At 43.7% G+C, this 72,089-nt stretch overlaps 1 protein-coding gene and 2 long non-coding RNA genes across 3 annotated transcripts; all 3 read left to right on the top strand.

The window, feature by feature from the left end:
• The first annotated feature begins 24,838 nt into the window (after nt 1-24,838).
• On the top strand, nt 24,839-25,697 carry LOC139838974 (uncharacterized). Its single transcript, XM_071828992.1, has one exon. The coding sequence runs from the start codon at nt 24,942-24,944 to the stop codon at nt 25,434-25,436; it is 495 nt and encodes a 164-aa protein (XP_071685093.1). The 5' UTR covers nt 24,839-24,941; the 3' UTR covers nt 25,437-25,697.
• Nucleotides 25,698-32,226: 6,529 nt separating this feature from the next.
• On the top strand, nt 32,227-60,770 carry LOC127332408 (uncharacterized). The gene is made up of 3 exons (XR_007870452.2): nt 32,227-32,691; nt 33,503-33,690; nt 60,579-60,770. It is a non-coding gene; the product is annotated as an uncharacterized lncRNA (long non-coding RNA).
• LOC127332410 (uncharacterized) lies at nt 33,697-37,520 on the top strand. Its single transcript, XR_007870453.1, has 2 exons — nt 33,697-34,845; nt 34,946-37,520. It is a non-coding gene; the product is annotated as an uncharacterized lncRNA (long non-coding RNA).
• Nucleotides 60,771-72,089: the final 11,319 nt, after the last annotated feature.

Raw genomic sequence — 72,089 nt, 5'->3', positions numbered from 1 at the left:
CCAAACCTATGCCATCAGTGTCCACCATAACTACCTACTATTTGGTATTTCCTGCCATTCCAAGTAAATACTTCATGTGCTACCTTTAAACAATTCAAAATTTATCATCCCTTATTTGTGTCAATGTTTGATAGCTCATGAGGAAGTATGTGGTGTTTTATCTTTCAATCTTGTTGGGCAACTTTCACCAATGGACTAGTGGCTTCATCCGCTTATCCAATAATTCTGCAAAAAGAGCTGGCATTGGGGTTCCCAGCCCCAATTAATTAACCTTCATTAATAATTCTCTAGACACTCCTCCATGGTATGAGATTGTTGGAAGGCACCCGAGGATTCGGTTAGCCATGGTTTGAGAAAGCAAAGGTTGGGAGGAGTGTCATCTCTAAATAAAACTAAAATAAATAGACACTCCTTCATGGTATGTGAATGATTGGAAGGCACTCGAGGATTCGGTTAGCCGTGGCTTGTGATAGCAAAGGTTGGAAGGAGTGTCAACCAAAAATAAAATTTCATGGGAGCCGCTCTTCGAGAGTCTGTCTGGCAAGGGGGTTAGAGTACCCACTACCATTCGTTGACAACAACAAACACCTCTCAAAACTTTACTTTTATGCTCTCTATATGATTTTAAAACTGAAAAAGCTCTAGCACATGATTTAATCCCTGCTTCCCTCTGCGAAGGGCCTGTCTTTTACTTTATGTTGAGTCAGTAAACCTATTTCCCTTCATCTTAAGCAAGCAATTGAGTTGTTGTGATCAAACCATTTATACTGTGATCTGCTTAATCATGCCTTTTACTCTTCCTTGTTTAAAGTACAAGTTTTATCTGAATAAATATAGCTTTGAAAGTTATCAATTATTATGAGGAGATTATTATGATTGAGTATGCAAGTTTACTACAAGCTTTAACATAAGAGCGCTGCTCGATAGATAAGTACAATCTGTTAATTGTTCTCTGACCAAGAACGAAGTTTGCCATCACCAATTATGATTTCTTATGCACCTTTATTTGTGATTACCTTCTACTTGTTTCAAGTTGAATTATATGAGGAAGTTGTTCACTAGAATGTCTTGTGTGAATTAATATAATGCTTCTTGTCCGTATTTTATTTATCGACTCTTCACTCCATAAACATGTGGTCCTGTTTAACGAGTTCAGTTTCGTTTGGGGACAAGCGAAGTCTAAGCTTGGGGGAGTTGATACGTCCATTTTGCATCACTATTTTATATCATAATTTACTGTTATTCATTGATATATTTCATATTTAGAGGTGATACTTATGTTATTTCATCTATTTTGCATGTTTCATGATTATTGGGGAATCGCGCACCGAAGTCAGGATTCTGCTGGAAAAAGCACCGTCAGAATGCAATATTTCGGAAGATCAACAATTGACGGAAATTACACTGAAAATCCTATTTTTCCAGAAGACGAAGCTAGCCAAAAGGAGGAGCTGAGGAGGGCCGCCATGGCCCCCCCATAGGCCGGCGCGGGCCCAGGCCTGGCCGCGCCGCCTTGTGGGGAGGGGGCCCACAGCCCCCTCTGGCCTCATCTCCTTCGCGTACTTCTTCGTCCCGAAAACCTAAGCTTCAGGGGATAGTCGCGAAGAGTCACAGCCGCCTCTGCGGGGCGGAAAACACCAGAGAGAAAAGGGCTCTCCGGCAGGCTGAAATCTGCCGGGGAAATTCCCTCCCGGAGGGGGAAATCGACGCCATCGTCATCGTCATCGAGCTGGACATCGTTGGTATCATCATCACCATCGTCTCCATCATCATCACCGCCATCTCCACCGCTGCACCTCGTCACCGCTGTAACAATTAGGGTTGGATCTTGATTGTTTGATAGGGGAAACTCTCCCGGTATTGATTTCTACTTGTTATTGATGCTATTGAGTGAAACCATTGAACCAAGGTTTATGTTCAGATTGTTATTCATCATCATTTCACCTCTGATCATGTTCCATATGATGTCGATCTCGTGAGTAGTTCGTTTAGTTCTTGAGGACATGGGTGAAGTCTAAATGTTAGTAGTGAATTATGTTGGGTAATATTCAATGTTATGATATTTAAGTTGTGGTGTTATTCTTCTAGTGGTGTCATGTGAACGTCGATTACATGACACTTCACCTTTATGGGCCTTAGGGAATACATCTTGTATTCGTTTGCCAATTGCGGGGTTGCCGGAGTGACATAAACCTAAACCCTCGTTGGTATATCGATGCAGGAGGGATAGCAGGATCTCAGAGTTTAAGGCTGTGGTTAGATTTATCTTAATTACTTTCTTGTAGTTGCGGATGCTTGCAAGGGGTATAATCACAAGTATGTATTAGTCCTAGGAAGGGCGGTGCATTAGCATAGGTTCACCCACACAACACTTATCAAAACAATGAAGATTAATCAGCCATATGAAGCGAAAGCACTAGACTAAATTCCCGTGTGTTCTCAAGAACGTTTGATCATTATAAGTAAACAAACCGGCTTGTCCTTTGTGCTAAAAAGGATTGAGCCACTCGCTGCAATTATTTCTCTCGCATTTTACTCACTCATACTTTATTTATCTGCTATATCAAAACCCCCTGAATACTTGTTTGTGAGCATTTACAGTGAATCCTTCATCGAAACTGCTTGTCAACACCTTCTGCTCCTCGTTGGGTTCGACACTCTTATTTATCGAAAGTACTACGATACACCCCCTATACTTGTGGGTCATCAATGTGCAGAATGCTTTCCTTCATGGCTTATTGGAGGAAGAGGTTTATGTGGGGCAGCCTCCTAGTTTTGTTAATGATGATCGTCCATATTATATATGTTGTCTTACCAAAGCACTCTATGGTCTGAAGCAAGCTCCCCGTGCCTGGCATGCTCGACTTGCAGCCGCTCTTCGTGCTTATGGTTTTGCACCCTCTACTACTGATTCTTCATTGTTTCTTCTACAGAGGCCCAAGGTTACTATGTACCTATTGGTCTATGTCGATGATATTATTCGTATCAGCTCCTCTCCGTCTACTGCGGATGCGCTTGTTCATGCTCTTGGTGCTGATATTGCTGTCAAAGATCTTGGCAAACTTCACTTCTTGTTGAGAATCGAGGTTGCTCCTTCTGTTGATGATTTGATCATGACACAGAAGAAGTATTCTTTAGATCTGTTGCAGCGGGCTGGGATGCTTAAGTGCAAGGCGACTACCACTCCTATGTCTCCCACAGATGGTGAGCTTTTGTCCTTTGAGGATGCTACAGACTACAGGAGCATTGTTAGGGGTCTACAGTATCTGACGGTCAGGCAGCCTGATATTTCTTTTGTTGTCAATAGAGTTTGTCAGTATCTTCATATGCCTCACCACACTCACTGTTATGCTGTCAAATGTATCTTGCATTATGTACGACTCACAGTGTCCTACGGGTAATCTCTTCGGTCGAGTCATTCTGGAGTTCTTTCGGCCTACTCTGATACGGACTGGGCTGGTAGTCCTGATGGCAGGCGATCTACAGGGGCTATGCAGTATTCTTTGGCTCTAATTTGATCGCCTGGAGTGCTCGAAAACAGGCCACATTGTCTCGCAACAGTACTGAAGTAGAATACAAAGCTGTTGCGAATATCACATAGCTTATTTGGGTATAGTCGTTGCTGCGTGAGTTGGGTATTCCTCAACCACGGGCTCCAATTCATTGGTGTGATAACATCGGTGCTACATACCTTTCAGCTAATCCGGTATTTCATGCCGAACGAAACACATCGAATTTGACTACACTTTGTACAGGAACGTGTTGCACAGAAGCTACTACAAATCAAGTCCATCTCTTCAAAAGATCAACTTGCATACATCTTCACTAAGCCGCTACCTCTACCACAGTTTGAGCCTTGTAGGCGCAATCTTACTCTTCTAGATTCTTTACCAAGTGGATAAGATTCTGGAAGGGTGTTAAACTTTGTATTGTAGCATAACTGTGTATTGTACCCTGTATATCAATATATATGTGATAGGCCACCCCATAGAGGATTGAGCCAGTTCCCACACATTACGTACGTCTTACAGGACTTAATAAGGACCTTTTCACAGTCCAATCATAATTAAGGTTTAATGATAAGTGAGTCATTTGTGCAGATCTCTTTTACAGAGAATGAAAAAAAAAGTACATCCGAGCCTCTAAAGAAAATAAAAGTATAAGAAGCAGCAAGAACTTTGTCATGATTCTTTTTTAATAAGTATGTCATCAGTCCTACGGAAATTAAAACACAAGTAATATTAGTTTGGTTTTCGACGGGAAATAAAACTGTGTGGGTTTTCTCCATTAATACTCACTTTTGTTATTTTACAATCCAGTGTTTTCGTTTCCCGCCAGAGTCAATTTTTTCTTCCAATGGATCATCTTTGAGATTCGGACATTGTTTTGCTTTTTTTTTTCTTTGCTCGCGTTTTCTTCTCCAGGATTGCAGACCGGTGCTGGTTTTATCGATATGTAGATTACATTTTTGATGTATATATAGCGTTCCCACATTTAGATGTAAATTACGATTTTGCTAACGGGTATAAACAATGGTCATACATGTAAATTACTATTTTACCGTTTAATACGTATTTACATGTAAATTACAATTTGTTCTATTAACATGTACGTGCAATTGGTCCTACATGTAAATAACTAGGTTTTGGTAAATACATCACGCACATGTAAGTTGCTAGCTTCGCCGTCAATATGTATGCATGTACTATAGTCCTAAGTGCAAATTGCTACTAGGTTTTTGTTGTGAAAGTTTATAGCATTGTCAGTACCGTACATGTTACTGCTCCCACATGTAAATTACTAGCTTTTTTAGATGTGCACGGAGAGAAAATATCTAGGGATACCGAACCTCACATGATAACATGATACAGCCGCACAAAATTCAATTTTCTAAGTGCCATAAATTTTTAAAATAAGTTTGCGGGTGTTAACAAGATGTGGGTTTACTTTCCCTAGAACTTGTAGTACAAATTTTAATTAATTTTTTTTGTGAAAAGGACACTGGCATTAAAACAAACATATGTCGGTATAAAGCAACACAATAAAAATAAAAATTATAATAATTTTTTTGAGATACCTTTCATCTTCAACCCCTAGACAGTGTCGACAGCGCTCCGCCGCCACTCATCCCTGAGCTGGCTTGACGCTATTGGTTGCGGACCAGAAATCGCCGGGTCTAGAATACCACATTCGTCCCGGAGACGAGGAGGAAGAAGTAACCGTCGATGAAGCTTCTTGACAACCCGGAGATCCACACATGACACAACCAGAAGAAGTTCGCTTGATAGACACATCAATTGTCAAGATCGAAAGATAATCAACAGATCCGGTAGCGCAAACTCTCACGGAGTCACGTGCCCTTTATTAACTCCAAGTTGAACACCCACGAGGTAGAAGAGGCCAAAGAGATCTTATTTCAATACACTATCATATACAAATTGGGAAAATCTCAAGCCACTTCAACTTTAACAAGTTTTTCAAGGATACGTCATGGCGAGATGTATGTGTTTTATAGAAGAAAGGCCAGACAGCCAACATACAACACACTCCTGCCACGTCTGCCAAAGGAGCGCAATCCCACGCTACCTGCGAAAAGGCAACACTCGCACTCTACGGGACTACTCGCGGCACCTCCACTTATCCGCAGCTGTGAGACCGTCTCTGAACAACTCAACAACTCGCCACAACTCGACCTCCTCGGAGATCCATGAATTACAGCGACATCGGATAGAGTCGCACCCTCGAAGACCACATCATTTCGATGGCGCCAAAGGCACCAACAAACAAGTGTGATAGCCGTCTAGAAGTCTCGATCTTTCCCCGGTCCTCCCCGCTTCTCTTGCAGCCAGCAAACAAAACATGTGTCACCTTGCGGCATCCAGTGGTGCTTGCCCCACCATCGCAGACACATAGGCCAAACCTGTCGTGCTAAAACGCAGCCCATCAGCAGGTGGTCCAACGACTCCTCCTGGTCACAGAAAAGGCAAGCCGCCGGGTGCAGGAGGCCTCGCCTGCTTAGCCTGTCAGTAGTACAACATTTGTTTCTAGCTGCTAGCCAAAGGAAGACCCTGCAGTTTGGCGGAGCCCGTGAACGCTAGATCTGCATAGCGCCGGCTATCTCCACCCTGGCGCCGAACATCGCACGATAGCACGGTTGTGCAGAGTATGAGTATTCTTTTTCCCAACCCCACCGGAAAACATCTTCCACACCCTCAGCGAGGGTAACATATATCAGACGGTCTGCCACTTACACAAACTCTCTAATCACCAGTGCTCCTAGATCCAGAGGAGTGTCATCGAACCATCCATCTGTCTCACCGTCATGGACCAAACACTGTTTGAGAGCACGCCTCGGCACCGCCACAAACAAATTTGGCGCAATGTCACATATCCGTCCATCTGAGAGCCACTTATCGGTCCAGAAGAACGTGGACGCTCCGTCCTCCAGCACAGAATAGGTCGCCCTTTCAAAAAACTGCCGCGCCATCTTGGGCACTTGGATGTTAAGTTTTTTCCACGGCTTGAAGTCGCCAACTCGTTGAAGCCACAACCACCTAGTTCTCAGCGCCATGTTTATCATCCTATGGTTGCGGATCCCAAACCCACCCCACTCCTTGGAGCGCACACTTTGTTCACGCCACAAAACAGTGGCCACCCTTGATATCCTTTCTCCCCTTCCAAAGGAACCCTCTTATGATTTTCTCGATCTCTAACAAGGTCTTGACCGGAAGATGGAGGGACATCATAGCGAAAATAGGCATCACGGAGAGCGTCGCTCCGACCAGCTTTAACAAGTTGAGCTACATATCTCAGCTTGGCTCCATATACACTCAAGTTTGCTCGGTAACAAAATAGGCAACGTAATCGACTTATTCTGTAGAAAAGAAAACGTGACAAATTTTAAATACTAACAACATCACGATCTGTTCAATGATGCATATAACAGCAGCAGAAATTTGCAAGTCAAAAGCGCCATGCATATATAGGCCACTGGTAGAGCAGCATCAGCAGTAATGCGGTCCTGCTGAGTCATTTGTAGCCACCGAAATACGAATCGAAAACATGTGAGTAGTAGTAGTGCAACGAGAAATAGAGTAGGGATAATTCTGTAGCTTCGCTCCTAGTACTTGAGGGATAGCATGCATACCCATGATCATGACTACACCTAGGAGAAGTTTTTCAAGCGGAGATGATGCGGCCTGCACAACCGCCGCTTGTGCACCAACCGTATCACTGGACGGCCAATATGTTCCCGCAGGAGCTTTTTTGGTGATTCGGTCCGGATACGGTGTTGGTGGTGACAATAAGACGGGCATGGGCACTAGGGATTCGGAATATCATGGGCAGGACGGCAACTGAGGGTCTGAGGCACACCGGAGACGACACATTTTCGTTCTTGTCCTCTTAGCGATTATGTGGCTATACGGAGAGACACTGACATGGTCCTATGCATCGTTCCCTCGAATCTGTATCTGTCGCCTATATTGTGGCATGATTGGTGTGAAGCATGTGAAGAAAATTATACTGGCTTCTGTATGAGTTATAGCGCTTTTCTGGCCATGGGGAACTAAAGTGTTACTACTATATTTAGCTTGAAAAATCATTTTTATATCTGGAGAAATGTTCGTATTGGCGACGATCAAGTGTTCCCACACATGTTAATTGTTATGGACACTAGAATGAACACGCCTAACAAAAATCAGAGCATCTGGCGGCGCTTTCAATAGCCCTCCCAATTAGGCTATTGGGGTGTCATATAGAAAAATATTATCCATACGAGCAACATTTTGTTTGGCACAACCCCAATAATCATGCCCTGACCCCAGTCCATACGGGGAGACCTGGTAGTGCTGGACATAGCCTCAAACACTCACACACATGTAAATTGTTATGGAAGAAGCCTAAGGCCCCCTCCAACAGGCCACACCATTCCAGATATCTATTATGTCCGCTTTGGTCCGTATGTAGTGGTCGGCAGACAGCAAGGAGGGCCAAATCCGTTTGTACCTAGCAGCTGCTTCAACAGAGGACTGTATTTTGTCAGTTGCCTTGTTTTCTTGGGGCCATTTTTTTAGTATGATTTCAGAACATAGGCCATGGTTTTTGAATAAGTATAAAAAATATTGAAAAATCACGTAAAATAGCAGCACAAATAGCACTGCTCGTGCCACACGAATGGGCAGATCCTTCGTTCTCAGTGCATGCAATCTATGCTTTCAAGCATAACAAGAAATCCTCGAGCGGCATCGATTGCCAAGAGCCGATCAGTGACATCAGCATTTGGTTGCCTCAAGTTCTACAAACACTTGAACCACTACTCTGCATATACACTCAGTCAAGGCAAGTGGACTCGCTCATGCGAATGTACTTATCCACTAGATCAATTGATACCCTAAGCATCCTAATAGTTGCGGTGCATTTTTGATAAGAAGTGAAGCCAAGTTTACCTATGGCATCCCTTTTCAAGTTGAAGTAGTCATCGTAGAACCTCAATCCGTGCATAATCTCCGGGGAGAGCTTCCTTGACATCCGAAAACACCGCAAAAATATAGTTCTTTGAACAATGGAACGGTCTGATGAAAATAGTCCCGCCAAAGTTGCTCATAGCCAGCCTCCCGATCATGCGGCCTCGCCGCAATGCATCCCTCCCTACACTGTTCTACATGGTTCCCCATGTACTGAATGAGAAGGGCCACGACCGTTAGGATCTCGGTGTCATTGTCGAACTCATTCGGCGATGTGTCGATGGTGGTGTCGTAGAAAAAATCGTCTGGACTATCAGCCATGATCTACAACGAGCAACGGTACACACACAGCTGTGCAACAAAAAAAATGGACTAAGAGGTCTAAAAATTACCTTGTCGAACCGACAGGGACTAGAGTCAAATACGTTGCGGGTGTCACGGACCACGAAGGGGTGGTGACCGGGGCACAAGCCTCTAGTGCGGCGCTTGGCCTCTATGCAACTGCAGCGAGAGGCTCGGGCAAGTGTTGCACGATGTGCAGCTGAAACTAGTGCCCGAATCGGTCGTTGCCGGCGATCACTGCGAGACCGCGAAAGAGGGGCAACAGGGGGTGGGAGCTCAGGAAGGAGGGTGCGACCGGTACGTGGTGTGGCTGGCTCGCGGGCCCGTGGCAGACAAATACTCGCGCCTCGCAGACGCTTGGCCTGTGTGCGTGACCGCATACCCATCCTAAATTTGGGCTGGTTTGCTCCAAAATAGACGCGCTCGTGAAGTGCGGTCCATTTGCGGTTTGCCGCTTAGCCTCGTTTTTAGGCTTGCGAACACCGACGGATAATAAATGTTTATTTGCGGTGGCTGTTAGAAATGGCCTAACGAAAATCAAAGTAGGTCCATCAGGATATTTCAACAGGGCTATTCGGGCGCTAGATACAAAAAATACTACTAAACCGGGCCTCCCTAGCACGCGAGCGACCGCGACATTCCATTTTTGGACGGGTACCATTCCGCAACTTTCCATTTTTGGACCGCTGATGATTCTCCGGGTCGCGGACAGGAGCGCGCTGCTAACCAACAAAGCTGTCAACGATTCTTATATATCACACAGCCACATACCCTTTCTAGACTAAAAAAGCCAGCGAAACCACAAATCGTGACTTCTCTAAATCCGGTTTTTAAACGAGAATTCCGAAAAAACGAAGATTAAAATTTATCGACCTAACAAGCTAATTTTATGTCGAATATTTTAGCAACTTTTTAGCTCACAATTTATCAACCCATATACCCGTTATTTATCAACGGTAAATAATAGTTATCAACACGAAAATCTAAAATTTATTTAGAATATTTTGGTGACTTATTTAGCTCAAATTTATCAACCCTCTACCCGTTATTTATCAATGGTAAATTAAAAATTCATCAACCGAAAAGCTAATTTAAATTAGAAAATTTTAATGATTTTTTAGCTCACAATTTATCAACCTCTATGCCCGTTATTTATTAACGTTAAATGTGAAAAATTATCGACCCAAAAACCTAAATTTAATTTAGAATATTTTATCAATGTTTTAACTCAAAAATTATCAACCCTCTACCCCGTTGTTTATCAACGGTAAACTAAAAAACTTATCGACCCGAAAAGCTACTTTCATTTAGAATATTTGCTTGATTTTTCTAGCTCATAATTTATCAACCCCTATGCATGTTATTTATGAACGGTAAATGCGAAAAGTTATCTACCCGAAAACCTAAATTTTATTTAGAATATCTTAGTGACTTCGTTAGCTCAAAATTTATGAACCCCTTTGTTCGTTATTTAGCAATGGTAAATGAGAAGAGTTATCAACCCGAAAAGTTTGATTTCATTTAGAATATTTTGGCTCTATTTTTACCTCACATAGTTATCAACCCCTTTGTCCGTTATTTATCAATGGTAAAATATGAAAAGTTACCGACCAGAAAATCTAATTAAGTTGAAAGTGATATTTATTTGAGTTGCAAGTGTATTTATTTGAGTTGCAAGTGGTAGTTCATTTGAGTTGCAAGTAGTTTCCCCACCCGTTATTATCCCCTCTTAAAAACCACTAGCCCGAAAAAAGGAATTAAAAAATAGTCCAAATAACATGATTTTTTATACAAAATTAACAAGAATATAGGAAACTGAGTTTTAAAAGGGAATTGTACAAAGGGAATTCTAAAAAAGTTGCATACCTAGGTCAAATTTTGAATAAAATTACGCAATAAAAAAACTGATACAAAAAGATAAAAAAATAGCATAAAAGGGAATTCACGAAAAATATTTTTACGTTTATCACATGGTCATTCTATAGTACAAATTATATATGTCTCCGTTTCCAACACTAAAGACTTGGGGCTCATACGGTTAGCATGTCATTGTTCAGGTGTGCTTTTTCGGAGGTGACAGGTTCGAAACTCTGCTAGGGCGATTTATTTTTTCCAGGTGCGGGGGCGGACGCGAGGAACCAGGGCGGGGCGGGATGAATAAGACAAAAACGGGCGGGTAGTGCGGACGCTTAGAAAGATGACCGCTCGAGCGGTCGACCGTGAGGGAGGGATTTCGTACTAAACCATGGCCCCAATAGCTGTACGTCGTGGCCTCTAAACCGTACACCACTCTCACGCTAGCTCTAACCCATAGGGAGCGGCGTGGGAGTGCCAGGAAAAATCGCATACGGTGTCTCGTCGGATTATGATCCGATTATGATAGATGGGCCAATTCTGTCATTGACACAACAAAAACCTTGTTGTACTTTCTTCTTTTCCTACCACTTCCCCTCTCTCATTTTATTATCCTGCCCCATTGCTCCTGTTTCTTCCTAGCGCTCGTTGTCGCCATTGCAGTTCATTCGCCGCCGATGCCGCAACTCTCACGCCCTCGTGGATACAAGCCTTGTTAGAAGCCAAATTGGATGTCGCGGGAGGCACGGGAGGCGGAGACTGCCCGAAGGACGGCGGGGCTCTTACAGGTGGCGCGGTCAAAGTTAGGAAGGCAGCTGCAGTGGCGGCTTCATTGGTAGCACCACCGCGGGCCGATCAAGGAGCACCTCTCTTTCTTCCACGTCCTTTTACCAAGAGAGAAAAAGGGCCTTTAGTCCCGGTTCATAACGGGCTTTAGCCCGTTATGAACCGCGACTAAAGGGTTGAGACTAAAGGCCCCCCTTTAGTCGCGGTTGCTTACGAACCGCGACTAAATGCCCATCCACGTGGGCGGCAAGCGGCCGTCGGGGCGGAGGACCTTTAGCCGCGGTTGGCCAGACCAACCGGGACTAAAGGTATCCGCAGGTTTAGGGTTTTAACTAACCTAAATCTGGTTTCTTTTTTGTTGTGTTTCATTTCTTTTTTTTTGTTGTGTTTTATTTTAATTTCAAAGAAGTTTCAGTACACATATTCTACGCTACTATATACATGTTACACGTTGATGCATATGAATGTACAATTTCAAACAACTTTGAAATTTCAAACAAGAAGAATGCAAGAGGAATATATATATATAATATTCAATCTCGGGTGACCATATACAATTTGAAACAACCGGGACATATACAATTTACGGCAGCAGAAGTTCTTAGTCCTTGTAATAGTGTTCTCCTTTACGATGGAGGACTTCCCTCATAAAAAAATCCTGCTAATTTCTCTTGAATTGGCCGGAAGCGAGCTTCTGGATTAAGCTTCTTCCGCAAGTCAATCCTCCGCAAGTTGATATCCTGAGCCCTCCGCTCAGAGGTGTGTCCCCGGATGTACTCACAAACATAGTATCCACATAGATTGGTCCCCGGTGGTTGAGTATCCACATTAGATAACATTCTAAATGTTAGCTCATCTTTGAATTCACCGGTTATGTCATCTTTGAACCGTTTCCAAACCCTATAGGGGCAAATAAATTAAATGAACACGGGAGTTATTAGTTACTTGATATCAGGAAATGAAAGAAAGATGCCGATATAGTGCACAAATGATTGAAAATAATTACTTTTGCGGCATTAATCTTATGCCGATCCAATGCTTTGGATCCATATTCAGAGAGTCCATGACGCAAACTCTGGACTTATCAAATTCAATTATTAGCAGAATCTAGTGGAACCTGCGGACACGTTACATGCACAGTCATGCATAACTCATCGATTAGACATAACAAAAGAGAATGTGCACAAGACAGAAACACTCACCCAAAATGGTAAGTAAATAGAATTTCACTTTTGAGTTCCTGTTTTGTAAGAAACTTGTACAAGTCTTTCTCCACGTCTTTGGGGTATTTTTTTAACACATATCCTTTAATGATATGTGGATCAATGAACCAAACATCATGGATGTTCCTTCTTTTGCATTCCCCAAGCTTCATTATGCATAATAGCGTACACAAGAATATAGTTAGGACAATATAGTGCAGACAATGAACGAGATAATGTAGAGATTTAATTATAGAAATAAATCACTTACATAACGTAGCAACTTAGAATAGATTTGTCGAGCTCGCGCAGATTGAAAAACGGGAACAATTCACTCATATGAACTTGTACACAGTACTGTTTGAAGTGGTGCTCCTCTCTAGCTTCCGCATAAATATATTCTTCGTCGGCATTATTTTTTATGAAATCCTTGTACCAGCATAGCAGATTTTGCATTTGTGTTGGTAGACTCGCTTCCTGCGCAGGCTCGATGAGAGGCCCATTCAGCACATATGTAAATGATACCTCACTTATTGGCGCATCCTCAATGGCTAACAATGCACGAGGAGTCACACCGAACTCGACCGCTTTTTCTTTGGCCGCCGTTACAGTAATTCCCTATGCTCTAGCAGCTGATAGGATAGTGGGGTTCAATAGTTCCATGTCCTTATCCATATCGGCTTTGAAGGACGGCGTAGCGGAAGGAACGGCTTCCACTTTGAGCAGGGGGATCGATTGTTTTTTCTGTTCCCCGAGCTAGGAAACTTGTTTCCCACATTTTTTACTTGCTTCTCTCTTCTCCTCCAAGGGTTTATTCTCCTTCTCCTCCAAGGCTTTCTTTGATGGGTTCGTTGCATAGAAAACAAAAAATTTCTACAGTGAACAAGAACAAAACCAAGATCCAATCTAGGAAAAGCCAAGATCTAATCTATGAAAATCGAAGCAACAAGATGTGTGTGAGACTAACCCTCGAAGATTTCCAAAGCCTACGCGATTAGATCTCGTTTTTAATGTAGTCGATCATCCAGTGCTGCAATCCGGCAGCATTTCCGTACTCGGTCGTGCGTACGGTGTCGATGAAGCCCGTCCTCTCCCCGTTCCAGCGGGCAGCGGAGGTGTGATAGATCTCCTCCAAATCCCAGCAACACGACGGCGTGGTGGTGGTGGTGGAGGAGGAAAAACTGCAGGGCTTCGCCTAAGCCGGAGCATCGTATGGTGGAGGAGAGAGGGGGGCGGCCAGGGTTTTGTCTTGAGGATGGGGTGCGCCCCCTGCCCCCTCCCCTCTTTAAATAGGGGGGAGGTCGGTTGGGGTGGCCCCCACGCCCCAATCTCACCTATTAATGCGGGAAAACTGAAGTTTGCTCCCGATAGAGAGAAAGACATGCTGACGCTTGTCCTCGGTAATCCTGAAAAGGGAGGAAGAACAAGAGGCTTCGGCCCTAGTGTTCCGTGGTCGCTTGGGTTTCCGGACGACGCGGAGACTTATAGAAGTCAAGCGAGAGCAAAACAACGCGAGCTGGAGGTGCAGAATGACCGGATGGCTGAGTTCCAACGCCAACTAGACCAGCAGCAGCGGGAGATTCAGCAGCAGCAGCGGGAGATTAATGAACTTAAAGGACAGCGCGAGCCAGATAATACCACCGGCATATGTCAGCGGCGAGGCAGCAGTGTGGCCGACTCGGAGGCCCCGCCTACACGGATGATAGATGGCGGTCCTGGCGACCCCGTGGATGGAATCCGGGAGAAAATACCTTGTCATCTCCGTGATGTGTTCAGGAACATATCTATTAAGGTGGCGGTTGGCTATGTCTTACCTGCATTAGGAGCTGAAGGTGAGCCGGCAACATGGCATGGCAATGAGATTTCAGCTGGTTATGCTCGTGTCGGGGTGGATTCAATTGTACCGTCGTGGGAGTCATTGCATCTCGTAATCCCTGGAGGTGATGGTCGGGATACACTCGGAGAAGTACTGGGAGAAATCATTCTTTGGGAAAAGAAAAACATCAAACTTCCAGGCTGGGAAGCCCCTACTAGTCGTCCCAGGTCACCATCGCCTCCTCCAAGCGATCGCAGGCCACCATCACCTCCTTCGACTGGTCACATGTCACCACCATCACCCCATGGGTACTGATGTCTACGGGTGCTTCTATTCTTGTAGACAGTGTTGGGCCTCCAAGAGCAGAGGTTTGTAGAACAGTAGCAAGTTTCCCTTAAGTGGATCACCCAAGGTTTATCGATCTCAGGGAGGAAGAGGTCAAAGATATCCCTCTCATGCAACCCTGCAACCACAAAGCAAGAAGTCTCTTGTGTCCCCAAAACACCTAATAGGTGCACTAGTTCGGCGAAGAGATAGTGAAATACAGGTGGTATGAATAAGTATGAGCAGTAGTAACAGCACCAGAAAAGTGCTTTGCTGCCCAGAACTGGCGTGTGGTTGATGGTGGTAATATTGCGGACAGTACAGATGCAGTAAAACAGTAAACAAGCAGCGATAGCAGTATTTAGGAACAAGGCCTAGGGATCATACTTTCACTAGTGGACACTCTCAACATTGTAATCATAAAGGAATATAGATAAGCACCTCACTATGCTATTCTGAATTACTCTCTGGCAAGATAACGAACTCTAATTCATCATGTAGGCAAACCTTAAAGATGTATTCCCAAGTACTAATGAACACCCCACGCTGTCACTTTGAGCATTCACAGGAGGTACTAACACACCACAATTTCATAGAGACATCCAACTCAAATCATAACTCAGTGAATAAGTATTCTGTGAAATATAGCCTAAGAGACCCACACGGTGCACACACTGTCACCTTACACACGTGGGACAAGGAGTCTCCGGAGATCACATAAGTAAAATCCACTTGACTAGCATAATGACATCTAGATTACAAGCATCATCATATGAATCTCAATCATGTAAGGCAGCTCATGAGATTATTGTATTGAAGTACATAGGGAGAGAGATTAACCACATAGCTACCGGTACAGCCCTTAGCCTCGATGGAGAACTACTCCCTCCTCATGGGAGACAACAGCGGTGATGAAGATGGCGGTGGAGATGGCAGCGGTGTCGATGGAGAAGCCTTCCGGGGGCACTTCCCCGTCCCGGCGGCGTGCCGGAATAGAGACTCCTGTCCCCCAGATCTTGGCTTCGCGATGGCGGCGGCTCTGGAAGGTTTCTCGTACCATGGCTTTTCCGTATCGAAGATTTAGGTCAGGGACCTTTATATAGGCGAAGAGGCGGAGTCGGAGGGCTGACGAGGCGACGACACAATAGGGGGGCGCGGCCCACCCCCTGGCCGCGCCAGCCTGGTGTGTGGGGCCCCCAGGGCTCCCCTCTGGTGGCTCTCGGGTGTTCTGGAAGCTTCGTGGATTTTTAAGATCCTGGGCGTTGATTTCGTCCAATTCCGAGAATATTTCCTTACTAGGATTTCTGAAACCAAAAATAGCAGAAAACAGGAACTGTCACTTCGGCATCTCGTCAATAGGTTAGTTCCGAAAAACGCATAAAAATGATATAAAGTGTGAACAAAACATGTAGGTATTGTCATAAAATAAGCATGGAACATCAGAAATTATAGATACGTTGGAGACGTATCAGCATCCCCAAGCTTAATTCCTACTCATCCCGAGTAGGTAAATGATAACAAAGATAATTTCTGAAGTGACATGCTACCAACATAATCTTGATCATACTATTGTAAAGCATATGAGATGAATGCAGCGATTCAAAGCAATGATTAAACAACTGAATCATATAGCAAAAACTTTTCATGAATAATACTTTCAAGACAAGCATCAATAAGTCTTGCATAAGAGTTAACTCATAAAGCAATAAATTCATAGTAAAGGCATTGAAGCAACACAAAGGAAGATTAAGTTTCAGCGGTTGCTTTCAACTTATAACAAGTATATCTCATGGATATTGTCAACATAAAGTAATATAATAAGTGCAATATGCAAGTATGTAGGAATCAATGCACAGTTCACACAAGTGTTTGCTTCTTGAGATGGAGAGAAATAGGTGAACTGACTCAACATAAACGTAAAAGAAAGACCCTTCGTAGAGGGAAGCATCGATTGCTATATTTGTGCTAGAGCTTTGATTTTGAAAACAAGAAACAATTTTGTCAACGGTAGTAATAAAGCATATGTATCATGTAAATTATATCCTACAAGTTGCAAGCCTCATGCATAGTATACCAATAGTGCCCGCACCTTGTCCTAATTAGCTCGGATTACCTGGATTATCACCGCAATACATATATTTTAACCAAGTGTCACAAAGGGGTACCTCTATGCCGCCTGTACAAAGGTCTAAGGAGAAAGCTCGCATTGGATTTCTCGCTTTTGATCATTCTCAACTTAGACATCCATACCGGGACAACATAGACAACAGATAATGGACTCCTCTTTAATGCATAAGCATTCGACAACAATTAATTTTCTCATATGAGATTGAGGATATTTTTCCAAAACTGAAACTTCCACCTTGGATCATGGCTTTAGTTAGCGGCCCAATGTTCTTCTCTAACAGTATGCATGCTCAAACCATTCAACTCATGGTAAATCTCCCTTACTTCAGACAAGACGGACATGCATAGCAACTCACATGATATTTAACAAAGAGTAGTTGATGGCATCCCCAGGAACATGGCTATCGCACAACAAGCAACTTATAAGAAATAAAATGCATAAGTACATATTCAATACCACAATAGTTTTTAGGCTATTTGTCCCATGAGCTATATATTGCAAAGATAAAGGATGGAAATTTTAAAGGTAGCACTCAAGCAATTTACTTTGGAATGGCGGAGAAATACCATGTAGTAGGTAGGTATGGTGGACACAAATGGCATAGTGTTTGGCTCAAGGATTTGGATGCACGAGAAGTATTCCCTCTCAGTACAAGGCTTAGGCTAGCAAGGCTATTTGAAACAAACACAAGTATGAACTAGTACAACAAAACTTACATAAGAACATATTGCAAGCATTATAAGACTATACATTGTCTTCCTTGTTGTTCAAACACCTCACCAGAAAATATCTAGACTCTAGAGAGACCAATCATGCAAACCAAATTTTAGCAAGCTCTATGTATTTCTTCACTAATAGGTGCAAAGTATATGATGCAAGAGCTTAAACATGAGCACAACAATTGCCAAGTATCACATTATTCAAGACAGTATACCAATTACTACATGTAGCATTTCCCGTTTCCAACCATATAACAATTAACGAAGCAGTTTCAACCTTTGCCATGAAAATTAAAAGCTAAGAACACATGTATTCATATGAACCAGCGGAGCGTGTCTCTCTCCCACACAAGCATTTATTCAAACAAAAACAAAAACAAAAACATACAGACACTCCAAGTAAAGTACATAAGATGTGATGGAATAAAAATATAGTTTCAAGAGAATGAACCTGATAATTTGTCGATGAAGAAGGGGATGCCTTGGGCATCCCCAAGCTTAGACGCTTGAGTCTTCTTGAAATATGCAGGGGTGAACCACCGGGGCATCCCCAAGCTTAGAGCTTTCACTCTTCTTGATCATATTGTATCATCCTCCTCTCTTGACCCTTGAAAACTTCCTCCACACCAAACTCGAAACAAACTCATTAGAGGGTTAGTGCATAATCAAAAATTCACATGTTCAGAGGTGATATAATCATTCTTAACACTTCTGGACATTGCACAAAGCTACTGAAAGTTAATGCAATAGAAAAATCCATCCCACATAGCAAAAGAGGCAATGCGAAATAAAAGGCAGAATCCGTCAAAACAGAACAGTCCGTAAAGACGAATTTTATTGAGGCACCAGACTTGCTCAAATGAAAATGCTCATATTGAATGAAAGTTGCGTACATATCTGAGGATCACTCACGTAAATTGGCATAATTTTCTGAGTTACCTACAGAGAATTAGGCCCAGATTCATGACAGCAAGAAATCTGTTTCTGTGCAGTAATCCAAATCTAGTATGAACCTTACTATCAACGACTTTACTTGGCACAACAATGCAATAAAATAAGATAAGGAGAGGTTGCTACAGTAGTAACAACTTCCAAGACTCAAATATAAACAAAAGTACTGTAGTAAAAAAAACACATGGGTTATCTCCCAAGAAGTTCTTTCTTTATAGCCATTAAGATGGACTCAGCAGTTTTATTGATGCACTCGCAAGAAATAGTATTTGAAGCAAAAGAGAGCATCAAGAGGCAAATTCAAAACAAATTTAAGCCTAACATGCTTCCTATGAAAAGGAATCTTGTAAATAAACAAGTTATGTAGGCATAATGCAATAAGCATAGGAAAACTAGACAAGCTCAACTTCAAAATTTTAAGCATATAGAGAGGTGTTTTAGTAACATGAAAACTTTTACAACCATATTTTCCTCTCTCATAGTAATGTCCAGTAGCATTATGAGCAAACTCAACAATATAACTATCACATAAAGCATTCTTATCATGAGTCTCATGCATAAAATTACTACTACTCCCAACATAAGCATAGTCATTCTTATTAGTTGTAGTGGGAGCAAATTCAACCAAGTAGCTATCATTATTATTATCATCAAGTGTAGGAGGCATAGTATAATCATCATAAAATGTACTCTCCATAGTAGGCGGCACCAAAAGACCACTATCATCATAATCATCGTAAATAGGAGGCAAAGTATCAACAAAGTAAATTTCCTCCTCAATGCTTGGTGGACTAAAAAGATCATGCTCATCAAAACCAGCCTCCCCAAGCTTAGAATTTTCCATAGCATTAGCAACAATAGTGTTCAAAGCATTCATATTAATAACATTCCCATTAGCATGCATATAAAGTTCCATGGGTTTTTTAATTCTCTCTTCAAACACATCATGTCCTAATTCAAGATAAAGTTCATAAAGATCTCTCATATTTTTGTTGTTTTCCATTATGCCTAACTAGTGTATACAAGAAACAAAAAGATGCAATTGCAGGATCTAAAGGAAATAGCTTTGAGTACTTACAACGGCGCCGGAAAATAGCTTGGTAGCCGAGATCCGGAGTGTGAGTACCTTTTACCTTTCCTCCCCGGCAACGGCGCCAGAAAAGTGCTTGATGTCTACGGGTGCTTCTATTCTTGTAGACAGTGTTGGGCCTCCAAGAGCAGAGGTTTGTAGAATAGCAGCAAGTTTCCCTTAAGTGGATCACCCAAAGTTTATCGATCTCAGGGAGGAAGAGGTCAAAGATATCCCTCTCATGCAACCCTGCAACCACAAAGCAAGAAGTCTCTTGTGTCCCCAACACACCTAATAGGTGCACTAGTTTGGCGAAGAGATAGTGAAATACAGGTGGTATGAATAAGTATGAGCAGTAGTAACAGCACCAGAAAAGTGCTTTGCTGCCCAGGACTGGCGTGTGGTTGATGGTGGTAATATTGCGGACAGTACAGATGCAGTAAAACAGTAAACAAGCAGCGATAGCAGTATTTAGGAACAAGGCCTAGGGATCATACTTTCACTAGTGGACACTCTCAACATTGTAATCATAAAGGAATATAGATAAGCACCTCACTATGCTATTCTGAATTACTCTCTGGCAAGATAACGAACTCTAATTCATCATGTAGGCAAACCTTAAAGATGTATTCCCAAGTACTAATGAACACCCCACGCTGTCACTTTGAGCATTCACAGGAGGTACTAACACACCACAATTTCATAGAGACATCCAACTCAAATCATAACTCAGTGAATAAGTATTCTGTGAAATATAGCCTAAGAGACCCACACGGTGCACACACTGTCACCTTTACACACGTGGGACAAGGAGTCTCCGGAGATCACATAAGTAAAATCCACTTGACTAGCATAATGACATCTAGATTACAAGCATCATCATATGAATCTCAATCATGTAAGGCAGCTCATGAGATTATTGTATTGAAGTACATAGGGAGAGAGATTAACCACATAGCTACCGGTACAGCCCTTAGCCTCGATGGAGAACTACTCCCTCCTCATGGGAGACAGCAGCGGTGATGAAGATGGCGGTGGAGATGGCAGCGGTGTCGATGGAGAAGCCTTCCGGGGGCACTTCCCAGTCCCGGCGGCGTGCCGGAACAGAGACTCCTGTCCCCCGGATCTTGGCTTCGCGATGGCGGCGGCTCTGGAAGGTTTCTCGTACCGTGGCTTTTCCGTATCGAAGATTTAGGTCAGGGACCTTTATATAGGCGAAGAGGTGGAGTCGGAGGGCTGACGAGGCGGCGACACAATAGGGGGGCGCGGCCCACCCCCTGGCCGCGCCAGCCTGGTGTGTGGGGCCCCCAGGGCTCCCCTCTGGTGGCTCTCGGGTGTTCTGGAAGCTTCATGGATTTTTAAGATCCTGGGCGTTGATTTCGTCCAATTCCGAGAATATTTCCTTACTAGGATTTCTGAAACCAAAAACAGCAGAAAACAGGAACTGGCACTTCGGCATCTCGTCAATAGGCTAGTTCCGAAAAACGCATAAAAATGATATAAAGTGTGAACAAAACATGTAGGTATTGTCATAAAACAAGCATGAAACATCAGAAATTATAGATACGTTGGAGACGTATCAGGTACGACCACGACAACCCTAGTCCATCTCCTTCTCCAGTGCCGCCGCCTGCGCCCACTAAGACTCGGAATGCACCCTCGCGGAAGCGTTTCAGGAATCCTGTCCGCAAGCGATCGCCTCTCCCAACAGTACCAAAGGTTCCCCCCGTCCTTATGATCGTACTGAAGAGGAAAATGAGGCCATTGTAAAGAAACACACGCATGAACAGCTTCACAAGGACAAACCCCCAGTGCCAGTGCCATACACCGAGAAGCAAAAAGCATATGCGATTGATTTTCTGAACACACCATCGCAATATGACTTACACGAGAAGAAGGATGACTATACACACACACTTGCGAGGGTAATTGATGACAAGGATCCTAAGAAGAAGGATAGTGCTAGCACGGGCAAATCATCGTCAACTAGAAGTGTAGCCGGGAAGAAATCAAGTTCAACAAGTGCACCCCTCAAGGCCAAGCAAGCGACAGCAAGCAGAAAAAGAAAGGAAGTTCGCCAGCTAGGAGAACAGGCCAAACAATCGATCCCACCACTCAAAGTGTTGCATGTTCCCTCGGTGTACCAGGAACATGGTGGTTTCGATATGGACGAAGCTGCGACGCTAGCGGCTCAAATTGGCTGTACCGTGGAGGACATGCTGTTGGCCGATGCAGTACCCAGCAGGGCTGATATAGCTCGTAAATTTGTCTACATGGCCGACTTGGTCAGCAAAGAGACGCTGCATAAACTGCCAATGCATATGCGGAATTTGCATCAGTGGTACCTTGATGCGTGCAAGGAGAACACAAGTTAGATCGTGGTGGATATCCCAGAAGATTATTACTTTCGAAAGGAGGAGATCCATATTGAGATGAATTAACTCTGGCAGTTATTCAATTTAAACGTCCTCGACAAATCTCTCATGAGTTGCTACTGCTTGTAAGTTGTTAACTACATATAAGTTCATGTTCATTTAGTTGTTCCTGTTCATTGCATATATATACTCATTATATCTTATGTGTTCTCTTATGCAGACTGAAGATCATTAAATGCAGAAGTAATAAGATGTTCAATGTTGGGTTTGTTGACCCAGATAAAGTACATCATGACACGGTAAAGAATAAAATCGAAGAAACGGGGGGAAACCTACTAAGGTTTATAGGGGAGCAAAGCTTCTGTGATTCAATACTGTTTCCTTACAACTACAGGTGAGAGTCTTACTGATCTGTTATGCACATTTAATTTTTCTTACTCGATGTTAAGTGTAATTCATGACGTCTATATGTATATAAACATGTGCAGTTTCCACTGAATTCTGCTAAACATTCAAATTGATAAGGAAATAGTTGAAGTAAGAGACCCATTGAGTAGAGGCCTGGACGGATTCCGCGACTTGCAGAAGATTCTCCATACGTAATTTCAATCATTACCGTGCTATATCTTTCGTGAGATATCAATTAATTATCCACTCATTCAATCATTCTTTTGCCTGGCAGGATTTTGAGAGCTTTCAAGAATAATATTGGGGGTAACTTCGCAGACAAGCTAACATTTACTCTTGTATCGTGCGTCCAGCAGCCACAGAGGACGAATCTATGTGGATACTACGTTTGCGAGTCCATTCGCATGTTAACCACTGAGAAGCACAGCGATAATAGATTCAACGTAAGCAATAATATTCACAACTTTAATTTATTATCATCAATATTTCGTTATCAAGATTGATATAGTCATATTCATCTCATTTTCCTATATAGGTCGACTTCATGCGGGAGAAGCTCCAACCAAATGAACACATACTAGGAATTACGGAGGAACTGGCGGGACTTCTGATGAGAGAAGTAATAGAAGACAACGACTTGTTTAGTCCAAATAGGCGCAACAAATGATCCCTATGTAATAGTTCGAATAGTCGACGGGCTTTAGTCCCGGTAGTAGTAAGCTCCATGTATAGGTGTAAGGGGAATCTACGAATAGACTTTTGCTTCCAATATTTGTTTGCTCGATCTATATATATAATGAATGAGCGTTCTGTGCGCGCACGTAGAGGTCCTTTTGTCGCGGGTGATAATACCGCCCGCGACAAAAGGGTGTGTCCCCTGAACGCCCCGCGCCTGCCACGTGGTGGACCATATGCCGCGGGTGGTAAGCGACCCGCGTCCCACCTCCGTTGTCGCGGCTGGCCGCCCGCGACAAAAGGGGCTTACGGCCCGTGACATTAGGCATGTTCTGTACTTGTGGTATTACATAGAACAAAATTAATTAACGTCTTGGTAGCATGTACTTTCCCGACACCTAATTTATGTTGTCGTTTAATCTATCAAGACACAAACCCTATGTAGCTCGATGATTGGCTTTTACACTATTATAGTGGTGGGGAAATGAGAAAGGATAAGTGTGAGTTGTTAGATGTTTTGTAAAAGAATGGAGCATATCCAATGGTGGGATTGGTTGTACCACAACATTGATATTGTCAATAGACCTCGTTCGCTCGTCCTCCCCTAGGCGGTGGCGCCCATCTCCCTCCCATCTCCACCAGCCAAGGTGTCGGTTCTCTCTCCTTCCTTGCCGCTCCGGCGGCAGGAGGGAGGGGGGACCTTGTTCCTCCGCTCTGTAGTTAGGGTTAGGGTTTGTTTGCTGTGCTGCGTTGCTGGGTGGTGGGAGCAACGCCCGGGTGAATAAACCTACCTCAACTCTACTCCCACACCGGCGGTGATCTTCACGGCAGCGTCTCGGAGTTGATGGCAACGTGTGCTTATCGTTTGTTCGGATCGACAGCCTGGTCTTCTCGCCGCTTCAGATCTGGTGAGATCTGTTTCTGGACGTGTCGCTGGCGTTCGTCGTTTTCCACGACGATGTTGGGGATCGGGGCAAGGTGGATGCTCTAGAACGAGGATATTGGTCCGGAGGTGGTGGATCTGTCATTGTTCCCTGACTTCGTCGATGTGATGCGGTGGATCTTGGTTCAAGGAAGCACGGGGACATCCCCCGGTCGATGTGCCACAACGACATGTGACTCGCTGGTTGCAGCGGGCATGTTCATCGACTCACAAAGCCTCGTTGGTGATGGTGCTTCTTTGGATCTGGCAATGGTGAAGACTCGATGTCTCCTCAAACGTGTGCTTAGGCGGCGTTGGAGGTTGGCGTTGGCCGCTAGTTTCGGCGAGTGCAGGAAACCCTAGGGATGGTTATATATTTTTCATCTTTTAAGGTTCTATCTGCAAAGTTTTCAGGAAATCTATTTTCTCAGTTTCCACGTTTTGTTGGTTCATGTAACTTTATTTTTTATTAATGAAATACGTGGTTGGTCTAAAAAAACATTGATATTGTCAGATTTGTATTAAAAACACTTTCTAATAATACCAACTTACATCAAAATATACTTATATGTGGATTAATTTTTGGTTTGATGAAGATTATATGTAGGAAGGATGTAGCATGTATGGGTCCGCTTTTTTGTATGTGCGTGGGCGAGAGTTTGTCCCAAAAGAGAAATCACTGCCCATAGGTCGCGGACTCAGCCCATGGAGGCCTGGTCGGACTCGGACTTATGGGATCCTTACCGAAGACGGAGAGCTAGCTTATAAAAATGAAGGCGACGTCGCTTTAGGAGATCAGATTTGCGTCGAGAGTTAGCCTAGGGTTCGAAATCCCCATTGTAAAATCGAGAGACCATAGCATTCGATCTCCAGCTTGAAGTTAATCTCTCGGCGGAATCCCGTCGATGGATTGCCACTGCGCCACGAAAAGAAAGGCGGAGGAGGTGACTGATTGTCTTTGGAGCTGTGCCACCAAGAGGAAACTGGAGGTGCCGAAGACTGATGTTGGTGGAGACGGAGACGACGGCGTTGAGGCTCCGGTAAGAGAGCAGGTGATTAGGCTACCGCACGAGGAGATCGACCGGATCCTTACCAGGCCCATGGGCCCGGGCACCGTGGAAGACCCCGAAGACTGCGAGGACGAGGATACAAAGGAACTCCTACGCGAAAACCTTGAGGCGATGGAGGCGCACTGGGAGGAGTACTCAAAGTACCAGGACTGGGTCCGCCGCGAGTACGCTGCCAAAGGCTTCGTCGAGGTCGAAGCCGACTACTTCACGCGCAGGGAAAAGACCCGACTAGCTCTCTCCGAAGATTTTGACAGAATGATTGCTGAGTATCGCCTCTTGGTCGCCGACTTCAACGAGGAGAATGACCCCACGATCGATGATATGATATGATAGATTCCACCTATCTTTTTTTTTGGATAAAGGGTGCTTTGTTGAATTCAACTTCGCATAAGGCGATACAATAGCTTACACCCGGCCTCTTCTTATCTGTCTATGTAGAGCCCAGTCTCTATGGTCATGGATGCAGAAAAAGTACAGAATTCTTGGCTACTTGTACTTAACCCAAATGTTCTATGGTCAGATTCTAATTTTAGCCAAGAAACCCAAACTTTTCTGCAACCATAGCCATAGAGCTGCCGTTGTTCTCTGAAACCTCCCCGTCTTTCTATCAAGATGATACACATCTATGTTCTCAAATTTATTTTTGTCCTGTAATGTTGTTTATTTGGAGAGCATTTATGTTATTTATCCATTCATACATCTATATGACACTATTCTTTATCGAAAAAAAATCTATATGACACTATTGTTCATATCTTAGCTTGCTTAAGCTTTGATGGAAACCATATGTAGGAGTAATTATTTTCAACTCCCTGTTTGCTATTACATCGGTGTTGCTGATTACTTATGATTTGGTTGAGGTTCTCATGGCTGCGGTGATGCTCCATGTAGCATGGTGTTATTTTAGAATATCTAAACCAGACTCTACTTGGTTATTAGTTGTAGCAATCCCTCAATCTAGATTATACATCTGCATACATTTCCATTTTCCCTCTGGATCACTTCTCATAATTCCAGTAGCGATGTAGTGCTCGATATGCTAGCATTGCATGTGTAATTATCAGAGGAGTAACATCCTAGTAAATTTGACTTCAGGTTTGTGTGAAGTCTAAACCAATGTCAACACCTGTCAACTGATGGTGTTCTTTAACTTGTAATTTCTAGTTTTTCATAAACCGTTGGATATATAAATCATCTCCACACCCTAAGAGAAGTATACTGTCCTTCATTTTGAGTGATTTAAGCTGAGACAGACAAAGACAACAGCACAGACATTTACTTCTGAAGATGAATTGTAGTAGATTCTTAAAAACTATACGAGATGATGTGTGTTTTAAACTTACCTAACTGTTGTGCTCACTTATATTTCCAGTACTCACGTAGCTTCTGGGTATGCTACTTACCTTGCAATTTTCGCTTTCAGAATGAGGCAGCTATAGGGTTTGTCTTGAAGCAGAACCGACATTCACACCAATCATTGACATGCACTAGTAGAAAAAAGGCCTTCCATCCCAACCCATTAGTCCCCAAACACTTTGATCCGGGACTAATGGGGTCTTTAGTCCCGGTTCTGCTGGTGAACCGAGACTAATGCTCGGGCAACCGGGACTAAAGGGCTACGGTGGGCTGCGTCCAGGTCAGGAACCTTTAATCCCGGTTGGTGTCCCCAACCGGGATTAAAGGTTTTTTTTTCTGGTTTTTGGCTCCCCACGCACCTCCACCCCCCCCCCCCCCCCGCGTGGATCACCTTTTTTAGCACTGTAAAATAGAAAATAAAATGATAGGAAATTCAAAAAAATAAAATGTTTTCAGATTCTTGTATGTTATGCAACCTAGTATTAGGGAAAATTAACAAATTTTCATTTTCATTTTTTTTGCAAAAAAGGTTTGAAAAATGGTAAACCCGCAATAAATTTTGCATACGACGTCGAAAAAAAAACGTATAATATATCAAAATGATCGTGGGTTTACCCGGTTAGCCAAATTTTAGATTCTCAAAATTCCAAATGAAAATACGAAACAGGAAGATTTTAGTTTTTGCTATAAATTCGGGATTTTATATTTTTTTTAAAAAAAATTAATTTTGTTAATTGCATCATGCATAAAGATTACTATCATTTTTACCCATTTTTTAGGTTTGGCAAAAAAAAATTTATTAATTTTTTTATAAATAATACAAATTAAAAAGTTAATGTTTATTTATTTATTCAAGATTATTATTACATCATTACTTTTGTTTATTAAAAGAATTATTTGAAATTTAAACAATAAAGAAATGTGACATCGAACAACATGTTAATAGGATTGATATGATACTACTATCACATACATGCGCGCAAAGCACTTGGATGCGGAACGGGATGTAACTCGGAAGTTAAACGTGCTAGTGCTAGAGTGGGAGGATGAGTGACCGAGCGGGAAGTTTGACCACGAGTATGTAATTTGACTAGAGATAAGTGTAGTTAGAGATAGAGACTAAACTGTGCAAATTAATGAAATAATAGAAATTCTCGAAAAATAGAAAAAAATGGAGTGAAAAAAATTAGAAAAAAATAAAATTAGAAAAAATTCAACTGGGGACGTTTTTCGTCCCGACGGACGGAACCTAGGCGGATGGACCTGTAGTCCCGGTTCGTAAGCAACCGAGACTAAAGGGGAAGTCTTTAGTCACGGATATTTAGTCCCGGTTGCGCAACCGGGATTAATGCCCGTTGCGAACCGGGACTAAAGCCACTTTTTCTACCAGTGATGAAACATGGCCTGTATATATTTCAGTGCAAATAAATATATCTATAAAGGAGCTAAGATTTCTGCTAAAATTTTCGTTCAACTTTTTATTGGACAAATTTACCCTCCTACCAAACTACATAATACACACAAAATATCGACGTAACGTTTCCTTATTTTATTCTTCCCTCATCGGCCAAATCAAAACAGAGTTCTGTCTACCTGTCTATACCGATCAAAACTACGACCAGACGCCGACCTAGCAAAGCCCCCCTAGACACTAGGCGGGACGTCAGCTACCGAAGCAAGACCGTGTATAAGCAGCCATGCCGATAAGGTGAGAGGACTGGGACACCGGCGAGAGATCAAAGGGTGATCCACAAGACACTACAAGAGAAGCTTGCCCGAAGCGGGTCCACCAAGGGGAGCAAATTGAGGCGGAGGGACGGTATCCAACATTTCTAAACAAGGGATCATCATTGGGATGCCTTCAACAAGGGAACGACATCTGAAAGGTGATGCCATCACCGGCAATGGCGAGGCCATGCGTAGCTTTCGCTAAGATCCCACCGGGACAAAAATCTGGTCGTCGTCGTGAGGCCGTAGAGCGAACAGATAAGAGCTCGCTGCCGCACCTCCAGCCCAAGCCACACTAAGACCTAGCCCCAACTGGAGTCTACCGCAGGAAGAACGGAAATGCAAAACCTGCACTAGCGCGACCTTGAAGGTCGGAGGGAGAGGCCACAACCACGAAAGCAGATGTAGCCCAAGACATGCTGCCGACCGCGACGAGCACGCGCTGGCTCAGGGACCCTACCCTAAGAGAGCCAGCCAGCATCGAAAACGCCCAACCAAAGACGAAGGGGCACCGACGCAAACGGGCGAAGAAGCCGCCAGATCTATACCTAACAGACCAAGCACGAACGTGGAGGAACAATGGATGCACGGTGTTGGGGGTTTCCAAACGCAGGCGCAAAAATGCACCCACAGACCACTCAGATCCCGACCGGGACCGCCCGGACCTGATCTGGCCCTCAGGCCCAGACCTAGCCGCCAAACACCTGAGCCCCCCACCATTGTCGGCGGCCACGCCACATCCGAGGCCTGCATCGCCCGTCCCGGCCGGATGGTCAACTGGTCGGGCCCTGCCAGGCCCAGATCTAGGCCCACAAGCCCAGATTCGGCCAAACCCTAGCCGCCAGTAGCAGCCACCGGCGACCAGCCGGCGCACGAGGCGTCGCACCACCAACACCGGCGACCGCAGTAGAGAGCTGCACCGGCCAGGGACCACCACGCCGCGCCGCCGTGCGAGCGAAACCCGCCCCGACGAGTTTGCCCAACGCGTGGGAGCGTCCAGAGACGCACGCCGATGCGCCACCGTGACCGGAAGGCCGGCCAGAGCACGGCCCGAGTTGCAACGGCCGAGCAGCACCGCCAGACTTCGCGCGTGGGGAAGAGCAGATCCGCCCTCGGCGGCACCGCTCGGGCTTTGCTTGGCGGCTCTCATCGGCGGCGGCGGCGACGGGGGAGGGTGGGGGGAGGGGTTTGCAGGCTGGAGAAGGGATGGGGCGCCCCGGCCGCCTCTCGGGGGGGGGGGGGGACGGGAGCGGGGGAGGTCTCTCAGGAGCGTGTCCTTCAGTCCGGTTGGTTTGTGTGATGTTTATTAGCCCGTTTCCTTGTATCTCACCTCGCCAGTTTATATACGTAAGATTTCTAGAATTAACAAGCCGCCTCCGAGAACACCAAATAGTAGCAATCTGAGGAAGGAATTGACTCTCTCTCCATCGAAGAGAAGAATCGAGCCGGCACGACAAAATGGCCAGCAGGCCGAGAAAGAGTACAGAGCGCTGCAGCAAATAAAATCCGTGAACGGAGCCCAGATCAGAGGAGGACCGAGAGGAGATGGGGGATGAGGGGAGGCCGAATCTGTAGAAACTTGGGGGAGGCGCTACCGGCATGGTAAGGAGGCGGACTGTGCGAGGAGTAAGGATGTCAATGGGCCGGGTATGGGCAGGGTAGTGCAATACCATACCCATACCCGTATAGTTAATGGGTACAAACTTCTACCCATACCCGTACCCATGGGTATGAAACTTTACCCATACCCATACCCGGCGGGTACCCGTACCCATTGGGTACCCGGTGGGTAGGTTAAATTTTACACAAGTCAATCACAATTTTACATTTATCGATAACAAATTTGATTAAAAAAATTAATTATCTCAACTCAATAACAGGTAGTTGAGTATATAACCATAAACATAATATAAAAATAACATTCTTATATTCTAACTCATAAGTCAACAAAAAAGACGTGTCACGTATGAATTTGACAATAAATGGGCAGGGTATGGGTATACCCGCGGGTACGAGGCTATATCCGTGCCCTGCCCATGACCTAACGGGCAGGGTATGTGTACTACCCATGGGCATAAAAGTGTACCCATACCCTGCCCATGCGGGTACCTGTACCCGTGGGTAAAATTGCCATCCTTAGCGAGGAGTAATTGTGTGTAACTCCTGTGAGTGGTGGCGCGGAGAGGGGGATCGATCGAGGGGTCTAGCGCTAGGGTTGATGATTCGAGCGAGAGATAAAGAAAGGCCTTGGGCCGCGTCCGCCTAGGAGACCTGGGGCTTTTCCTTCCTTTTTTTTTTTCTTATTCTTACCTTTCTCTTTTGACCGAATTTTCCTTTGGTTTATTTTTTGGACCTGCTGCGCACATAGTAGGTACTAGTAGCCTTGCTTTTGCTGACAATTAATACTCTATATGAGGAGCAAAGCGCTCTTTGAATCAGAATTAGTATTATGTTATTGCACAGCCAGAATTGTAATCGGTTTTTGTCAATACTGGATGCCGTTTGGCATGTTAACAAGGGAGTTTGGGGGAAAAGAAAATAGAAAACACTACAGAATATTTGCAAACTTTTAGGAAAGATCCTTTCTAAAAAAAACTACAGCATATACATAATAGCATTAACCCTAGAATAAAATAGCAAAACAAAATAAGATTTGCAAATATGAGTAACTTTATATGGTTTAGCAAGAGCATGAAAAAACATGCAATGTGGATGAAGAACAAAGCTAATAACCCCACGTGTATTATTTTAGAGTAGCTACCAGCGTCATCTAATTCGGTGCTCTCTTGCCGCGCCAACGTGAAGTTACTTTGGCATTTATATGGATTTTTTTTTCTGCTATTGCAACACTCGGTTAAATTTGTTATACATCGTAATTTTTTTGTTTTCATAGGTTTAGCCGCGGGCTCTATGATTTTCACTAATAGATAGGCTAATTAAAGACTCCATTGTATTTGGATTTGATCGACACCCACGGGTATAAAGATATGAAACAACACCCTTTTAATTTAATTTAATATGACACCGTAGCAACGCACGGGTTTTATCCTAGTATGGGCTTAAGAGAAAAATGCTAGGGACGTTATGACACGGCAAAACTGTACAAGGAAAATAGGAATACTATCTGTCTTATCTTCTGTCTTAATTTGTGTTAAGATGCTATCTATACCAAGTGTGCAATTACTGTTCAGATGACATTTCCGATGTTCTGCATCTACTGTCAATGTGTCAATAACATAGGAGCTCCACAGTTGCAGTATGTTATCATAATTTTAACTCATTTAACTCGAGTTTTGTATGTGCTGATTATTCTAATGCACCATTAGTTGGACTGAACTGAGCTGTTCTAGCAAATACTTGCCCTTATTTTGTGCACTCTCCCATTTTAGGTCTATACTATACTTTAATGCACCTTTAGTTGACCATGAACTGAGGTGCTGTAACAAACGTTTAGCAACCGAATTATTCTAAAACTGAAGTATTACAAAACCATAGTGTCCAGGGTTGTTTTTCCAGTACTAGTAAACGTGCACGTGTAACACACGTATTAAATAATATATTTTAATTTTTAATTATCTTTTACTGAGTTGCTTTTTTATGGATTTTTCATTCACTACGCGACTTAAATATGTCTAATGGGTGGACACTATAAACGTGTGTGTGCATGATTCGGTTTACCCATATCACGAGGTAAAAAATATTACACCCCCAACCCGATTTAATTATCGCAACCCATACATTTAAATGTGGTGTTCCTCATCTTCGTTTACCAACGTGGGAGTGCGGAGGTTCGGTTGCTCCGAGCAAAAGCTGACGACGCGATAGCTTCAGATGTCGCTATCCTCTTGGGGGTATAATCATTTGGAGAAGATAAATATCAGTAATCTTATTTTTCAATTTGGCAGCAAAGTAGATCTTCAAAATTCTAAAATCCTAACATAATTTATTTTTCCGAAATTCCCTAACATAACGTTTTACATCCTTGCAAAAATATAAAAAAATCGCAACGGGAGAAGCACTTCTCTCTCCTCAATCAGTTACAGTCCCCACTCTCAAGCTTCCTCTCCGCGCACACCCGCGCACACCAAAAAAAAAAGCTTCCTCTCCGCGTAAAACGTTATCCCCTGGCTGCCGCGTCCATCGCCTCCCCGCTGCCGGCGGGAGGACCGGGCTCTCCCCTCTGCCGGCGCGAGGGCCACCCTGCTAGTGCCGCAAGCTCTTCCCCTCCATGCCTTCGTAGCGCTCCCGGGACGGCTGGCCCTTTCCCTACTCCCCGCTGATGTCGCCATTTCCAAGCGTGGTCAGCATGCCCTGATCTTGTTCGCCCCTCTTCGTCCATTCCAGCCGGAGAAGAGCCCGAGGAGGCGCTGGAGCTCCACCCTTCCTCCAAGCATCCACAGACACAGATCCCTGCATAGCCATATGCGCAGATGCATTCGATGTGCAGCTGGAGGCGGATGAAGTGCTTCCACCGTTGTCGAGTATGTTGCTTCTGATCTAGGTTCGTTTCTGCTTATTTACCTTTTCTAGAGCATTTATTTTGGCCTGCTGCTTCTCAAGACACTTCAATTTCTGTCTTGGCAAGCATCCCACTGAACAAACAGTTTCATAGATGTTAGTCTTGTGATGAAATACTTAACTGCGCATTCAGAACACTTTCCAAACCTGTTTTAGTCCCGATCAATTCCTAGTAAAATTAATGCATTAATTAATTGTTCCCCCTTCCTTTCAACAAGGAGTATTTCGTATTTATCTCTGTACAAATCATCAGCCTACAAAATTTTATCAACTGAAACCATCGTGATTGCAAAAGTGCAAGTTTCTTCAACAGCCATTGTTTCACAAAATAAAAAAATGCACAAGATTAGTTTTTGCTTTGATGCATGAAACAGATTAATAATAATTTTTTGACTTGCTCGTTCTTGATAGCTCCTATATGTTTTAAAGTAGTACACTGGAGCACAATTCTAGTGCGCCGTCGGTGAGGATTAAAAAAACAAAAAAGCATAGACAAATTGGAAACAAGAAGTCTTATTACCACAAAGAGATCTATATTATTCTTGTTAGAGACATTGAGAGGCCTATGTACCCAGCTGAAATCAGGTGATATTGAACAGTTGGAACTTAATTAGAGCACAACTCTGTAGGGTAGTAATGCTAGAGATAAGCAGAATCTACTACAGAAGCATGGGTAACTCTGAATGTCAGTGCCAAAAGAGAAGGCATTGTGCTGTGTCTAGAAATCTAAAGTATGCTGGTATTGTTCTGTTGTGAAAGATGCTGATTGTGTCATTTAAATGTCTAAAATTCAGGTTTATATAATGAGTCATTATTGTCTGGGCTGCTACAAAGAGTCAGTACTCATGTAAGTGGTCAATGGTTTCATACAGTCATGTTCTAAGGAAGTAAGATGTGGATAACAAAAGGAAACAAGCTTCAGATCCAATACATGCGCTTGAAGCCCCAGATATAGCGTCCTCCAGCAAGCATGATAAAGAAGGTATGTGCTTGCTTGAATTCCTCAATCGCTAGCTTGGTGAATTACTTGTTGCGACTGGAGGTTGACTACTACTATTACATATGCCACTTGCATTTGAGAAAAATCAAAGATACCCGAAAACTGTTTGCCTTGTACCATATTGTTGAACATGAAAATTTACCCTGAATTCAACTTCGATTCATGGATCTGAATATTCAAACATTTCAAACATAAAATGGAAATACTGCCAAATGGACAATAATAAAGTGAATATGTAGTTGTTAAAAACCATCGTGTAATACATTCAGCTCTGAATAGCAAAGCGAAGAAGGCATATTGAGAACATAGTTGAGCCATCCCATGCTTTATTTTATTACAGAGTGGGGTAATTATAGCCATGGATGTGGCAAGCTTAAAAAAATAGTGACTCTGCAAGTAGGTGATAGATAAGATAAGACACAGTACCAAGTTTTGAGAGATTCGGCATAAACATAGAAATGACAAATAACAATCACACATGCTTTATGTTTATCATCAGCGGCACCAAAACTATTAAGCACCGTGCTCTGAATGTAAAATTGGTCAAAAACTTCCTGAAAATGACCTTTATTGTTGATAAAATACAAAAAGAAACTCTGTATAGTCCCTGAATAGCAAAGCATCCCATGCTTTATTTCAGAGTGGGGGTATTATAGATACAGATCTGGTGACTTGTACAAATCAGTGACCCATTTATATCCAGCATCGACGTCCATCCTCTTTCATGCTTATATATAGTTTGGTCTGAACTGTACCTGCAAATGAACAAGAAACATGGTTGCAGCAAATATAGTTATGTAGATACAACAACATAGATGCAAATAAACCTAACACACCTTCTTCACTCCTCTAAAACATCTCGATAGACAATGTTTTTGGTGCTTTTCCCAGATTTATCAACTTCATTGTTCGGCTTGGCCAAAATCCGTGTCGTCTTTCTTGACACTCCCCTTGACAATGCAACATATAGTTGGCCATGTGAGAATACATGTTCGGGAAGGTAAATACCAACGTGTGGTATGGTCTGGCTCTGTGCCTTGTTAATGGTCATCGCAAAACTTAGACGGATGGGAAATTGTTTTCTCTTGAGTTTGAAGGGAAGTGAGTTGTCCTCCGAAGGCGACATAGGGATCCTAGGTATGAACACCCTCTTTCCAGCATGCTGACCACCAACTATCTCTGCGTCGATTGCATTATCCTGGAAGGCTCTGATCATAAGTCGTGTTCCATTGCATAGGCCATTATGAGGGTCAAGGTTCCGGAGTAGAATGACAGGGCAGTTGACCTTTAATCTCAAAACATGCGGTGGCAATCCATTTGGTGTGATCGAGTTCAAAAAATCAATTGTGTAATTATTCTGCAAGTCATCCTTGATTGAGTCGAAGCTATGGTATAACTTTTCTTCGCCTGGAAACCTGGAGATCATCTTGTCATTTAGATCATCCACATGCTCGTTCTTGGTTGAAAGAATTGCACGTGCACTCATGTACTCTCTCGATATAGCATTGGCATGCAGCGCAGGGAAGACACCTTCGATGAGCCTGTTAATAGCTTTTTTATTCTCGGTATAGCCAATCACAATTTCATCAGGGAGACGCACATAGTCGTTGCCAAGAGTCTCTTCTGTTCCATTGCCGATCCTTAGGAGGTGTTCGGAAAACCAAGGATCATCCTGTGCCCGCATATTGCGCGTGAGGCGTATCTTTTGGGTCTTCTCCCACATATAGGATCTGAGAAGTGTAGCATCCGTTATTTGTGCTCTTATCCCACGTGTCACAACGGGAAGGACCTGCCTGAAATCCCCACCAAAGACAACAACCTTTCCCCCAAAAGGCAATGGACATTCCATTATATCCTGTAATGATCTATCAAGCGTCTCAACGGCTTGACGTTTTGTCATAGCGACTTCATCCCAGATTATCAAGGATGCCTGTTTAAGCAACTCTGTTGTGCCACTCTGCTTTGTGAAACTACACATGCTGTTGTCAGTAAGTTTGATTGGAATTTTGAACCTGGAATGCGCAGTCCGGCCTCCAGGCATTATCGATGCAGCTATACCGGATGTAGCAGTTGCAATTGCTATTAGGCCCATGGAACGCACCTTTGCAAGCAATGCCTTGTACAAGTACATCTTCCCAGTGCCTCCTGGACCATCAACAAAGAATATCTGGCTTTTTTGGTTGACCACATGATCCATTATGTCATTGAAACCAGCGAGCTGCTCACTATTCAAACTGCTAAATAAATCCAAATGTTCTTTGTCTGCGGTGACTTGCCTCTCCTCTATAACCTCTCTATACTCAGTATCATAGGAACAATTGATGTCAACCAGATCCGGAAGTCCATAGGTTGTAATATCCTTTCCCATTGATTGCAACATATCCCTGATATCTCTAAGGACCATCTGCTCAAGTTCTGCCTCATTGGATTGATCACGATGGTAATCCTCTGACATTGAAGCTAGATGTTTGTCCCACATCTTTCGGATTTCTGTTGCCTCACGAAATACCAGTATAGTCGCAAACAGCCGTCTTAGGGCACAAGGCATCTGAAATGTGGCGGCCTCTATCATGCAATCATCAAGGGTCTTGTCGTGATCAATGAGGCCTAAGTGCTCACAAGCCTCCCTGAAGGAACCTCATAACTTGCCATTTACTGTTTTTAAATCATCAAATGATGTGGCACCTCGGACATGACTTAGGAGCACACGCAAATAGTACCTCTCTCCTTCAGCAGGATGTGCATACACAAGTCTACCAATTTGTGATCTCCTATTTTTTCTGTTCTGCCACTTTTTATTTCCGGCAATCCACCTATAATGTTCTGGAAACTCTCTGTACAACCATTTCCGTGCCTCCGAAAACTTCCGGTTCATTTCAAAATACTCGGTTAGCATGGATTTAGAAGAGTTTGGTCGAGCGAAAACATCTTCTAGATTTTCATAAGCTTTAAATGCAACTGTATGCATGTTTTCCAAATGAAGTTGGAGCTACATAGATGGACTGACACCGAACATTTTAAAACCGAAAATCCTGTAAATAGCCTCTGGAGGAGATACATAGCGTGCATCCCTGTGATACGTCTCAAACGTATCTATAATTTCCGATGTTCCATGCTAGTTTTATGACAATACTCACATGTTTTATACACACTTTATGTCATTATTATGCATTTTCTGGAACTAACCTATTAACAAGATGCCACAGTGCCAGTTCTTGTTTTCTGTTGTTTTTGGTTCCAGAAAGGCTGTTCGGGCAATATTCTCGGAATTCGACGAAACAAAGACCAAACATCTTATTTCACCGGGAAGGTTCCAGAAGTCCGAAGGGGAGACGAAGATGGGCCAGGGGGCCCCACACCTCACCTGGGCGCGGGCCCAAGCCTGGCCGCGCCACCAGGTGGGGAGGGCACCCTGGTGCCCCTCCTGCGCCGCCTCTTCGCCTATATAAGCCCTCGTGACCTAAAACTTCGATACCGATTGACGAAACTACAGAAAGACTCCAGGGACGCCGCCGCCATCGCGAAACTCCAATTCGGGGGACATAAGTCTCTGTTTCGGCACCCTGCCGGGACGGGGAATTGCCCCCGGAGCCATCTCCATCGACACCACCGCCATCTTCATCGCCGTTGCTGTCTCTTATGATGAGGAGGGAGTAGTTCTCCCCCGAGGCTGAGGGCTCTACCGGTAGCTATGTGGTTCATCTCTCTCTCCCATGTACTTCAATACAATGATCTCATGAGCTGCCTTACATGATTGAGATTCATATGATGAGCTTTGTAATCTAGATGTCATATGCTATTCAAGTGCTTAATTATGTGAACTTTGGGGTTACAGTGACCTCGGTGTAATGGTGACAGTGTGTGCGCCGTGTGTAACTCCCTTATGAATTGTGGTGTGTTAGTACCTCCTGTGAATGCTCACGGTGATGGTGTGGGGTGTTTATTAGTACTTAGGAATACGCCTTTGATATGTGCTTTTGCACACTTGCCCAATGAATTTGAGTTCTCTATCCAATAAGAGAGTAGTATGATGAAGTGCTTATATTTATATTCAATTATGATTGCAATGTTGAGAGTGTCCACTAGTGAAAGTATGATCCCTACGCCTTGTTTCCAAATACCGAATCACCGTTTATTTACTGTTCTACTGCATGTTTACTTGATGCCATATTTATTTCAGATTGTTATTACCACTCATATTCATCCATATCACTTGCATCTTACTATCTCTTCGCCGAACTAGTGCACCTAACATCTGACAAGTGTATTAGGTGTGTTGGGGACACAAGAGGCTTCTTGTATCGTAATTGCAGGGTTGCTTGAGAGGGATATCTTTGACCTATACCTCCCCGAGTTCGATAAACCTTGGGTGATTCACTTAAGGGAAACTTGCTGCTGTTCTACAAACTTCTGCTCTTGGGGGCCCAACACTGTCTACAGGAATAGAAGCGTGCCTAGACATCAAGCTATTTTCTAGCGCCGTTGCCGGGGAGGTAAGGTAAAAGGTATTCACATCCTCCGACTACTAAGCTATTTCCTAGCACTGTTGCCGGTGTGTGAGTGCTCGAAGCTATTTTCTTTAGATCCTGCAATTATATCTTTTTGTTTCTTGTTTTTATTTTCACTTGTTAGGCTTAATGGAAAACAACAAAAAAATTAGGGATCTTTATGAAATTTATATTGAATTAGGACATGATGTGTTTGAAGAGAGAATTAAAAAATCCATGGAACTTTGTTTGCAAAATAGTTGTAGCAATGTTATTAGCATGAACTCTTTGAACACTATTATTGCTAATGCCATGGAAAAATCTAAGCTTGGGGAAGCTGGTTTTGATGAGCATGATATTTTTAGTCCCCCAAGCATGGAGGAGAAAATTTACTTTGATGATACTTTACCTCCTATATATGATGATTACAATGATGACTATCATATCTTCAGTCCACCTACTATTGAGGAGAAAATTAATTACGATTACAATATGCCTCCTATATATGATGATTATGGTGATGAGAATAATAATGATAGCTATTTTATTGAATTTGCTCCCACTACAATTAATAGTAATGATTATGCTTATGTGGAGAGTAATAATAATTTTATGCATATAGCTCATGGTAAGAATGTTTCATGTGATAGTTATATTGTTGAGTTTGTTCATGATGCTACTGAAAGCTATTATGAGAGAGGGAAACATGGTTATAAGCATCTTAATAATATTAAGTTTCCCCTCTTTATGTTGAGAATCTTGAAAAGTTGCGCTTGTGCTGCCTTTCTATGCTTGTTGCATTATGTTTACATGACTTGTTTATTTACAAGATTCCTTTTCATAGGAAGTGGGTTAGGCTTAAATTTGTTTCATACTTTCTTTTTGATGCTCTATTTTCTTCAACTCTCATTCTTATGTGAGCATCATTAAAATTGCTGAGCCCGTCTTAATGGCTATAAAGAAAGCACTTCTTGGGAGATAACCCATGTTTTTATTTTTGCTACTGTTTTGTTGTGTCTTGGAAGTTGTTACTACTGTATCAACCTCTCCTTATCTTTATTTTATTGCATTGTTGTGCCAAGTAAAGTCTTTGATAGTAAGGTTGATACTAGAATTGGATTACACTGCGCAGAAATAGATTTCTTGCTGTCACGAAATTGAGTAGCCCCCTCTGCAGGTAACTCAGAAAAATATGCCAATTTACGTGCGTGATCCTCAGATATGTACGCAACTTTCATTCAATTTGAGCTTTTTCATCTGAGCAAGTTAAGTGCCCCGGAAAAATTCGTCTTTACGGACTGTTCTATTTTGACAGATTCTGCCTTTTATTTCGCATTGCCTGTTTTGCTATGTTTGATGGATTTCTTTGTTCCATTAACTTTCAGTAGCTTTGAGCAATGTCCATAAGTGTTAAGAATGATTATGTCACCTCTTAATATGTGCATTTTTAATTATGCACTAACCCTCTAATGAGTTTGTTTTGAGTTTTGTGTGGAGGAAGTTTTCAAGGATCAAGAGAGGAGGATGATACAATATGATCAAGAAGAGTGAAAAGTCTAAGCTTGGGGATGCCCCCGTGGTTCATCCCTGCATATTTCAAGAAGACTCAAGCATCTAAGCTTGGGGATGCCCAAGGCATCCCCTTCTTCATCGACAACTTATCATGTCACCTCTAGTGAAACTATATTTTTATTCCGTCACATTTTATGTGCTTTACTTGGAGCGTCTGTATGTTTTTATTTTTGTTTTTGTTTGAATAAAATCATATCCTAGCATTCTTTGTTTGGGAGATAGACACGCTCCGCTATTTCATATGAACACTGGTGTTCTTAGCTTTACTTTTAATGTTCATGGCGAAGGTTGAAACTGCTTAGTTCATTGTTATATGGTTGGAAACAGAAAATGCTTCATGTGGTAATTGGTATATTGTCTTGAATAATTTGATACTTGGCAATTGTTTTGCTCAAATAGATCATGTTTAAGCTATTGCATCATGTACTTTGCACCTATTAATGAAGAGCTACCATAGAGCTTGTTAAAATTTGGTTTGCATGATTGGTCTCTCTAAAGTCTAGATATTTTCTGGTGAGGTGTTTGAACAACAAGGAAGACAGTGTAGAGTCTTATAATGCTTGCAATATGTTCTTATGTAAGTTTTGCTGTGCCGGTTCATACTTGTGTTTGCTTCAAACAACCTTGCTAGCCAAAGCCTTGTACTGAGAGGGAATTCTTCTCGTGCATCCAAAATCCTTGAGCCAAAAATTATGCCATATGTGTCCACCATACCTACCTACTATGTGGTATTTCTCTGCCATTCCAAAGTAAATTGCTTGAGTGATACCTTTAAAATTTCATTCTTTGTCTTTGCAATACATAGATCATGGGAAAATAGCCTTAAAAACTATTGTGGTAAAGAATATGTCGCTTATGTATCTTATTTCTTATAAGTTGCTTGTTGAGCGGTAACCATGTTTCTGGGGACGCCATCAACTATTACACCTTTGTTGAATATCATGTGAGTTGCTATGCATGTTCCTCTTGTCTGAAGTAAGGGTGATTTATCATGATCAAATGGTTCGAGTATTCATATTGTTAGAGAAGAACATTGGGCCGCCAACTAAAGCTATGTATCATGGTGGAAGTTTCAGTTTGGACATTAATCCCCAATCTCTTATGAGAATATTATCTGTTGTTGAATGCTTATGCATTAAAGAGGAGTCCATTATCTGTTTTCTATGTTGTCCCGGTATGGATGTCCTAAGTTGAGATGTATCAAAAACGAGAAATCAAATGCGATCTATCTCCTTGGACCTTTGTACAGGTGGCATAGAGGTACCCCTTTGTGACACTTGGTTGAAACGTATGTTATGCAATGATAATCCATGTAAATCCAACCTAATTAGGACAAGGTGCGAGCACTATTGGTATTCTATGCATGAGGCTTGCAACTTATAGGATGTCTTATGTATAACACATATGAATTATTATTACCGTTGACAAAATTGTTTCTATGTTTTCAAAATGAAAAGCTCTAGCACAAAAATAGTAATCCATGCTTCCCTCTGCGAAGGGCCTTTCTTCTACTTTTATGTTGAGTCAGTTTACCTACTTCTTTCTATCCTAGAAGCAAACACTTGTATCAACTGTGTGCATTGATCCCTACATACTTGCTTATTTGCATTCATCATATTACTTTGTGTTGACAATTATCCATGAGATATACATGTTGAAGTTGAAAGCAACTGCTGAAACTTATATCTTTCTTTGTGTTGATTCAAAACTTTCTACTAAGAATTTATTGCTTTATGAGTTAACTCCTATGCAAGTCTTATTGATGCTTGTCTTGAAAGTACTATTCAGTTGTTTAATCATTATCTTTACCATTGTTTCGAATCACTGCATTCATCTCATATGCTTTACAATAGTATGATCAAGATTATGTAAGTAGCATGTCACTTCAGAAATTATCCTTGTTATCGTTTACCTACTCGAGGGCGAGTAGGAAGTAAGCTTGGGGATGCTTGATACGTCTCAAACGTATCTATAATTTCTGATGTTCCATGCTAGTTTTATGACAATACTCACATGTTTTATACACACTTTATGTCATTATTATGCATTTTCCGGAACTAACCTATTTTCAAGATGCCACAGTGCCAGTTCCAATTTTCTGTTGTTTTTGGTTCCAGAAAGGCTGTTCGGGCAATATTCTCGGAATTCGACGAAACAAAGACCAAACATCTTATTTCATCGGGAAGGTTCCAGAAGTCCGAAGGGGAGACGAAGATGGGCCAAGAGGGCCCCACCCCACACCTGGGCGTGGGCCCAAGCCTGGCTGCACCACCAGGTGGGGAGGGCGCCCTGGTGCCCCTCCTGCGCCGCCTCTTCGCCTATATAAGCCCTCGTGACCTAAAGCTTCGATACCGATTGACGAAACTCCAGAAAGACTCCAGGGACGCCGCCGCCATCGCGAAACTCCAATTCGGGGGATAGAAGTCTCTGTTCCGGCACCCTGCCGGGACGGGGAATTGCCCCCGGAGCCATCTCCATCGACACCACCGCCATCTTCATCACCGTTGCTGTCTCTTATGATGAGGAGGGAGTAGTTCTCCCCCGAGGCTGAGGGCTCTACCGGTAGCTATGTGGTTCATCTCTCTCTCCCATGTACTTCAATACAATGATCTCATGAGCTGCCTTACATGATTGAGATTCATATGATGAGCTTTGTAATCTAGATGTCATACGCTATTCAAGTGCTTAATTATGTGAACTGTGGGGTTACAGTGACCTCGGTGTAATGGTGACAGTGTGTGCGCCGTGTGTAACTCCCTTATGAATTGTGGTGTGTTAGTACCTCCTATGAATGCTCACGGTGACGGTGTGGGGTGTTTATTAGTACTTGGGAATACGCCTTTGAGGTGTGCTTTTGCACACTTGCCCAATAAATTTGAGTTCTTTATCCAATAAGAGAGTAGTATGATGAAGTGCTTATATTTATATTCAATTATGATTGCAATGTTGAGAGTGTCCACTAGTGAAAGTATGATCCCTAGGCCTTGTTTCCAAAGACCGAATCACCGTTTATTTACTGTTCTACTGCATGTTTACTTGCTGCCATATTTATTTCAGATTGTTATTACCACTCATATTCATCCATATCACTTGCATCTTACTATCTCTTCGCCGAACTAGTGCACCTATACATCTGACAAGTGTATTAGGTGTGTTGGGGACACAAGAGACTTCTTGTATCGTAATTGCAGGGTTGCTTGAGAGGGATATCTTTGACCTCTACCTCCCCGAGTTCGATAAACCTTGGGTGATTCACTTAAGGGAAACTTGCTGCTGTTCTACAAACCTCTGCTCTTGGAGGCCCAACACTGTCTACAGGAATAGAAGCGTGCATAGACATCACCCTGTATTGTCGAATTTCGTTGATGATTCCACCATCATTGATGATATCCTGCTCGAATGCAAAGGAAGCCCGATCATGCCCTTTGTAGATGTATTTGAACGAGTATTTGACTGCCTTAATGCTCGAGCATGCTTCAACATTAATGTGGCAGTTGTATCGCATAAGTAAACTGGCGTTGTAAGGAACCACCCATCTATTATCCAAAACTGCACCTCTGATCCTGACTACACGCCCATCGTCCCTCCTTTTATAGATGGGATATGAGTCTTTCCCTTGTTGTGTGGCATTGCAAAAATCTCTTGGATAATGGAACTTGCACTGTCCATCAATCATGCAAGGACAACTTTTCTTCAGCTCACCACAAGGACCGTGCAACATATGCTTGACGACCAGATCATGTAGAACAAGGTGTTTCTCTTTGTCAGGTATCTCTGCAGATATCACCCGATCATAGTCATCTGGGGTCGCTAACTTGTTTTTTGCTTTCATGATTAGAAGTATATGCTCATGCGGTAGACCTCGTTTCTGAAACTCTGTCACATGGACATAAGCTGCGACTTCTCCAAAATGCTTACCCTTAGTTAGTAAGTCCATCATATCTCGCTGTTTAGCTTTGTATACTCTTGCCACCAAGTCCGGACGGTCTTGTGGCAGTTGTCCAGGCTCCAATTTCTCAGTTATCTCCTGCCAATAGGGATTGCAAGTCATTGTGATAAAATAGTCGGGTTTACCCCACCGCTGAACTATTGCCATTGCATCCAGGAACCTCCGTTGCATGTCGCGGTCACCACCAGGAAATGTACGTGGTAGCACAATTCTTTTGCCAATCCGATCACCGCGTGACTCACCAGCAACAACGGTGTCAACAAGACCCTAAAATAAAAATATACATGGTTATAGAAAATTATGCAACATCTATAGTGTCATTCTATGCTGACATCGTAGAATAAACATAGCATATTTACCTGGTAGAGGTCAGCGCGGATAACCTTCTGGGCTTTGAGTACCAGTCAAGCCTCATGGTTTCGATCTTGATATACATGTCAACAGCCCACTGTTGGAAAAGGCGCCCCCCGAACAAGATGATGTTGAAAAGCTTCTTCCTGACCTGTAGCTTGAAGCAGTAGTACTCTCTCGCACTAACATATTTCCTAGATTGTTTTGCATTCACCTCATTGTCACCAAAATCCTCATCTGGGTTATCGTCGTCGTCATCTGCAAGTTATTTGGCAACAGAAATCTTAAATATTCGGTGCATAGTTGGCTGAACTCATAATAATGTTCAAAAAGCATAGATGACGAATACCTGCAGGTAAATCAGTGGCAAGGTCTTCATGTGGTGCAGAATTACTAATTGGTTCTCGCGTCGTGTTTTGATCTTCACGTGGTGCCAAATTGCCAGCTTGTTCTATAATCAAGTCATTATCTGTAACAAGGATGGAAACATGAATTTGCATTCATAAATATGAGCATATAACCAAAAAAATGAACATCATACCTATAAGCAAATCAGGGGCTTGGTATACTTGTGCTGTAGAATTATCCACCGAATATTGGCTCGTCTCACTAGGTGACAAGGTATCAACTTGTCAATGCCTATGGATTGTAGGCTAGGGTTTAGTTGGAAGTAGAGGGCAAGTAGATCTCGAAGGTTTCAGCCGAAAAGTACTCGACGATTATGAGAACTAGGGTTTGTAACAATGATTCGATGATCTCTTCGTCCCTCGACTCCCCCTTTATATAGGAGGCGGAGCCGAGGGTTTCGTTTTGTACAAGTTACAGAGTCCGGGACGGTTTCTAACTCATCCCGCCAGATTACAAATAACACTTCCTATTACAACTCTAACTTTCCTTAATATATCTTGGGCTCCCGAATCTTCTTATTCTTCGGGTAGTGGGCCTTCAGTAAACCCCGGGTACTATCTTCGGCAGGCCCATTTGGGATGCCTATGTCAGTAGCCCCCGAGATTTTGCTTGAATCGTAGAGTCAGGGAAAATCTCCACTGTTTATTTTTATTCAACACCTTCAACTTTTTTATATTTCTTCATAAAATTCTATATTGTACAGGGATAATGGTAGTTGGGGCTAGTTCATCTGACGGATCAGGTACTAGTTAACTGCTCTAGTGGCAATCCGCAAAAACCTACTTCAAGATCACGTCCCTGGACATGATCTCGGGATACTGGTGTAAACTTCGACAGGTGCCGCTTAAGGTCTTACCATTCTGTCGAGTCCCAGTCAAATTTATCGAGTACCTAACGCGTCCGTTAGGATTTTTCTTCGTATCTGTTGATACGGATAAAAGTAGCAGAGCGCAGTCTTCGGCGATGCCACGCCCAGCAGAATGGATCTGGGGTCTTACCTTCGCAAATTTGCGGCATTCAGAAATTGATCGCAACTTTGGCGTTCTGAGAATATATTGTCGAGTGCTTTTCCGGCTGTTGGAATGGCACATTTTATCGAGTCAAATATGACTTATATTGCTCTCCCGATGGGAGTATACGTAGAGTTAATTATAACTCAAAATATACTCTTTTGCTTTTCTATCTTTCTTTTTTAATTTTTGTTCGCGTGCCCGATAGGAGTAGCCCCCGAGGCTACAACCAAGGACTTGTGCTTGGTTGTAGGCTCAACATTTTAGTCCACCTTGTCGCTATATTGTCATTATTTTTCGATATGATCTTCTTTTCATCTCTCGGCTGCGCGAACAGCGCTCCTGATGGGAGTAGCCCCCGAGGCTACAGCCAAGGACTTGTGCTTGGTTGTAGGCTCCCACAATTTCTATATTGCCATACTCGAAATTTTACTTTTGTCGAAGTAGCCCCCGAGCATTTGGGCAAAAACTTGTATTTGATCAAAGGCTCCCGAAGTATTCAATAACTTCTCCTGTCGCCAATCTTCTTTTATTTTTCTTGTCAAATTTACTTCATCTCTGTTAATAGTCGTGATTTTTCTGCCTTGTGGGTCCATTGTTTCCACCACGTTGACACGTCATGCAAGTGGGGGACACACGTCCTCCGCTTTTCCTGGCGCACGTACTGTAACGCCTGTTCTATTCCATCTCAGTAAAAATACCTTTTTACCCTTTATCTACAAGATCTTTTTTCACCACACGATTTCTTCATCCAACGGTGCATTGCTTCGCCCAATTCCTATATAAACCTTTCTTCAACCTCCGTTCACTCCTTCGCTTGCGCCGCACATCTGTTCCCCTTTGCAAAAACTTCCACTGCGCCCAACTCTCTTTGATCTCACCCACGCACGAACTTTGCTTTTCCAGTGCCGTTGATGCCACCGCGCACGCGACTCACTCGCCACAGTACTCCAGAGTCCAAGATGGCCGCTGAAGATCTTGAGTGGGAGAGATCTAAAATCTCCAACCAAGACGTCAACATGCTGAAGAGGCTAGGCCTGATGAAGAAAGAGGACGCCATCCGCTTTCCCAGCGAAGAAAGCTACCCAAACCCTCCAATGGAGTACCGGGTTAGTTTCGTTGATCACCTCATCCGCGGCCTTTCTGCCCCAATTCACGATTTCCTCCGCGGCCTTCTTTTTGTTTATGGGATTCAGCTGCACCAGTTGACCCCCAATTCTATCCTCCATGTCTCCATTTTTATCACGCTTTGCGAATGCTTCCTTGGAATCCCTCCTAACTGGGCTCTGTGGAAACGCATTTTCTGCCTCCGCCGCAATGGCTCCCACAACGCCACCTATAACATAGGCGGCGTTGTTATCTGTGTCCGAACTGACGTTGATTACTTCGACGTCAAATTTCCTGATTCTGTCCAAGGGTGGCGCAAAAGGTGGCTCTACATACACGAAGAAAGTGCCAATTCTGTGGAACACAACATAGTCCCTTTCGACGGAAGTGCCAAAATTCAGCGCCGCCGCTCCTGGGATGCTGAAGCTTCCGAAGAAGAGAAAACGGCGACAGAAGCACTTATGTCTCGTATTCATCAGCTTCAAAATACTCGAGGCAAGGAGCTGTGCGGTGTTCAAATCACCGCCTACTTTCTTAGGATTAGAGTGCAGCCTCTTCAGGCTCGCAAAAATCCCCTTTGGACGTATGCTGGTGAAAATGACGCCAATAGGCTCTCCAATGATCTTTCTGTAAAGGACTTGGAGAAGCTTATTCGAAGAATTTCCTTGCTTAACAAGAAGGATCCTATTCCCTCCTCTTGCCGTGTGGAACCATACAGCTCCGCCAATCCTCTCCCTGAGGTATTTTGTCTTCTCGAATTTTTGTCTTGTTCCGAATTTTCCCTGCATCTCATTGTATTGATATCTCTCTAATTTTTCTTTGGTCGCTATTTTCTGTGAGAACCATCCTCTGTGGTTTCCCTTCCTCCTCTTCCCGAGGATGGGGAAGTCGAAGAACGAGCTATCGTCGCCGAAGACAACCAGGGTTCTTCTCTTCTGAAAGTGAAGTCGCAGGTTCTCACAAATCTGCGGCTTCCCATGAAAAAGAAGTTGAATCGACGCGCCGAGTCGACACAATCCCTTCCTCCTGCTGTTTCCCCAAGGAACAAAAGGAAAAGGAATGACGCCGAGGATTCTGGCACCTCCAAAGCCGAAGAAGCCGATCCTTCACGCCAAAAGGCGGCTTATGATCCATATCTTGAATCCCTCGTCAGCTCGTAAGTTGTCTTTTACTTCTTCTTATCATTGTACTCGAAGTTCTTTTGTCTATCTTGTTTTTTATGCTGTCGTCTTTTGTTCGCAGTGATGATGAGGAAGAACCACCAACTCTTGACGTGGCTGCTCGAACGAGCTCGTCACGTACTCTAGTTGTTTCAGAGACACCAGCTGAAGGAGAAAAATCCTCGCCTCCTCGACGAAACGTCGTCACCACAACTCCGCCAGCAAGCCCCCTTGCTCCTTCACCAAAAAGGACAAGGATTGAAACGATTGTTGAGCCTGCCCCTCAATTGGGCGGCTCTTCTACTTTGCTCTTGGATGATGTAAGTTTGTCGATATCTATATTTCCTCTATTTTGCTTTTTCACGCCTTCACTCTTTTTTCATGCCGATGTTTCTCTTGCTTTGTTCTTCTTTGACAGCCCATGATCAAAGATCTTATCCGCATCGGATCCCAATTCATTGGGTACCGTGAGTATGCCAACAGAGCTGAAGGTAATAACTTTTTGCTATCGTTGTTTTTGACTTCTTGCTCCTGTCCTTTGTCGCAACCTTTTTGACCTTTTTTTTTTCTTTTTTACTTCGACAGAGAAACTTGCAGAGGCCAACAAACGTGCCGACGCACTTGCTCAAAAACTGGAGCAAAGTGAGGCGGCTCGCAAGAAAGCCGAACTTGTTGCTAGCGAAGCCAAAACCGAGGCTGATGAAGCCAAAGCAAAAGCTGCTAGTGTCGAGGAACTGCAGAAAAGACTTGAGGATGCTGAATCTGCTTTAAACGAGCACAAAGCCGCACAGACTGCTCGTGAACAGGGGATCCTCAAGCGCCTGAAATCACAAAGTCGACGCACTCAAAGTAATATTATCGATCCCTTCTATTTTTTAATGGACTTGCTGTTTCTTGTTTTTTGATCAACGTTTATTTCCTGTGGCAGGCCAAACAAACCAAGAGTTTGATCTGGAGAATCCTGTCAATGATCCTCTCCTCGACGCACTTTCTTATCTGGAGCTTCATGGGTCCGAAATTCGTGAGGGCGTGGCAAATGCTAGTGCAGGATTGTCGACGCTGTTCCCCTACTTCTTCCCGAAGAAAGAGGAGCCCCCGACTTTCCTTGCCCTTGCCAAGAGCTTCAATTCATCAGAGGACCTTGGACTGAAGATGCGCCAGGAAAATATGAAGATTGCTGTCGAAAACACTGTTGCCCTGGTTGCTGACAGCCAACAAACTGTTGATTGGATGAAAGTTGGCGACACCGATCAGATAGAGCAGTCAAGATGGAGGTCACTGATTAAGGCAGCCAAGCCCAACACGAAGAAAATCTTGGCCTATCTCGGGATCAAACCAGCTTCAACTCCTAGCTCATCAAGGCCGGAGGTCTAGTTGCATGCATCTTTGTTTTTCTTTCTCTGTTTCTTTTGCTGTTGTCGCCAAAATAGTTATTTGGCGACACGTACTTCATTAGCTCCACTGTAAGGCCTTTGTAATTATTCCGAAAGATTAATGAAAACTCTATCTTTGCTTGTTGATTGATGTTGTCTTGTTTTATTAAATTTCAGTTGGTATTTGATAACTATACTCCATCTTCTGCTCCTTCCAATGTTTCGCCTTCTTCTTCTCGCTCGAGGAGAACTCTTGCTGATGCTACACCTGTCGAAGATTCCTTGCCGCGAGAATTGGATGAACTTCGGCAGCAACTTCAGTATGCAAAGAAGCAAACACTTGTGATGATGGAAAAATCTCGTAAGTCATCTGAAGCCGAAAAAATTGCACTTCAGCAAGCTCGCGAGGCCGTGGCTGCTAAGGAAATCGCTGCTTCCGAGGCTGAAAAGGCGACTACTCGAGAAAATTTCATGCTCGAGTTAATGAATGAAGCTAGTGCGGATATGTCGGGTATGCTTGTTTCATCCTCAATATCTTCCGTCTTCATGCTACGTCTCTTAAAGTTTTCTGCTCCGTTGTTTTAATAGGTTCCTTTACTGATGCTGTTGCCGAAGAAGAGAGGGTAAATACTAGGACGAACCTCCTTGTTAACCTTTCCCTTGATCATGGTTCTCTGTTTTGGGCTACCCCAGAGAGGACCCGTCAGATTGTCAGATTTCAGGATCGCGCCTCTCAAACTCGCGACTTCCTTGACTTCTGTACCAAGACCCTGTCTATGGTTTATAACTCCATGTTTCCTCGGAACGTTCAACCACAAACTCTTCCCGAGTTAATGGGGAAATTTAAGGATGCCCACAGGATCCATGATTTTGTCAGAGCTCAACTGGTAGCTGGCGCCAGATTTGCTCTTATCATGCTTCAGATCTGCCACTCAAATCTTGACCTGACCCAAGTTGTTGCAAAAGTTCATGAGAAGGTAAGGCGCCGAAGAGTTGGTGTCGACCGAATTAACACGAAGGTTTCGCCTATAGCCGAAGAAATGATTGAAGACCTTCTTCGAATGGATGCCGACTTTTTTGCAGATGGTCATTATGCTAATTTTCTTGGCGCTGCTCCTGAAGAAAACAGAATTACCCTTGATGACATATTGAATCATGACTAATTATTTTCCTTTGGTAGATAACTCTTCTTTGTAACCCATGATTGTGATTATATTGTGAAGCAATCATCATATTTCTATATTTGTCTAGCCCCCGAGTGTTTCGGTGGCTATTTACTGTATTTGTGTATTGCGAGGTTTTGAACCAAGGCATTTATTCAATATGTAGTTTTGGCGAATATCAGCCCCCGAGCTTCTTTGTTGAGTACTATTTTGTATTTTTATTGACTCACGAGGTATTTTAATACCAAGGCAAGGCTTTTCTTTTTTCGAGGAACTATATTGAAATTCGTCGGGTCGGAGACTTTGAGCATGTCAATAAAGAAAAGTTATATTGACACTATCTTTATTATATTGCAGCACCGCGAGCCCGCCTCATTAAAAACCTTTCCCGGCCCCACTCGGTGCCCCGAAAAAGGAAAAGAGTGCGTCTGAAAACTCGCGGGCGTTTCAGTACATTGAAGTTTTACAAGGACTATATTTCAACTCTAGGCATAGAACCGCCTGAGTTGCGCCACGTTCCAGGGGTTTTGCTCCTCCACCCCTGTCTTCTTGTCCATTATCCTGTATGCTCCTCCTCCGATTACTTCCGTGACAATGTAGGGGCCTAGCCATGGTGACTCGAGTTTTTCATGACTTTTTTGCGTGAGCTGAAGAACTAGGTCTCCCACCTGAAAGGATCTTGGCCGCAAACGTCGACTATGGTAATTCTTCAAGTCCTGTTGGTATTTGGTTACCCGAGACAGTACTTCATCTCTAGCTTCATCAAGTGCATCGACGTCATCTTCTAGCGCTTTTCTCGACACCTCTTCATCATATTCTACGACTCGTGGAGAGTCATGCTCTATCTCGATTGGTAATACTGCTTCTGCTCCATGAACCAAGAAGAACGGAGTTTCCTGTGTTGCTGTGTTTGGTGTTGTTTGTATGCTCCATAATACACTGGGCAGCTCCTCTGGCCAGGTGTGTCGAGCTTTCTCCAGTGGCGCTAATAAGCGTTTCTTAATGCCGTTGCAGATGATTCCATTAGCTTTCTCGACTTGGCCGTTGGTCTGCGGGTGCGCAACTGACGCAAAGTGTAACTTGATACCCACTTCTTCGCAATAATCTTTAAACTCGTGGGATGTGAAGTTACTGCCATTGTCTGTGACGATTCAGTGGGGCACTACATATCTGAAGACGAGGCCTTTTATGAATTTTTCTGCGGATGATCCTTCTGGTGTATTTTTCGGCTTCGCTTCTATCCTATTTTTAAATTTGTCAAGTGATACTAGGTTGTACTCCTTTCCTCCTGGCCAGGATTTGTGTAACTTGCCCACCATATCAAGTCCCCATTGGGCAAAGGGCCACGACAATGGTATTGGTGTTAGTTCTGCTGCTGGAGAGTGAGGTTTTGCGGCAAACCTTTGACACGCGTCGCAAGTTCTTACTATTTCCTTGGCGTCCTCGATTGCTGTCAACCAGTAGAATCCTGCCCGAAAAACCTTGGCTGCAATAGCTCGACTACTTGCGTGGTGGCCACATATTCCTTCGTGTACATCCTTCAGAATTATTCTTCCTTCTTCGGGTGTGACACACCTTTGCAGGACGCCTGAAATACTTCGCTTGTACAATTCTCCTTTGATCACCGTGAAAGCTTTGGAGCGTCGAATTACTCGCCTTGCCTCAACTGGATCATCGGGTATTTCTTTCCTGAGGATGTACGATATGTACGTCTGCATCCATGGTATCTGTATCACCATGACCAGGTCCTGATCTTCTTCTTCCTCTTGCTCTTCCTTGGTAGCCCCCGAGGGTTTCTTCTCCTTCTTTTTTGATTTTGTCGATTTTGTAGATCTCTCTGTTATCTCTTCCCAAAATACACCTGGCAGAACTGCAAGGCATTGCGACCCGATGTTTGCAAGAACGTCGGCTTCGTCGTTGCTCAATCTGCTAATATGATTTACTTCGCACCCATCAAACAACTTTTCGAGCTCGTTGTACACCTCCTTGTATGCCATCATGCTATCATTGACTGCGTCACATTGGTTCTTGACTTGCTGAGCCACCAATTGTGAGTCGCCAAAGATTTTTAGTCGAGTTGCACCGCAAGCTTTCGCCATCTTCATCCCGTGTATGAGGGCTTCATATTCTGCTTCATTGTTAGATGCGTTAGGGAATGTCATCCGAAGGATGTACTTCAACTTGTTGCCTTCAGGTGATATAAGTATTACTCCTGCGCCAGCTCCTTCTACTCTCTTGGACCCGTCGAAATTCATGGTCCAGGTTCTCGACAAGTCTGGGGGTCCTGTGTTTTGTAGCTCCATCCACTCTGCGATGAACTCTGGCAGAACTTGCGACCTGATTGCTTTTCTTTTTTCATACGTGATGTCCCGAGGGGAAAGTTCTATTCCCCAAAGGGAGACACGACCCGTAGCTTCTGGATTGTTTAGTATATTTGACAAGGGAGCTTCATTGACCACTATGATCGGGTGTGCCAAAAAATAGTGGCGCAATTTTCATGCTGTTGTGAACACTCCATATGCTAGCTTCTGGTACTGAGGGTACCTTTGTTTTGAGGGCGATAAAACTTCGCTGACGAAGTATACTGGCCTCTGCACTCCGTGGAGTTTTCCTTCTTCCTCCCTTTCAACGACAAGGACTGTGCTTACTACCTGGGGTGTGGCCGCAATATACAGTAACAAAGGCTCCTTCTCTTTTGGCGCCACCAAGATGGGGGGTGTCGAGATTTTGCGTTTGAGGTCCTCAAAAGCTCTGTCCGCTTCTTCGTTCCACTGGAATTTATCTCCTTGCTTTATCAGAGCGTAGAATGGTAACGCTTTTTCTCCCAGCCTGGCGACGAATCTGCTCAAAGCTGCGACTCGCCCAGTTAGCTGTTGTATTTCTTTCAACTTTGTTGGTTTTCTCATTGTTACGATAGCCTGTATTTTATCGGGATTTGCTTCAATCCCTCTTGCTGAGACTAGAAACCCCGGAAGTTCTCCTGCTGGGACGCCAAAAGAACACTTCGTCGGGTTCAACTTCAGGCAGAATTTGTCGAGGTTGTCAAAAGTTTCCTTGAGATCCTCGATCAGTGTTGTCCCCTTTTTTGACGTTATGACGACATCGTCGATATATACTTGCACGTTTTTCCCAATCTGTGTCGCCAAACACTTCTGCATCATCCTCTGATATGTTGCTCCCGCATTTTTTAGACCAAAGGGCATTGTTCTGTAGCAAAACACGCCGTAAGGTGTAATAAACGCGGTCTTTACTTCATCTTCTTCTTTCAATCTGATCTGGTTATAACCAGAATATGCGTCCAGGAAGGAAAGACGTTCACATCCAGCCGTGGAGTCGATAATTTGATCGATCCTCGGGAGGGGAAAGTGATCCTTTGGACAATGTTTATTGAGACACGTAAAGTCGACGCACATGCGAAGGACCTTAGTGTTTTTCTTCGGCACCAACACAGGATTTGCTACCCATGTGGCTTCTGTGAATATCTCTTTGATAAAACCAGCTTCTCGTAGTCGATTGATTTCTGACAGCATAGCTTTGCGGTTTCGTTCCGAAAAACGCCGCAGAGGTTGTTTGATTGGTCTCGCTAATGGATCCAAGTTTAGGTGGTGCTCGGCAAGTTCCCTGGGTACTCCTGGCATGTCAGCTGGACACCATGCGAAGATTTTCCAGTTCTCACGGAGGAACTCGACGAGCGCGCTTTCCTATGCGATATCCATGTCGTTTGCGATAGATGTCATCTTTTTCGGGTCTGTCGGGTGAATCTGCACCTCCTTAGAATTTTTCTCGGTGTTGAAAGTTGATTCTTTGTTTGGCATTCCAACGTCTGGTAGCACGTCATAGTCAGTCATACTTCTTGACGCCAAGTACTCAGCTTGCATCCCGAAAGTTTCTGATAGCCGGTGAAAATCCTTATCGCACTTATCGGCTAAGGCAAAGCTTCCTTTGACTGTGATTGGTCCCTTTGGTCCAGGCAACCTCCACAACAGGTATGTATAATGTGGCACCGCCATAAATCTAGCATATGCTGGTCGTCCCAACAGAGCGTGGTATTGCGACGGAAAATCCACGACTTCAAATTCTAGCTTCTCGATTCTATAATTTTCTCGGGTTCCAAACTGAACGTCGAGATTGATCTTCCCCAATGGATAACTTGGTTTCTCTGGTGTGATGCCGTGGAACCTTGTGTCTGTTGGCTTCAAGTTTGCTAAGGATATGTTCATCTTCCTCAATGTATCTGCATACATAAGGTTTAGGCTGCTGCCGCCGTCTATAAACACTCGAGAGACATCAAATCCCGCAATAACTGCTGGAAGAATAAGTGCTGACTGCCCTGGTCGAGGAACTTGCTGCGGATGATCTGCTATGGTGAAGCCAATATCTTGTCCTGACCAATTAAGATACTCGACTGTTGGTGGAGGCATTTTTTCCGCCATAAACACCTGTCGTGAGATTACTTTCTGAGCTCTATTGGATGGCCTTCCCTTCTGAATCATCGACACCGCTCCATTGGAGTTAGGATCGACATAAGGTGGTGGTGGAGGTGCTGCCGCTATTCTGAGCTGATGTCGATTGTCGTCTGTAATCGCGGGAGGAGGCGGCAAGTGAATCTCACTCCTGGGTTCTCGAGGATTTCTCTGTGTTGCCCGCGCATTAGCGTGCTCTGCATACCTTAGCATTGCCTGAAAATTTCGACAGTCTTTCTGCAGGTGCCCTGACTGTCTTTTACCGTTGCTGTCGAGGAAAAAGTGCATCTGACACGGCCCATTCATCATCTCTTCAGGGGACACGAAAGGCCTTGGGAACCTAGGCCCGCTATTTTGCCTGTTGTTGCGAGAATCATCCCTGTTATCACCTCGCTGTTCACTTGCTTCTACGATAATCATCTCTGTTGTTTCCTCCTGTGTTTGCCCGAAAACCTGCCGAAATTTGCCCTGGAGCGTCATAGTTCGGGTACTGCCGAGGAAATCGTCGCCTCGGTTGATAGTTTCGACCACGGTCCTCCTCTGGCGACCTGTGCCGTTTGTTGTGGACAGCGTCTTCTCCATCTGCCCATCTGTTTGCTATCTCCATTAACGCGGATACTGTCTTTGGATTGGTCCTTCCCAAGTCCTCGACAAAATCTCCACGCCTGATTCCTGCGACAAACGCATCTATTGCTCTCTCGTCAGATATATTTTCTGCCGAGTTTTTGATGATATTCCACCTTTGGATGTACTTTCTCATTGGCTCATCTGGCTTTTGTCGACATGCTCTCAACTCCTCTAACGACGCAGGTTTTTTGCACGTGGATCTGAAGTTCTTGACGAACACGTCCTCGAAACTTTTCCAGCTGTCGATAGATCCTGGAGTAAGTTTCTTTATCCAAGATCGTGCGGCTCCACTCAAATGCACCTGGATGCTTTGCATAGCTGTTGCCCTGGTTCCTCCTGTGAGCTTCACTGTCTCGAGATAATCAACTAGCCAGTCCTCTGGATCTTGAAGGCCGTCGAACTTCTTGAAGTTGTCGGGTAACTTGAATCCTGAGGGGACTCGAGTTTTTCGGACTCTCCTCGTGAAGCATGGCAAGCCGCACATATCTTCGTCGTTAAGCTCCGGGGATTGCCGATGATCCCTTCTGCTTTGCCGCGCTCTGTCGACCCTTGCTTGTGCTGCCGTGTCTCTTGCTCCACTTGGTCCTTCAGGTGCTGCCGCTGTTGCTGCTGCAGGTCGTGGACTATTTTGCCTTGCCGCTCCTTCGGGAGGCGTTGATACAAACGCTGTCCCCATAGCTCCAACTCCTGCTACCGCCATATTGTATAGTGTTTCTCTTGGATCACCTGGAGGTGGTTTAGATGCAAGGATAAAAGCATGTGTCGCCATATACCCAGCCTCTGGTGTCTTAGGGATGATGTTTTCTCTTGTATCTATCGACATAAAGGACATGTCGAGGTTTTGGACCAAGTGCTCTCTTTCTGCTTCGGGTATATGTTGCAATCTTGATCTTGCTCTGTTCCGCGCCTCCCTATGGCTATCACCCGAAGTTCTAGATTGTCGACTTAGATCTGCCCTTCTCCTGCTAGATGCAGAAGCTGCCTCCTTTCTTCTGTTTAACTCAGCTGTCTGTTTTTCTAATTCTCTTGCAGCTCGTGCGAGCCTATATTGATATGCTTGTAGTTCCTCTGGTGTGGCTGTGGTGGCCATTGGTTCTGAACCGTTCATAGCTCTCGCGGCTCTATCCCACGCTGCTTGCGAAAGCTGAACTCTGTCTCGCGGCTGCGGCCCGACGTATTTATTGCCCAGGCCTTGTCGCAGATTGGAGGGATCGACGTATGGATTTCCCAGATCGTCGAAAGCCTCAGATGTTTCCTCTTGATCCTCAATGGCATAAATCTGATGATATTTTGTATTCAGATCTATGTTGGGTTTGGTGACATCATCGTTGAGATTGATGAAGACCTTGCCTTTGTGATAGATTTGTCGATGAAGTCGTAACTGTCGACATCGCTTGAGCCATCGCTTATATATGAGTCCGCAGATGACTCAAACGACATGTCGTTGAAGATCTTGGTGAGTTTCTCTCTTGCTCTGGTGCTGACGTAGCGTGTCGACGAAGTTTCTTCTTCTCCTGACTCGGTTGACGATGTATAGTTTGAAAAATCGGAATCGACCGCCGACGATCCCGACGAAATCGGAATTTCGACGCGATACGACCCTTCCTTCTCGACGCGAAAGTGAAACCTTCCGAACGTCATCTCCATGGGCTCCGCCAGATACGCATATGCATCCAAACGGGAGGGTGGGTGAGGAACAAAATTGACAGGACCAGCAGCGATCTGTTTACCTCGATCCATTGCGTTGCTTGCGGTTGACGATGTCGAAGATCTTGAACGTGCCATCGAGATCAGATCCTTACGCCTCTAGTTCCCACAGACGGCGCCAATTGACAAGGTATCAACTTGTCAATGCCTATGGATTGTAGGCTAGAGTTTAGTTGGAAGTAGAGGGCAAGTAGATCTCGAAGGTTTCAGCCGAAAAGTACTCGACGATTATGAGAACTAGGGTTTGTAACAATGATTCGATGATCTCTTCGTCCCTAGACTCCCCCTTTATATAGGAGGCGGAGCCGAGGGTTTCGTTTTGTACAAGTTACAGAGTCCGGGACGGTTTCTAACTCATCCCGCCAGATTACAAATAGCACTTCCTATTACAACTCTAACTTTCCTTAATATATCTTGGGCTCCCGAATCTTCTTATTCTTCGGGTAGTGGGCCTTCAGTAAACCCCGGGTACTATCTTCGGCAGGCCCATTTGGGATGCCTATGTCACTAGGGAGGGCAACATATGGCATCCAACGATTCCAACCAGTCTCGCCACGTGGGAAGAATAGCGGATATGACAGTGGGTCATAGCACCCATAATATGCTCTAATATAGAGGGTCCGGTCTCCTTTTGCATGCACAATAACACTCCTGTCAAAAGTATTTTGTGGGTCGGTCCCTTCAACCCATATCGCTGCCACCTGAGATGTCGTTGGGGCATTGTACCTTCGCTGATCCAGGTTGATATCTGTGTTTAGTAAGATCTTATACTCATCTAGATTCGGAACAGACCCAAGGCTCTTGAAAACTTGGGCATAAGGGTTATGTTCAAGTATTCCCAGAATCTTCCGTATGAGATCTATATTAAGATCTGGAGACCTATTAGCTCTGTGAATCAAGTTTTCATCCGTATCATAAATATAGAGCTGCAAATGGCGAGGGCCATTATCAGATGGCACCAGATTACCAGCAGCATGGTGCAAACCCCCACATGCACGAAATGTAGACACGCCAGTTCGCGCGGCAGTGCTGACTTGGCGATCTAGGGTGACTCCTAGAGTTGTGAATGAGAAGTGGGAGTTAAAATATCGTATGTTCTCTCTGAATATTTAGCATCCTCATCATCTTGACTTGTAAACAACCGTTTCAACTCATCTGGAACAAGTGGAGTAAATAGTTCAACTCTTCCTTTTCTGCAACAAAATGCAGGCCCCTCGAATGGAAAACGCAATGCTCCGCAGTGTGGACAGTCCGGAACTTTCCGTAGGACATGGTGTTGTTTGGGGAGGTTTTGGAATATGGATTCATCAGTATCTGATACAGGTGTTGCTCGTGCAAGACCATGTCCAAGTTGGTACGATTGGAATGCAACATCTAGCACAGAAAAAGTATATGTTAATTTAATACCCATATCAAGAAAGTGTGCACAATTGCAAAGATTATCGGCTAAATGATTTCACCTTGCTCGGTAAATATCCTTGCTTCTTCGTCAGGCTCATGGTATGCGGCTTCACCATGTTGCGATGCACCCAAGCACTCTAGTAGGCAATAATATATGACGGTGAATGTCAATGTAAAAAAATATTGGACAATTTAGGGAATATATGTACCATTTAAAATTGGTTGTTGAACATCAGGCTCAAATAGTCCATAAGCATCATCTATCTGGTCGTTGCCCACTATTAAAATCATAAGATGAATGAGTTAGATGTAGCAACTGTTTGGAAGGTAAAAACACAGTGGCATCACATGCAAATAAAAACCAGTATTAATACCTGCAGGTGCCTGTACATGATTTGTAGACCCGAGCACTTGACATGAAGAAGTAAGGTTGATAGGCGTGGTAGATGGATCATGATTTGTCCCACGTCCACCTAGTTGAAGACTATTAGAGCCAACAAAAGCCTCGAAGTCTGAATGAGCATGTGGACCACCAAATTATGTCACCAAACAAACATATATATATTATATATATAACTCAAGTTAACATATTACCTTGTGTATTATCTACTATGATGCTGGAACTTGTTTGCGTGTTATGACCAGATGAAATAACAGCAACTCTCATTCGTCCGGAAAATTGTTGTCTCTGGTAAGCATCATTCCTGCGCAACCAATTTGACGCATCGTCGTCATAAACATTCTCATTATCTTCGAGGATGACTCGATGTAAATGCAATGAATTTGGTACATCGCCATATGCACATGGCATGTTTTGCAGTTGGGTGACCGCTGATTGTCCGGTAGCTGGTGATTGTGAGACTGTGTTATTGCCATCGAGGAAGTCATTTATATTATGCTTATGGGTCTCATTAGGGTCTGTAGACATGCACACAAAAATTAGCATGGAAATAGTAATGTGATACTTAATGTCGGAAGTTGATCATGTATTACCAAGGGATACATCAGTAGGTGTATGTGTTCCACTGTTGTCGGCAGCAATACTTTTTTTCTGTTTGTAGGCTTCACGCCTTTTGTTTGTTAATCTCTTCTCTATTTTGTGAGTACCGCTCTCTAGCCCTTTGTCGCTTTCGCTCCTTTGGGTCTGCATATATTGACACAGATGGCACGTTTATGATGTTAAAAATATCCACACGAATTTGATGGCATTATTTTGTTGAGCCATTACTTGGTAGTTGGTCCTCATTACATTGGGACATTGCCAAGGGTGCATGCGGGTCATTCTCCAGGGCGACAAAAACCTTTTTATTTTCACGGGACTGCCACTGCCTACTTAGGATGTCATCTCTATTTAGTGCGTACCGTTCTCTGTCCCTCTGCCTCTTTATTTCTTTAGGGTCTGCATAGATACATGACATAGCTGAGAATTTAAGCACCGTTAGGGATCATGAGGTATTGGTTGTTGATATTATATTTACCAAAGGAGTGGTTGTTGGTTATATCCCTGAACGGGGTCCGTGGCCCGTTGCGAGCGTTAGAAGCCATATGAATAACTTGATTCCTGCAGGGGCTCATGAAGGCAAAGATTGACATATGTTAACTGCTAGGGCACTGTATTGTCATATGAAAAATATTTGTTTGCCCTACTGTTTTATTGTTATTATTAACTTCTAGTGGCAACATGATTCCATATTTTCGTATCATATGCAACTTGATGCCATCATTTCGTATCCTATTATTTGTTTTTACACTATTACTTCATGTTATTGGTGTCAAGATAGTTGATCGTTCTTTCACTATATTGCATCATATTTTTCTTCTTCAAGGAAAAAAACAGAAGTTCGGATCATTACATGTAGAATGTATGTAGAAGATGAAAAAATGACAGAACAAAGTTTTATAAGAGGCCCAGTACTCTCACTTATTTTGACGTCCACCAGAAAACCTGCCAAACATGTACAAGAATAACCCATGACAGTGTGATTTACATTTGGCTGGAATTTTAATGCATTATGATGTAGGTACAAAGCACCAACAATAGACCCAACTTGAATTCGTAAGAACTCATTATGTTTATGCATTTACATTTCAGAATCATGTATGTCGACACGTACTTCACGGAAAGAGACATCCAGGGCCGGTCTACATGTTGATTGACCGAAGAACCAGAATATCATACCTCGTATGAAGGTCGAGGTCGTTGGCTGCAGGTCGCGGTCTCCAGGGCAATTGCCACGGCGAGTTGCGTACAGGCTAGGTGGCACGCGGGTCAGTACGGCGCATGGCAGGCTGATGTCTACTCACGCTTCTTTTCCTGTAGACAGTGTTGGGCCTCCAAGAGCAGAGGTTTCTAGAACAGCAGCAAGTTTTCCCTTAAGTGGATCACCCAAGGTTTATCGAACTCATGGAGGAAGAGGTCAAAGATATCCCTCTCATGCAACCCTGCAATCACAATGCAAGAAGTCTCTTGTGTCCCCAACACACCTAATCCACTTGTCAGATGTATAGGTGCACTAGTTCGGCGAAGAGATAGTGAAATACAGGTGGTATGAATATATATAAGCAGTAGTAATGGCACCAGAAAATAGCTTGATGCTACAACTGGCGTGTGGTTGATGGTGGTAATATTGCAGGCAGTACAGATGCAGTAGAACAGTAAACAAGCAGCGATAGCAATATTTGGGAACAAGGCCTAGGGATTATACTTTCACTAGTGGACACTCTCAACATTGATCACATAACAGAATAAATAGATATATGCTATACTCTACACTCTCTTGTTGGATGATGAACACCACTAATTGTGTAGGATTACACGAACCCTCAATGCCGTAGTTAACAAGCTCCACAATATTCGATATTCATATTTAAATAACCTTAGAGTGCATGATAGATAATTGCAATTACACCAAGTACTAACATAACATGCACACTGTCACCATCACACTATGAAGGAGGCATAGATCACATCAATACTATCATAGCAATAATTAACTTCATAATCTACAAGAGATTACAATCATAACCTACGCCAAGTACTACACGATGCACACACTGTCACCATTACACCGTGCAGGAGGAATAGAGTACTTTAATAACATTACTAGAGTAGCACATAGATGAATAGTGATACAAAACACATTGCAATCATAAAGGGATATAAATAAGCACTTCACTATGCTATTCATAACAGTGAATAAGTATTCTGTGAAATATAGCCTAAGAGACCCACACGGTGCACACACTGTCACCTTTACACACGTGGGACAAGGAGTCTCCGGAGATCACATAAGTAAAATTCACTTGACTAGCATAACGACATCTAGATTACAAGCATCATCATATGAATCTCAATCATGTAAGGCAGCTCATGAGATTATTGTTTGAAGTACATAGGAGAGAGAGATTAACCACATAGCTACCGGTACAGCCCTTAGCCTCGAGGGAGAACTACTCCCTCCTCATGGGAGACAGCAGCGGTGATGAAGATGGCGGTGGAGATGGCAGCGGTGTCAATGGAGAAGCCTTCTGGGGGCACTTCCCCGTCCCGGCGGCGTGCCAAAATAGAGAGTCCTGTACCCCAGATCTTGGCTTCGCGATGGCGGCGACTCTGGAAGGTTTCTCGTACCGTGGCTTTTTCGTATCGAAGATTTAGGTCAGGGACCTTTAAATAGGCGAAGAGGCGGAGTCGGAAGGTCGACGAGGCGGTGACACCACAGGGGGCGCCCCCCCTCTGGCTGCGCCAGGCTGGCGTGTGGGGCCCCCCAGGGCTCCCCTCTGGTGGCTCTCTGGTGTTCTGGAAGCTTCGTGGGATTTTAAGATTCTGGGCGTTGATTTCGTCCAATTCCGAGAATATTTCCTTACTAGGATTTCTGAAACCAAAAACAGCAGAAAACAGGAACTGACAGTTCGGCATCTCGTCAATAGGTTAGTTCCGGAAAACACATAAAATCATCATAAAGTGTGAACAAAACATGTAGGTATTGTCATAAAACAAGCATGGAACATAAGAAATTATCGATACGTCGGAGACGTATCAGCATCCCCAAGCTTAGTTCCTACTCTTCCCGAGTAGGTAAACGATAACAAAGATAATTTCTGAAGTGACATGCCACCAACATGATCTTAATCATACTATTGTAAAGCATATGAGATGAATGCAGCGATTCAAGACAATGGTAAAGACAATGATTAAACAACTGAATCATATAGCAAAGACTTTTCATGAATAATACTTTCAAGACAAGCATCAATAAGTATTGCATAAGAGTTAACTCATAAAGCAATAAATTCTTAGTAAAGACATTGAAGCAACACAAAGGAAGATTTAAGTTTCAGCAGTTGCTTTCAACTTGTAACATGTATATCTCATGGATAGTTGTCAACATAAAGCAATATAACAAGTGCAATAAGTAAACATGTAAGAATCAATGCACATTTGACACAAGTGTTTGCTTCTAAGATGGAAGGAAGTAGGTAAACTGACTCAACATAAAAGTAGAAGAATGGCCCTTCGAAGAGGGAAACATCGATTGCTATATTTGTGCTAGAGCTTTGATTTTGAAAACAAGAAACAATTTTCTCAGTGGTAGTAATAAAGCATATGTATTATGTAAATTATATCCTACAAGTTGCAAGCCTCATGCATAGTATACTAATAGTGCCCGCACCTTGTCCTAGTTAGCTCGGATTACCTAGATTATCATCGCAATACATATGTTTTAACCAAGTATCACAAAGGGGTACCTCTATGCCGCCTGTACAAAGGTCTAAGGAGAAAGCTCGCATTGGATTTCTCGCTTTTGATTATTCTCAACTTAGACATCCATACCGGGACAACATAGACAACAGATAATGGACTCCTCTTTAATGCATAAGCATTCAACAACAATTAATATTCTCATATGAGATTGAGGATAGTTGTCCAAAACTGAAACTTCCACCATGGATCATGGCTTTAGTTAGCGGCCCAATGTTCTTCTCTAATAATATGCATGCTCAAACCATTCAACTCATGGTAAATCGCCCTTACTTCAGACCAGACGAACATGCATAGCAACTCACATGATATTCAACAAAGGATAGTTGATGGCGTCCCCAGAAACATGGTTATCGCTCAACAAGCAACTTAATAAGAGATAAGATGCATAAGTACATATTCAATACCACAATAGTTTTTAGGCTATTTGTCCCATGAGCTATATATTGCAAAGATAAAGGATGGAAATTTTAAAGGTAGCACTCAAGCAATTTACTTTGGAATGGTGGAGAAATACCATGTAGTAGGTAGGTATGGTGGACACAAATGGCATAGTTATTGGCTCAAGGATTTGGATGCATGAGAAGTAATCCCTCTCAATACAAGGCTTAGGCTAGCAAGGTTGTTTGAAACAAACACAAGTATGAACTAGTACAGCAAAACTTACATAAGAACATATTGCAAGCATTATAAGACTCTATACCGTCTTCCTTGTTGCTCAAACCCTTACTAGAAAATATCTAGACTCTAGAGAGACCAATCATGAAAACCAAATTTCAACAAGCTCTATGTATTTTTTCATTAATAGGTGCAAAGTATATGATGCAAGAGCTTAAACATGAGCACAACAGTTGCCAAGTATCAAATTATTCAAGACATCATACCAATTACCACATATAGCATTTTCTGTTTCCAACCATATAACAATTAACGAAGCAGTTTCAACCTTCGCCATGAAAATTAAAAGCTAAGAACACATGTGTTCATATGAACCAGCGAAGCGTGTCTCTCTCCCACACAAGCATTTATTCAAACAAAAACAAAAACAAAAACAAACAGACGCTCCAAGTAAAGTGCATAAGATGTGACCGAATAAAAATATAGTTTCAAGAGAAGTGACCTGATAATTTTGTCGATGAAGAAGGGGATGCCTTGGGCATCCCCAAGCTTAGATGCTCGAGTCTTCTTGAAATATGCAGGGATGAACCACCGGGCATCCCCAAGCTTAGAGCTTTCACTCTTCTTGATCATATTGTATCATCCTCCTCTCTTGACCCTTGAAAACTTCCTCCACACCAAACTCGAAACAAACTCATTAGAGGGTTAGTGCATAATCAAAAATTCACATGTTCATAGGTGACACAATCATTCTTAACACTTCTGGATATTGCCCAAAGTTACTGGAAGTCAATGGAACAAAGAAATCCATTCAACATAGCAAAAGAAGCAATGCGAAATAAAAGGCAGAATCTGTCAAAACAGAACAGTCCGTAAAGACGAATTTTATAGAGGCACCAGACTTGCTCAAATGAAAATGGTCAAATTGAATGAAATTTGCGTACATATCTGAGGATCACTCACGTAAATTGGCAGAATTTTCTGAGTTACCTACAGAGAATTCAGCCCAGATTCGTGACAGACAGAAATCTGTTTCTGCGCAGTAATCCTAATCTAGTATGAACCTTACTATCAAAGACTTTACTTGGCACAAAAATGCAATAAAATAAAGATAAGGAGAGGTTTCTACAGTAGTAACAACTTCCAAGACACAAATATAAAACAAAAATACTGTAGAAAATAAACACATGGGTTATCTCCCAAGAAGTGCTTTCTTTATAGCCATTAAGATGGGCTCAGCAGTTTTAATGATGCACTCGCAAGAAATAGTATTTGAAGCAAAAGAGAGCATCAAGAGGAAAATTTAAAATAAATTTAAGCCTAACATGCTTCCTATGAAAAGGAATCTTGTAAATAAACAAATTCATGAAGCATAATGCAACAAGCATAGAAAGGCAACACAAGCGCAGCTTCAAGATTTTCAGCATATAGAGAGGTGTTTTAGTAACATGAAAATTTCTACACCCATATTTTCCTCTCTCATAATGATGTCCAGTAGCATCAGGAGCAAACTCAACAATATAACTATCACATAAAGAATTCTTATCATGAGTCTCATGCATAAAATTATTACTCTCCACATAAGCATAATCAATTTTATTAGTTGTAGTGGGACCAAATTCAACAAAGTAGCTATCATTATTATTCTCATCATCAAATATAGGAGGCATATTGTGATCATAATCAAATTTATCCTTCATAACAGGCGGCACCAAAAAGACTACTATCATTATAATCATCATAAATAGGAGGCAAAGTATCATCAAAGTAAATTTTCTCCTCAAAGCTTGGGGGACTAAAAAGATGATGCTCATCAAAACCAGCTTCCCCAAGCTTAGAATTTTCCATATCATTAGCAACAATGGTGTTCAAAGTGTTCATACTAATATGTTCCATGGGTTTTTTAATTTTCGCATCAAACCATCCATGTCTTAACTCAGGAAATAATTTTAAAAGCTCACTGTTGCTTTCCATTATGCCAAACTAGTGTAAAACAAGAAACAAAAAGATGCAATTGCAGGATCTAAAGGAAATAGCTTCGAGCACTTACAACGGCACCGGAGAATAGCTTAGTAGCCGAGATCCAGAGTGTGAGTACCTTTTACCTTTCCTCCCCGGCAACGGCGCCAGAAAATAGCTTGATGTCTACTCACGCTTCTTTTCCTGTAGACAGTGTTGGGCCTCCAAGAGCAGAGGTTTGTAGAACAACAGCAAGTTGTCCCTTAAGTGGATCACCCAAGGTTTATCGAACTCAGGGAGGAAGAGGTCAAAGATATCCCTCTCATGCAACCCTGCAATCACAATGCAAGAAGTCTCTTGTGTCCCCAACACACCTAATACACTTGTTAGATGTATAGGTGCACTAGTTCGGTGAAGAGATAGTGAAATACAGGTGGTATGAATATATATGAGCAGTAGTAACGACACCAGAAAATAGCTTGATGCTACAACTGGCGTGTGGTTGATGGTGGTAATATTGCAGGCAGTACAAATGCAGTAGAACAGTAAACAAGCAGCGATAGCAATATTTGGGAACAAGGCCTAGGGATTATACTTTCACTAGTGGACACTCTCAACATTGATCACATAACAGAATAAATAGATATATTCTATACTCTACACTCTCTTGTTGGATGATGAACACCACTAATTGTGTAGGATTACACGAACCCTCAATGCCGAAGTTAACAAGCTCCACAATATTCGATATTCATATTTAAATAACCTTAGAGTGCATGATAGATCATTGCAATTACACCAAGTACTAACATAGCATGCACACTGTCACCATCACACTATGAAGGAGGCATAGATCACATCAATACTATCATAGCAATAATTAACTTCATAATCTACAAGAGATTACAATCATAACCTACGCCAAGTACTACACGATGCACACACTATCACCATTACACCGTGCAGGAGGAATAGAGTACTTTAATAACATTACTAGAGTAGCACATAGATGAATAGTGATACAAAACACATTGCAATCATAAAGGGATATAAATAAGCACTTCACTATGCTATTCATAACAGTGAATAAGTATTCTGTGAAATATAGCCTAAGAGACCCACACGGTGCACACACTGTCACCTTTACACACGTGGGACAAGGAGTCTCCGGAGATCACATAAGTAAAATTCACTTGACTAGCATAACGACATCTAGATTACAAGCATCATCATATGAATCTCAATCATGTAAGGCAGCTCATGAGATTATTGTATTGAAGTACATAGGAGAGAGAGATTAACCACATAGCTACCGGTACAGCCCTTAGCCTCGAGGGAGAACTACTCCCTCCTCATGGGAGACAGCAGCGGTGATGAAGATGGCGGTGGAGATGGCAGCGGTGTCGATGGAGAAGCCTTCCGGGGGCACTTCCCCGTCCCGGCGGCGTGCCGGAACAGAGAGTCCTGTACCCCAGATCTTGGCTTCGCGATGGCGGCGGCTCTGGAAGGTTTCTCGTACCGTGGCTTTTTCGTATCGAAGATTTAGGTCAGGGACCTTTAAATAGGCGAAGAGGCGGAGTCGGAAGGTCGACGAGGCGGTGACACCACAGGGGGGCGCGGCCCCCCCCCTGGCCGCGCCAAGCTGGCGTGTGGGGCCCCCAGGGCTCCCCTCTGGTGGCTCTCGGGTGTTCTGGAAGCTTCGTGGGATTTTAAGATTCTGGGCGTTGATTTCGTCCAATTCCGAGTATATTTCCTTACTAGGATTTCTGAAACCAAAAACAGCAGAAAACAGGAACTGACAGTTCGGCATCTCGTCAATAGGTTAGTTCCGGAAAACGCATAAAATCATCATAAAGTGTGAACAAAACATGTAGGTATTGTCATAAAACAAGCATGGACCATAAGAAATTATCGATACGTCGGAGACGTATCACAGGCCTGGTAGCGCATGGTTTAGGATGGCGTATGACAGGCTTGGCGGCAAGCAGGCAGGATCGTGGCGGCCTGGATGCGGCGGGCGGGAATGGCGTCGACAGGCAGGCAAGGAGGTCGCGGGTAAGACAGGCGCCGTGGAGGAGGCCATCGTGAGAGCAATCATTCACCGGCGCTTTGGAGTCGGTGATCCTGCGGGAATGGCGCCGACAGGCAGGCAAGGAGGTCGCGGGTAAGACAGGCGCCGTGGAGGAGGCGATCGTGAGAGCAATCAGTGACAGGCGCTTTGGAGTAGGTGATCCTAAGAGCAATATTAGTCCACCGTTAATTCAGATTCTTGCCTTTTTTTCCTGGAGCGCTTTGGAGTATGCGATCCTGAGAGCAATATTACTTCACCGTTAATTCGATCCTGAGAGCAATATTACTTCACCGTTAATTCAGCATGTTGCCTTTTTTCCTGGAGTGATGGTGAGAGCAATTAGTCCATCCACCGTTGATTCAGTTTTTTTTTTCTGCTGGTGGGCATGGATGTTTGGCGGAAGTTTTCGTCTGCTGGGGTGTGCTCCGCCCTGGTAATCGTTGGGTGCACAATTAGCTTTAATTGGCTGCATCTGTGACGTTAGTTGTACAAAGTGGAAACGATCCGGTGGTTATGGTTGATTCATGTACGATTAGCCGGGTGCACTTAAGAAAGATCAAGTTTGCTTATTTAATAGTAGTGGAGACTATGAAAATAGCACATGCTAGTACAAGGATCAGCTCACCTTGATGAAATAAGCCAGCTGATTACGAGGAGCTTGCACGGATGGGCCACAGGTGTACCGTGACATGTGCGCCCTACCCTACCCTATAGGTCCGCCACTGCGGAGATGGCCCACACTGTGGCCAAACCGCTTGCGACCTCTGGAGGCAGCACCCGGGGCCCCCACCTTGGAACCAACGGGACCACGACACCCTCGACGCCCGCGTCCCTTGGAGGGAGCACACACAACGCCGGATTCCCACGCTAGAACATGCCAACGATGCGAAGGCGGTGCCGGCAAAGAAAGAGAAGGGTTGTATATTGTGGGGCGTCTCCGTTGCTCAATAGATGGCAGACCGATGAATTGTGACGCGGTCCATTAGATGGAAGGAAGACTCAACACTTTCTAGACTAATTGGACAATAGTTCATGAAAAAAATACGAAGAATAACTAAGATGGAACAAAAACAATTAATCATGGAAAATGCAAAAATATGGTTTTAAAAATAGAAAAATAAAAAATGTATTAAAAGGGAAAACAATACAAGAAGAAATAAACGAATAGGATGTTAACTTATTACCTAGCCGAACAACAGACAAAACAACAGCAAGAGAAAAAACACAGCATCTACTGCCACCAGCGAACGAAGGAATTAATGGGCCGAGCCCATGAGATGCAATGCTTAAGCGAGACGGTCATTTACACCGCCTAAAGCGGCACCGAAGTGACACACTGCATGCAGCAGGGCGATGTGGGCCGTGAACCACTTTGTTCTTCTTCATCCGGACGCACAAGGGTACCCTCGCCTCAGCTGCCGGCCAAGCCGCCTGCTGCCGCCACCCGCGGCCGGCGGCGCGAGCACTGCCTTGCCGCCCATGATGGCTTCCAAGGGCAGGAGATCTATTGTAATACTTTTCAATAAAAAAGGTTGTCGAATCTACGAGAAATTGAAGATATTGGTTAGCGGGTTTGAAAAGTAAACAATAATAAAAATACAGTAGTTTTGTTGGTAAAAAAAGTACAGTAGTTTTGATGTTTTGGATGTATAGTGTACAATAAAATAAAGTACAGAAAATAAATAGCAATATGTGAGAGAATTCTCAATCCTCTATGCAGCAAGAGGACAAGCTTAACTATGTGTGCTTATATGTGAAAAGTTTTTCCGAGGCCAACATGGATCACTAGCATTTAGAGTTTTACACAACGTGGTAAATATTTTGTCAAGTTTCAATCCCTTAGGGGTGGAGCCTAAATTAGGTACAGCCATAGATATGAGCAAATGCACCCCTTATGATGGATCCTAGAGCCATCTCATGTGCAAGTATATGAATCATTAAGACATAAATGTCACACCATAGAAATAAGATCATTGGTCCCTTACATAAACCCCTTTAATGCAACTCAAAGTATTGGAAAACGGTTTTTTGTCATTATGTCCCTTCCAACACTCATTCATTAAGTGTAGCCCTATAAGCCCATGTAGGTTAAGTATGCAGTCGATGTTTGCATAAAACCATTATAGAAGAACATGAAAGATACAAATTTGACCAAATACTCATTGCACATCATATAGAATCATAGCCAGATCATCCTATGCCCTGAGAAACATGGGAAACTACTCAGAAGTTTCAAACATGATATGGACCAGAGGCATAATGATACAACACAATCTGAATATATAATCTCTCCACCAAATAATGAAAAAGTACCAATCATAAAATGCAACTAGCCCTTAAAACAATATCCGGGGTTCAATCGAACACAAACTATGAGGGGGACAAATTCGATCTCGAAGCTGGTGATGGTAGTGATAATGGTGCTGATGGAGATATTGATGGAGATGCCTCCCCCTACGAAGGAGGAGTGGTAATGACGATGGCGTCGATTTTCCCTTCACCGAAGGCATCGGTGTGGCAGGATCTGCTCTCTCCCGGAGTAGGAGAGGACTTTCACCTCCGCCGCCGCTCAATAAATCTCGGGAAAAATATGGTTTAGATTTTTCGGCGAAACGGATGCGTCTATATAAAGGGGGCCCGAGGCGACACTCGGAGGCGAAACGACCCTAGGTGGTAGACGCAGGCAGGGGGCACCAGTTGGTCTCTTTTGCCCCTCGTGGCCCCCCTCGTCTGCTTCTTTGGGCCACGGTCTTTCTCCAGGTGAAAAACTGACCATGTATTTTTCCTTCGTTTTTTAGGTGTCCAGAAGGTCCCTGAGCAAAATACGAAAAATAAGGTTTTCTACCTCCTAGAAATTAAATACCATTGAAAGGACTTTGTAGAAAAGTGCGAAAAATCAATAAAAAAATGCATAAATAATGATGTGTGATGGCAAATATCAATGAAAACTAAACATATACATAAAAATATTGATGATGTAAAATTCACGTATCACCCCACCTTCCTCGATTCGCTCCCCACCTCCCCCGATCTCTCTCTGAATTCCTCCGACCTCTGACTCCAGCGAACCCCCTCACCCTAAACCCTAAGACCTCGTCGATGGTGAGCTTCCCACACCCTAATCATAATCAACTTTTATTCCTCACCTTTGCCGGCGACGCTGTGGCCAGCCTCGCCGTCCCCATCTCCGGCGAGGTCTTGACCTCACCTCCGCTAGGGAGCCGCGGCCAGCGGTCGTCCTTGATGCGGGTGACATTGGTCGCCATCGCGTTCCCATCTTCTCCAGGTGGCCACCACCGTGTTCCTCTTTTCCGGCGGTCGTCGCCACTAATGGGCCGGCCCACACACCGCATGCAAGCGTCGGAGGTACGCAGCGCGAGGCTTCGGAATTATTAAGCGAAACAACGGGAAACGGTAGATCAGTGACCAATTTCCAACTAACGGGCACCTTTATTGGGCCGCATGGTTTTCCTCGTCTTCATCTCTGCCAACATTTCTCTTGGTCTTCATAGTTCTCTCCTTCATGAACATTCTAATGAACCCTCCGTTCACATACTTGTTGGACAGTTTTAGATTTCAAGTTCATGGGATCTAGGATCTTTCATACGTGCTCCGCAAGCGAACTACAAGTGCTGTGTTGCGGAGTATGTATTTCTCTGTCTGCAAAGGAGCGAATGGCGGGAGAGCCATCGCAAGACGGCTGCAATTGCATTTGCTACATAGACCACGCTAGCTTGCAATTGCAACCGACTGCACGGCGACTATAAAACGGGGACAGCCAATTAACCTGCGATTCTCTCACCCCAGCTAGCGCGCTGTAACTTCCCGGCCAGCGACCGACCTCCCCAATCCAACCAACTCCGACGACCTCCTCTCGCGCTCCATCTTCACTGCCCACCGCGTGCATGGAAGGGGATGCACCCGACCCGGCGGATCGCGGCGGCGGCCTACCGCGCGCCATGGCTCACCTCGAGGTAGATTTCCATGGCCTTCCCCTACCTTCCTGCACCGCGCGCGCTCTTAAACCCTAGCGTTAAATCTCGAGTTTCCCAGCAGGTAGCCGGCGGAGATGCCATGCGCGACGGGGAGCGGGGGAGGATCCCGAGCAGGTCCTCGGCTACGGCCGTGGCGGCGCACCACGCGCTCCTGTGCTGCGCGGCGTGGGTCCCGCGCCCCTTCTCCGCTACGGCCCTGGC

This window comes from Lolium perenne, chromosome 4, assembly GCF_019359855.2.
Source record: "Lolium perenne isolate Kyuss_39 chromosome 4, Kyuss_2.0, whole genome shotgun sequence".
Lineage (NCBI taxonomy): Eukaryota > Viridiplantae > Streptophyta > Magnoliopsida > Poales > Poaceae > Lolium > Lolium perenne.
The sequence above is the reverse complement of the archived record's forward strand: the minus strand, read 5'-3'. Positions and strand labels throughout refer to the sequence as shown.

Excerpts from the sequence above, each read along its gene's own strand:
- LOC139838974 (XM_071828992.1), top strand. The coding sequence starts at position 24,942 with ATGGATTGCCACTGCGCCACGAAAAGAAAGGCGGAGGAGGTGACTGAT.